General features: G+C 57.7%; 3 protein-coding genes and 1 long non-coding RNA gene across 6 annotated transcripts in view; 1 reads left to right on the forward strand and 3 right to left on the reverse strand.

Annotated features, from left to right (window-relative positions):
- Window positions 1-1,508: 1,508 nt before the first annotated feature.
- Window positions 1,509-2,161, reverse strand: LOC310914629. Its single transcript, XR_014591057.1, has 3 exons — window positions 2,054-2,161; window positions 1,704-1,767; window positions 1,509-1,563 (listed from the first exon to the last, which is right to left on the reverse strand). It is a non-coding gene; the product is annotated as an uncharacterized lncRNA (long non-coding RNA).
- Window positions 2,162-3,879: 1,718 nt separating this feature from the next.
- Window positions 3,880-15,643, forward strand: ADCK5 (aarF domain containing kinase 5; the record flags this gene model as incomplete). The annotated part of the gene is made up of 15 exons (XM_083861767.1): window positions 3,880-3,897; window positions 4,559-4,617; window positions 5,451-5,591; window positions 6,211-6,286; window positions 7,385-7,585; window positions 7,934-8,074; window positions 8,158-8,271; window positions 8,672-8,803; window positions 9,876-9,959; window positions 10,521-10,602; window positions 11,526-11,604; window positions 12,745-12,836; window positions 13,640-13,955; window positions 14,765-14,866; window positions 15,097-15,643. The coding sequence occupies 15 exons, from the start codon at window positions 3,880-3,882 to the stop codon at window positions 15,200-15,202; spliced, it is 1,743 nt and encodes a 580-aa protein (XP_083717893.1). The 3' UTR covers window positions 15,203-15,643.
- A 1,735-nt stretch (window positions 15,644-17,378) lies between these two features.
- On the reverse strand, window positions 17,379-45,688 carry CPSF1 (cleavage and polyadenylation specific factor 1). 3 transcript variants are annotated; one of them, XM_083871475.1, is made up of 38 exons: window positions 45,623-45,688; window positions 44,611-44,880; window positions 43,896-43,923; window positions 43,217-43,350; window positions 40,458-40,538; window positions 40,178-40,329; window positions 39,947-40,093; window positions 38,607-38,746; window positions 38,065-38,175; window positions 37,617-37,710; window positions 36,880-36,967; window positions 36,672-36,797; window positions 36,127-36,178; window positions 35,445-35,539; window positions 35,122-35,196; window positions 34,935-35,015; window positions 33,775-33,864; window positions 33,130-33,246; window positions 32,628-32,769; window positions 32,176-32,354; window positions 31,610-31,740; window positions 31,182-31,353; window positions 29,934-30,131; window positions 27,010-27,099; window positions 26,745-26,918; window positions 25,964-26,116; window positions 25,133-25,249; window positions 24,446-24,536; window positions 24,121-24,205; window positions 23,094-23,235; window positions 22,640-22,792; window positions 22,013-22,189; window positions 20,752-20,818; window positions 19,421-19,468; window positions 19,191-19,346; window positions 18,223-18,352; window positions 17,667-17,805; window positions 17,379-17,519 (listed from the first exon to the last, which is right to left on the reverse strand). In XM_083871475.1, exons 2-38 carry the CDS (start codon window positions 44,752-44,754, stop codon window positions 17,472-17,474), a joined length of 4,347 nt encoding a protein of 1,448 aa, XP_083727601.1. In that variant the 5' UTR covers window positions 44,755-44,880; window positions 45,623-45,688; the 3' UTR covers window positions 17,379-17,471. The 3 variants fall into 3 exon arrangements, with proteins under 3 accessions (XP_083727601.1, XP_083727600.1, XP_083727602.1); XM_083871474.1 differs by having other exon boundaries at window positions 44,611-44,801; window positions 45,623-45,685; XM_083871476.1 differs by lacking the exons at window positions 39,947-40,093; window positions 40,178-40,329; window positions 40,458-40,538; ... (2 more) ...; window positions 44,611-44,880; window positions 45,623-45,688 and adding an exon at window positions 39,438-39,555.
- A 22,965-nt stretch (window positions 45,689-68,653) lies between these two features.
- The window catches only part of LOC310909756 (myosin-6-like), a gene marked incomplete at both ends in the record, with an annotated part of 20,696 nt that continues 20,496 nt past the window's right edge, over window positions 68,654-68,853 (reverse strand). Inside the window, 2 exons of the mRNA XM_083861896.1 lie at window positions 68,654-68,674; window positions 68,768-68,853. The exon at window positions 68,768-68,853 is cut by the window's right edge and continues 49 nt beyond it. Coding sequence (XP_083718022.1) covers window positions 68,654-68,674; window positions 68,768-68,853 — 107 coding nt within the window. The remainder of the gene's footprint in view (window positions 68,675-68,767) is intronic.

Consider the following 68,853-nt stretch of genomic DNA (forward strand, 5'->3'; position numbering starts at 1 on the left):
TTGGGGGGACACTGGGGGGAATTTGGGGGATCCTGGGGGGGGAAATTGAGGGAAATTTGGGGGGATTTGAGGAGGATTTGGGGGAATTTGGGGGGCTTTGGAGAGATTTTTGGGGGTCCGGGGATTGGGGGTGGGTCTCAGTCCTGGGGGGATATTTGGGGGGTCTGGGAGGGAAATGGGGAAAAGTTGGGGGGGGTCTTTGTTTTTTTGGGGGGTGAATTTGGGGGTTTTGGGGTGTGTTTGGGGTGTTTTCCCCATTTTTTGGGGTTTTCGGGCAAATTTTGGTGTGTTTTTGGTGTTTCGTGGGTGAATTTTGGGGGGTTTTGGGTTGTTTGGGGTGCCTTTGGGGCTTTGGGGGGATTTTGGGGGGGTTTTGGGGGAAATTGGGGTAGATTTGGGGATTTTGGGTGGTTTTGGGGTGTTCTCGGGGTGAATTTGGTGTGTTTTGGGGTGAATTTGGGGTGGTTTGGGGGGTTTTCGGGTGAATTTTGGGTGTTTTTAGGGCGAATTCAGGGTGCCTTTGGGCTTTGGGGGTTTTTTTTTTGGGTTTGTGGGGTGAATTTTTGACGTGTTTTGGGTTTTTGGGGTGAAATTTTGGTGTTTTCAGGGTTTTTTGGGGGTGTTTCTGGGTTTTTTGGGGGTGTACTTGGGGTGAATTTTGGGTGTTTTTGTGTGTTTTGGTGTGAATTTTGGGGTTTTGGGGTGAATTTTGGGGTGTTTTGGGGTGGGTTTAGGGTGCATTTGGTATTTTGAGGAGTTTTTGGTGAATTTGGGGTGGTTTTGGATTTTTCGGGGGTGAATTTAGAGGTGGTTTTGGGGTGTTTTGGGGTTTTTTTGGGATGGATTTGGGGGTTAGGGGTGTTTTTAGTGCATTTTTGGGGTGATTTTGGAATTAATTTGGGGCAGTTTCGGGTGTTTTGGGGTGGATTTGGAGTTTTTAAGGTACTTTCAGGGGATTTATGAGTAGTTTTGGGGTGTTTTGGGGTGGTTTCAGGGGATTTGGGGGTTTCGGGGTGAATTTGGGGTATTTCTGGGTGTTTTGGGAGTTTTGCGGTGAATTTCGGGTGAATTTTGGGTGAATTTTGAAAGTTGGGGGTGAATTTCGGGTGAATTTTGGGTGAATTTTGTGTGTTTTGGGTGAATTTTGGTTTGAATTTTGGGGTGAATTTTGGGGTGAATTTTGGGGTGAATTTTTGGGGGAATTTTGTCTGCTTTGGGGTGGTTTGGGGTATTTTTGGGCGTGTTTTGGTTGTTTTTTGGGCTTTGTGCCCTCACTCACGGCCAGGGCAGGCAGCACGGGTCTCAGGTGGGGACAGGTGAGGTGCAGGTGCTGCAGGGGGGGAGGGGCCGCCAGGAACCCCCCGAGCGCCGCCGGCTCCACCTGAGGACCCCAAAACCCAACAGGTGACCCCAAACCTGCCCAGATGTCCCCAACCCCCCCCCACCCAGGTGTCCCCAGACGCCCCCCAGGTGTACCCAAACCTGCCCAGGTGTCCCCTCAGGTCTCACCTGGCAGCGCCGCAGCTCCAGGTGTTGCAGGTGGGGGCAGAACTTGCTCAGGGCCTGTGGGGGAGGTACAGGTGTGTCACCTGCGCCAGGCGTGCCCAGGTGTCCACAGGTGTGTCCCAGGTGTCCCCAGGTGTGTCCCAGGTGTCCACAGGTGTGTTCCCAGGTGTGCCCAGGTGTGTCCAGGTGTGTCTTACCTGCAGCAGGGGCCCCACACGGCTGCTCCAATCACAGAGCACAAACTCCTGGAGGAGTGAGAACCTGGGGACAGGTGAGAGAGGTGGGACAGGTGAGGACAGGTGAGGGACAGGTGAGGGACATGTGAGAGAGGTGGGACAGGTGAGACAGGTGAGAGAGGTGGGACAGGTGAGACAGGTGAGAGAGGTGGGACAGGTGAGGACAGGCGAGGACAGGTGAGAGAGGTGAGCTGGGCAGGTGAGCACAGATGACAGGTGAGACAGGTGAGAGCTCAAGACAGGTGATCACAGATGAGCACAGGTGAGCTGGGCAGGTCTCTGCACACCTGTGGGAGGGGCTCAGGCCTCACCTGGTCTCGGCCAATGAGAGCAGGGGGCTCAGCACCTGTTCGGGGGGGCGGCGGCCGCTCAGGTGTGACCCCAAGCGTCCCCTCAGGTGCACTCGCAGCCACAGCCGGGGGTCGGCGGCCAGGTCACGCCACAGGCGGCACACGCGGGACACCCTGGGACAGGTGGGACACAGGTGGGACAGGTGAGGGGCAGTGACACCCCCCAGGTATCCCCAGGTGTCCCCCAAGAGTTCCCAGGGGGAACTCCCTCAGCTTCTGCCCAGATGTCCCCAGGTATCCCCAGGTGTGTCCCCAGGTGTCCCCAGGTGTGTCCCCAGGTGTGTCCCCAGGTGTCCCCAGGTGTGTCCCCAGGTGTGTCTCACCTGCACAGGAAGGGCACAGCCCCCTCCCCTTCCACGGCGGCCTGGAAGATCCTCAGGACGATCTCGGGGGGCAGCTGGGCCAGGTGAGGCCCCTCCCCCCGCCTCACCTGAGGCCTCATCTGGGCCTTCATCCTCACCTGAGCCTTCACCTTCACCTGGGGCCTCATCTGGGCCCGGGGCCCCTCCCTGCAGGGGGTGCTGGGGGGCGGAGCTGGGGGAGAGGGGCGGGATCAGGGCGGGGCACAGGTGAGGCAGGTGAGGGACAGGTGAGTGACAGGGACAGGTGAGTGGACAGGTGAGGGGTGGGGCTATTTTGGGGTGGGACAGGTGAGGGGTGGGGTGTGGCTGTTTTGGGGTGGGGAAGGTGAGGGGGGACAGGTGTGGGACAGGTGAGCTGTGGGTCTCATTTTGGAGTGGGGCAGTTGAGGGGACAAGTGAGGGGCGGGACAGGTGAGAGGTGGGACAGGTGAGGTGTGGGACAGGTGTGGGGCTGTTTTGGGGTGGGGGCAGTTTTGAGGTGGGGCAGGTGAGGTCAGAGGAGGCAGGTGGGGGGGACAGGTGAGAGACAGGGGAGAACAGGTGTGGGGAGAGGTGTGGGGCTGAGGATGAAGTGGAGCTGTGTTAGGGTGGGGCAGGTGAGGCGAGGACAGGTAAGGGAACAGATGTGGTTGGGGGTGTGGCCAGGACAGGTGTGGGGTGGAGCAGTTTCAGGGTGGGACAGGTGCGGTCAGAGAGAGGGGGGACAGGTGAGGGACAGGTGAGGGGTGGGAGAGTTTTGGGGTAGGACAGGTGAGGTCAGGGAGCGTAGGACAGGTGTGGGCTGGGGGCGGGGCAAGTGTGAGGTTGGGGTGTTTTTGGGGGGAAGGGACACAGGTGAGGGGACAGAGTTGGGGCTGGGTGCGGGGCAGGTGAGGGGGTCGGGGTTTTTTGGGGACACAGGTGGGGACAGATGAGGGGTGGGGCAGATTTTAGGGGTGGGGGCGGGGCAGGTTCCCGCCTCTCCCCTCCCCCTCCCCGGCCAGACCCGTTGGGGGCGGAGCCGAAATGACGCCGCGGGGTGGGGGAGGGGAGAGCCCTGCCCCCGCTGCCCCTCCCCCCGCACTTCCGGGGGCGTGACCGCGGGTGGGGGAGGGGAAGGGTCCCGGGACCCCCGGCCCGTTCTCACCCACCGCCGCCATCTTGGAAAGGGGCGGGACTTCCCCGGGGGGGCGTGGCCGTCCCGGGATGTCCCGGGAGCCCTCAGAAACCCCGGCCACGCCCCTTCCTATTAACCCCGCCCCATCCGCCCCCTCAGCCACGCCCCCTCTGCCCATTCCCGCTCGCGCCGCGCTCCGACCAATCAGCGCGCGGGGCGGCGCGCTGGAGGCGGGGCTGTCCAATGAGAGGCGAGCCCGCGGTGGGGGGCTGAGCCAATGAGGGCGCGCGGGGGGCGTGTGCGGGCTCGCGGCGGCGGCGGCGGCGGCGATGGGGCTGCGGAGGGCGGTGAGGGGGGGCCGGCGCCGGGACCCCTCCCCACTCCCCGGGGACACCCCCTGGCCCCGGGAACCCCCCCCCCGCCGGGGTCACCCCCCCTCAGGGATCCCCTCCCCCCCACAGGGATCTCCCCACCCCCCCCGCAACTTCCCGGAACTTCCGCCGGGACCCCCCCCCCCCCCCGCCCCGGGATCCCCTCAGGGAGCCCCGCCCCCCCGAGTGACGCCGGGACCCCCCACAATGTCACCGACTCCTCCCCCCTCCCGGGACCCCCCCCCCCGGTGTCACCGACCCCCCCCCCCCCCCCGTGGGACCCCCCAGTGTCACCCCCAGGATCCCCTCAGGGCGCTCCGCCCCCTCCCGGGGTGACACTGGGACCCCCCTGGTGTCACTGACCCCCCCCGGGACCCCCCCTCATTGTCACCATCCTCCCGGGACCCCCCCCGTAGTGTCACCTGAACCCTCCTGGGACCCCCCCCAAGTGTCACCGACCCCCCCCTCGGGACACCCAAACGTCACCTGTCCCTCCCCAAATGTCACCTGAACCCCCCGAGACCCCTCCCCAGTTTCACCTGACCTCCCCAATGTCACCTGTCCCCCCCCCCCAGCCTTTCCCCCTCCCGTTGAAATTTGGGGTGACCCCCCTGACCCCTCCCCCTCTCCCCCCCAGGTGCGGCTGCTGCCCCTCCCCCATCGGCGGCCCCGGAGCGGCCCCGGAGAGACCCCCAGGTGAGGGGGGGGCCCCGCGACACCCGACCCAAACTTGGGGGGACTTTGGGGGGCTTTTGGATGTCCCTGAGGGGCTTTGGGTGGGGTTCAGGACCCCTGACCCAAATTTGGGGGGGCTTGAGGGGCTTTGGGGGGTCCTGGAACACTGACCCAAACTGAGGGGGGTTGGGGGAGTTCAGGACTCCTGACCCAAATTTATGGGGTCAATGAGAGGCTTTGGGGGGTTTCTGGGGGCTTTTGGGGGGGTCCTGCAACCCCTGACCCACATTAGGGGTCCTTGGTGGGGGGTTTGGGACCCCCAACCCATATTTGGAGGTCCCTGAGGGGCTTTGGGGGGGGAAGGTGATGTTGGGGGGGCTCCCTGGGGGAGAGGAGCCCCTGGGGGTCCCTGACCCCAAACCAAACCCACAGCTGACCCCTGACCTCTGACTGTGACCCACAGAGGTCCCTGACCCCAACCCTTGACTCCTGGCCACTGGCCTGTAACTGGATACTGACCCCTGACCCACAGCTGTCCTTGACCTCTGACCCACAGAGGGACCTTGACCCACAGCTGGGCCTTGACCCCTGACCTGTCCCTGTCCTTGCAGGTCACTCTCTGTGCCCGGGGGGTGTTTCTGACCCCTGACCTCCCACAGGTCGCTGTCAGTACCCGAGTGAGACCCTTGACCTCTAACCTTTGACCCCTGACCTTTGCCCCCAGGCCCCCCTGCAAGTTGGTGACACTGGGGGTGTCACTGATAAGTGACCCCTGACCACTGACCTGTCCCCCTGAGGTCACTGTGTGTGCCCTGGGGCTGTCCCTTAGGGTGACCCCTGACCTTTGTCCCCAGGCCCCGGCGGCGGTTGGTGACCCTGGGCGTGGCCCTGGGCGTGGCCCTGGGCGGGTCCCTGTCCCTGGGGTACCTGGTGGCCGAACCCCCACAGCGGCGCCGGGTGCGGCTCCTGCTGGAGGGTGTGGCCAGGTTCTGCAGGTCAGGGGATTTGGGGGGTCCTGAGGGGGTTTGGGGGGAATTTGGGGGGTCCTGGAGAGGGATTTAGGGGTCCTAGTGGGATTTGGGGGGGTCCCAGGGGAATTTGGGGGGGGTCTTGGGGGGATTTGGCGGAGTTAAAGGGGGTCCCAGTGGGAATTTGGAGGTCCTGGGGGGGTTTGGGGGAGCCTGGGGGGGACATAGACAATATTTGGGGGGTCCTTAGGTGTTTTAGGGGGGTCCTGGGGGTCCCTGGTGGGCTTTAGGGAGTCTGAGGGGGAATTTGGGGGGGTCTGGGGGAGTTTTGAGGGTCCTGGGGGGTGTTTTGTGGGTCCCAGGTGGAATTTGGGGGGCGTCCTAGGGGGGTCTGGGGAGACCCAGACAGAATTTTGGGGGTCCTGGGGGATTTTGGGGGGTTCCAGTGGGATTTAGGGGGTCTGGGGTCCATTTTGGGGGTCTCTGGTGGATCTCTGGTCCCTTTTAGGGGTCTCTGGTGAGTCTGGGGTGGTTTTTGGGGTCCCGTGACCCCCCGTGCCCCCCAGGTCGGTGTCTGTGGGTCTAGGGTGGTTTTGGGGGTCCCCGGGTAGTTTTTGGGGTCCCGTGACCCCCCCGTGCCCCCCAGGTCAGTGTCTGTGGGGCTCCACATCTCTCTGGATTATTGGTGGACCACCAACGTGGAGCTGCGGGGCCTCGATGAGGTGAGGGCACCTCGGGGGGAGATTTTGGGGGGTCCTAGGGGAACAGGGGTGATTTTGAGGAGGATCTGGGGGGGTCCCGGGGGGTTCAGGGCTTTTGGGAGAGATTTGGGGGAGGTCTGGGGAGTTTCCAGAAGGGTTTGGGGAATTTGGGGGGGGGATTTTGAGGGGTCCTGGGGGGATTAGGGGGCTTTTGGAGAGGATTGGGGGGAATTTGGGGTCTTTGGGGGGGATTTGGGGGGTCCCAGGGGAATTTGGAGGGGATTTGGGGAGTTCCAGAAAGATTTGGGGACACTGGGGGGAGATTTTGGGGGTTCCAGAAGAGTTTAGGGACCTTTGGAGAGGATTCGAGGCGTCCTGGAGAAGATTTTAGGGCTTTTACAGGAGATCTGGGGGGTTTGGGGGAGATTTGGGGGGTCCCAGAGTGATTTGGGGGCTTTTGGAGAAGACTAGGGGGGTCCTGAGGGGATTTGGGGTTCCCAGGGGTATTTGGGGATTTTTGGGGCAAATTTGGGGGAATTTAAGAGGGATTTGGAGAAAATTTGGGAATCTCAGAAGGGTTCAGGGACTTCAGGGGGGATTTGGGAGGTTTCAGAGAGATCTGGGGACTTTTGAGGGCTTTTGGTGGAGATTTGGGGGATTTGGGGCTTTCCAGGAGGATTTTGGGGGTTCCAGAGAGATTTGTGAGGCATTGGAGGGAATTTCGGGGGTCTCAGGGAATTTGAGGAGGAGCTGAGGGGGATTTGGGGGGGGTCCCAAAAAGGCTTTGTGGGGGAAATTTGGGGGATTTTGAGGGAGATTTGGGGGGAATCTGAGATTTTGGGGTGATCTGGGGGGATTTGGGGACATTCCTTGACCCCTGAGCGACCCCGAGTGACCCCTGTGTGATTCCTGTGTCACACCTGTGTGTGTCACCCCTGTCCCCAGCACAGCCCGGGGTACCTGTGGGCCGTGTGACACCTGTGTGTGTCACCCCTGTCCCCAGCACGGCCCGGGGTACCTGTGGGCCGTGTGACACCTGTGTGTGTCACCCCTGTCCCCAGCACGGCCCGGGGTACCTGTGGGCCGTGTGACACCTGTGTGTGCCACCCCTGTCCCCAGCACAGCCCGGGGTACCTGTCGGCCATGTCGCAGTGTCACCGGCGCGCGGGGCAGCGGCTCCTGCAGGGGGCGCTCTCCAATGGCGGGCTCTATGTCAAGCTGGGCCAGGGGCTCTGCGCCTTCGACCACCTGCTGCCACCCGAGGTGACAATGACACTGCGGCCCCTGGAGGACAGCGCCAGCCCACGGGGACACCAGGAGGTGACAAAGGGGTCACGGGGACCTTTAGGACGTTGGTGATAATGGGGGGATATTGGGACGCTGGGGACGCTGGGGATATTTGGGATCTTGTGGACAGTGGGGACGTTGGGAACAGTGGGGACATGGGGGGATTGCGGACAATGGGGACATTGAGGGACAATGTGGACATCGGGGACATTGAAGACACTGGGGACACAAGGGGTTACATGGGGACAATGTGCCACCTGAGGGTCCTTGGGCTTGGGGACACTGAGGTCCCCATGGTGGGGGTGGAAGGGGGTCTCCAATGTCCCTCACCTGTCCCCAGTGTTCCTCACCTGTCCCCTCCCCTGTCCCTCCCCTGTCCAGGTGGACGAGCTGTTCCTGGAGGATTTCCAGACCACGCCTTCTGGAATGTTCCGCGACTTCGACTATGAGCCGGTGGCCGCCGCCAGCCTGGCCCAGGTGCACCGCGCCACCCTCCCCGACGGGACCCCCGTGGCCGTCAAGGTGTGACCCTGGGGGCGGGGACGCACCTGGGGGACAGGTGAGGGCGCCGCCAGGCCCCACCCGGGTGACCCTGCCCCGCCCAGGTGCAGTACCTGGACCTGCGGGATCGCTTCGAGGGCGACATGAGGACCCTGGAGCTGCTGCTGCGCCTGGTGGAGTTCATGCACCCCGACTTCGCCCTGGGCTGGGTGCTGCAGGTGAGGGGCACACCTGGGATACACCTGGGGACATCCTTGTCATCCCCTGTCCCCATTGTCCCTGTGTTCCCCATTGTCCCATGGAGTTCATGCACCCCAACTTTGCCCTGGGCTGGGTGCTGCAGGTGAGGGACACACCTGGTCACACCTGGGATACACCTGGGAACAGCTCTGTCCCTCAGTGTCACCTGTCAATTGTCACCTGTGTCCCCTGTCCCTCACCTGTCTCACTTGTCTTTTACCTGTCACAGCTGTCTCTCTTGTGTCTCACCTGTCCCGGGAGCTGAAGGGGATGTTGTCACTCTCACCCATCCTCACCTGTCTCACCTATCCCACCTGTCCCAAGAGCTGAAGGGGACTCTGTCACTCTCACCTGTCTCACCTGTGTCACCTGTCCCAGGAGCTGAAGGGGACTCTGGCTCTGGAGTTGGATTTCGAGAATGAGGCACGGAACTCGGAGCGCTGCGGGCGGGACCTGGGACACCTGAGAGGGGTGACAGTGCCCAGGGTGCACTGGGGACACTGCAGCAAGGTGAGACACACCTGGGACACACCTGGGACACACCTGGGGACACACCTGGAACACAGCTGGGGACACCTGCAGGGGCTGACAGTGCCCAGGGTGCAATGGGGACACTGCAGCAAGGTGAGACACACCTGGTGACATGTGGGGACAGCTGGGACAGCTGGGACACACCTGGGACACACCTGGGGACAGCTGGGGACACACCTGGGACACACCTGGGGACACCTGGGGACACACCTGGGGACAGCTGGGGATACCAGGTGTCCCCCAAAGTGACACTGTGTCTCTGTGTCCCCTGTCCCCTCCCTGTGCCCCATTTCCCCATCCCTGTCCCCTCTCTGTCCCTCTGTCTGTGTCCCCTCCCTGTTCCTCTGTCCTTCTGTCCTTGTCCCATCCCTGTCCCCTGTCCCCTGTCCCTCTGTCCTCTCCCTGCCCCCTCCTTGTCCCTTTGTCCCCATCCCTGTGTCTCTCTGTCCCTGTCCTTATCCCATCCCTGTCCCTGTGTCCCCATCCCTGTTCCCTCCCTGTCCCTGTGTCCCCTGTCCCTCTGTCCCCTTCCTGTCCCCATCCCTCTGTCCCTGTCCCCTCCCTTTCCCTGTGTCCTTGACCCCTTCCTGTCCCTGTCGCATCTCTGTCTCTGTCCCTGTGTCCATCTGTCCCTGTCCCCTATTCCCTGTCTCTGTGTCCCCATCCCTGTGTCCCGTCACTGTCCCCTTGTGGTCCCCATCCCATCTCTGTCCTTGTGTCCCCCTGTCCCCTCCCTGTCCCTCTGTCTCTCTGTCCCTATCCCCTCCCCATCCCTGTCCTCCTGTCCCTGTGTCCCTTCCCTTCTCTGTCCCTGTGCCTGTGTCCCCTCCCTGTCCCATCCCTGTCTCCTGTCCCTGTCCCCTCGCTGTCCCTGTCCCCTCACTGTCCCCGCGTGTCCACATCCGTGTCCCTGTCTCTCTGTCTCTGTCCTTGTCCCTGTCCCCTGTCCCTGTGTCCCTGTCCCTCTGTCCCCTGCTTTTTCCCTGTTCCTGTGTCCCCTGGTGTCCTCTGCTGTCCCCTGGTGTCCCTTCCCTGTCTCTGGTGTCCCCAGCGGGTGCTGACGGCCGATTTCTGTGACGGCTGCAAGATCACCAACGTCGAGGGGATCCGGGAGCTGGGCCTGGGGCTCAGAGACGTCAGTGCGGGGGGTCCTGAGGGATTTGGGGGGTCCTGGGGGTCCCTGGGGTGTCCCCAAAGGGGTCCTGGGTGTCCCCAGGGGGGTCCCAAATGTCCCTGTCCCTCCTTGGGGACAATGTCCAAGGGGATTTGGGAGCTGAGGGGTCCTGGGGAATTTGGGGGAGTCTGGGGGGGTCCTGAGGGATTTTGGGGTGTCCCCAGGATATTTTGGGGGGGTTCCAGTTCACCCCTGGCCTTTGAGGACAAAACCCTGAGGGGACCCAGGGCTGAGGTGACACTTTTGGGGGGTCTCGGGGTGGGGGTGAGGGGGTTTGTGTGTCCCTGAGGATTTGGGGGGGTCCTGAAGTTTTTTTTTTGGGGGGGTCCCTGGAGGGATTTGAGGGTCCTGAGGGGATTTGGGGCAATCTAGGAAGGGTTGGAGCCGCTTTTGTGGTATTTTGGGGGTGTTTTGGAGTCCCTAATTGCCCCTGTGGCCCCACTGCTGATCCAGGGGGGTTTAGGGGATTTTTTGGGGTCCCAGGAGGATTTTTGGGGTCCCTGACCCCCCTGTGCCCCCCAGACTGCCGAGAAGCTGATCCAGGTGTTCGCCGAGCAGATTTTCTACACTGGGTTCATCCACGCGGATCCGCACCCTGGGAACGGTAACGGGGGACCCCAAAACCAGGGACGGGGGACCCCAAAACTGGGAGGGGACCCCAAAACTGGGGTGGGAAATCCCAAAACTGCGGAGGAGACCCCAAAACCTGGGGAGGGAAAACCCCAAAATCGGGAAAAATCCCAAAACCAGGAAGGAAAAAGCCAGGAGAGGATCCCAAAACTGGGGAGTGAAATCCCAAAACTTGGAGGGGACCCCAAAACCGGGGTGGGGAAATCCCAAAACTTGGAGGGGACCCCAAAACCGGGGTGGGAAAATCCCAAAACCAAGAGAGAAAACCCCAAAACTGGGGAGGGGGATCCCAAAATATGGGAGGGAACCCCAAAACTGGGAGGGGACCCCAAAACTAGAGAGGGGCAAATCCCAAAACCAAGAGGGAAAAACCCAAAACTGGGAGAGGGGAAACCCCAAAACCTGGGGGGGGGGGTCCCCAAAAAACTGGGACTCCCCGAAAAATGAGTCCCCAAAAAATGAGTCCCTAACAAAAAGGAGTCCCCAAAAGAGGAAATCCCAAATAAAAGGGGGGTCACCCAAAAAGGGGGTCTTAAAAAAAAAAAAAGGGGGTCTCCAAAAGAGGGGTCCCCAAAAAATGGAGTCCCAAAAAAGGGAGGTCCCCAAAGGGAGTCCCAAAAAAAAGGGGTCTCAAAAAAAAAGGAGTCCCCAAAAAAGGATTTGCCCCAAAAATGGAGTTCCCAAAAAAAAAGTGGGTCCCCAAAAAGGGGGAACCCTAAGAAAGAGGGAGGTCCCCAAAGGGAATGGAGGAAAACTCCTGGAGGAGGGCCCCAAAAAGTGAGAGGGAAGGGTCCCCCAAAAAAGGAGAGGGGTCCCCCAAAACCGGAGGGTCCCCCAGAAACCCGGGGAGTTCCCCCAAAATCCCGGGGGGATCCCCCAAATGCCGTTTTTGGGCAGTGCTGGTGCGGAGGGGCCCCGACGGGAAGGCGCAGCTGGTGCTGCTGGACCATGGCCTGTACGAGACCCTGAGCGAGAGGTGAGGGCACCCCAAAACACCCCGGGCACCTCAAAACAGCCGGGGGGAACCCAAATCCTATAGGGAGGCCCCAAATATCTGGGGGACTCAAAAAACCCTGGGGAAATATCCCAAAATATTGGAGGGGAAATCCCAAATCTGGAAGGGGATCCCAAATACAGGGGGGGGTCCCAAAACACCCCTGGGGACCCCAAAAACCCCAGGGAAATCCCAAAATTTGGGGGGAAAAATCCCAAAACTGGGGCTGGGAATCCAAAAATCCGGAGGAATCCCAAAACTCCCCGGGAGAACCCCAAAACTCCCCGGGAGAAGCCCCGACGGGAAGGCGCAGCTGGTGCTGCTGGACCATGGCCTGTACGAGACCCTGAGCGAGAGGTGAGGGCACCCCAAAACACCCCGGGCACCTCAAAACAGCCGGGGGGAACCCAAATCCTATAGGGAGGCCCCAAATATCTGGGGGACTCAAAAAACCCTGGGGAAATATCCCAAAATATTGGAGGGGAAATCCCAAATCTGGAAGGGGATCCCAAATACAGGGGGGGGTCCCAAAACACCCCTGGGGACCCCAAAAACCCCAGGGAAATCCCAAAATTTGGGGGGAAAAATCCCAAAACTGGGGCTGGGAATCCAAAAATCCGGAGGAATCCCAAAACTCCCCGGGAGAACCCCAAAACTGGGGGTGGGACCCCAAAACTGGGGGCAGGAAGGCGACCCCAAAACTGTGAGGGAATCCCGAATCCGAGGGGGGGTCCCCAAAACTGGGGGGACCCCAAAACCCCTGGGGAACTCCAAAACCAGTGGGGAACGTCAAAACTGCCCAGCCTAACCCCAAAATCTGGGGGCAGGGGGGAAAATCCCAAATCTGGGGTGGAATCCCAAATCTGAGGAGGGTCCCCAAAATTTCCTCTGGGAAATCCCAAAACTGGGGGGGGGGGGGGGGGGTGGAACCCCAAATCTGGGGGGGGGATGCCAAATCCAGAAAGAGAAATCCTGAATGTGGGGGGAGAAATCCCAGAATCTGGGGAGAGAGATCCAAAATTTGGGTGCGAAATCCCGAAACTGGGGGGGGGTCCCCAAATTCCGAGGGGGGTCCCCAAATGTGGGTGGGGGTCCCCAAACCCCCCCGTGCCCCCCGTGCAGGGACCGGGTGTCGCTGTGCGGGCTCTGGAGGGCGATCGTGCTGCGGGACCGCGACGGGATGAGGGACAGGGCGGCCGAACTCGGGGTGCACGGTGAGCCAGGGAGACCCCAGAAATGGCATCGGGGACCCCAAAATGGGACCCCAAAAATGGGACCCCAAAATCCTGAAGGATAGGGCACAGGAACTTGGGGTGCACGGTGAGCAGAGGGACCCCAAAAACAGGAATGGGACCCCAAAAACGGGAATAGGGACCCCAAAAATGGGGGGAGTGACAGAAATTGGGAGCCCAGAAATGGGGTTTGGGACCCCAAAACCCTGAGGGACAGGGCGGCCAAACTTGGGGTGCACGGTGAGATGAGACCCCAAAAATGGCATTGGGGACCCCAAGAACGGGGTCAGGGACCCCAAAAATGGGGGAGAGGAGCCCAAAATGGGGACTCCAAAAATGGGACCCCAAAACCCTGAAGGACAGGGCACGGGAACTCGGGGTGCACGGTGAGCAAGAGGGTCCCTAAAAACAGGAATGGGACCCCAAAAATGGGGAGAGGGACCACAAAACCCTGATGGACATGGCGGCAGAATTGAGTGTGCCTTGGGGACCCCAAAACCAGAAATGAGACCCCGAAAATGGGGTGAGGGACAGGATGGCAGAACTTGGGGGTGCACGGTGAGAGAGGAGGGACCTGGGGTTACCTGGATGTCACCTGTCCTCCATCTCCCCCCCGGACTACTACCTGTTCTCGGAGATGCTGCTGCAGCACCCCCGGGGTGTCACCTGGGGGACACCTCAGAGTTCTGGGGGTTACCTGAGAGGTAGCTGGAGGTGCATGAGGTTACCTGGGAGCTACCTGGGGTTACCTGGATGTCACCTGTCCTTGATCTCCCACCTCTCAGACTATTATCTGTTCTCGGAGATGCTGCTGCAGCGCCCCCTCGGGGGCCGTGACTCTAGGCTGCTGGGCCCTCATGGAGCTCACCTGGCCCAGGTGGGGACGCCAGGAGCTCACCTGGGCGTGCCCGAGGGTCACCTGAGCGGCGAGGAGAGGGGCTACATGCAGAGCATGGCGGTGCACAGGTTCCCCCACATCCTGCAGGTGCTGCGGGCGCTGCCCCGCCCCATGCTGCTGGTGTTCCGCAACATCAACACGGTCCGCAGCGTGCACCACGCCCTGGGCGCACCTGCGGACAGGTACGGCATCATGGCCCGCAGGTGAGCGTCTGTCACGGGGAGTGGGAGTGTCTGTGAGTGTGTCACAGGTGCGTCCCAGATGTGTGTGAGGGTCCCAGGTGTGTGTGTGAGGGTCCCAGGTGTGTGTGGGGGGGTCCCAGGTGTGTGTGTGGGGGTCACAGGTGTGTGTGTGGGGGTCACAGGTGTGTGTGGGGGGGTCCCAGGTGTGTGTGTGGGTCACAGGTGTGTGTGTGAGGGTCCCAGGTGTGTGTGTGGGGGTCACAGGTGTGTGTGTGGGGGTCACAGGTGTGTGTGTGGGGGTCACAGGTGTGTGTGTGAGGGTCCCAGGTGTGTGTGGGGGTCACAGGTGTGTCCACAGCGTGCACCACACCCTGGGAGCACCTGCGGACAGGTACGGCAGCATGGCCTGCAGGTGAGACCTCAGCTGTGTCTGTGAGTATGTGTGTCCCAGGTGTGTCCCAGGAGATTGTGTCAGGTGTGAGAGATGTGTAACAGATGTGCTCAGGTGAGCTCAAGTGAGCACAGGTGACCCCTGAGAGCATGGGGGGGGGGGTTGTTGGAGCACCCAGGTGAGCCCAGGTGTGCCAGGAGTGTGTCTGCCAGGTGTTAGGTTGTGACAGGTGTGTGACAGGTGAGCTCAGGTGAGCTCTCGGTATCCTGGTGGGGGGGTTGGGGCTGCCCAGGTGAGCTTTGAAAGGATGGGGGAGGGGGTGTTGGGGCACCTGGGTGACCCCTGGGTATCCTGAGAGTGTTTGGGGGCACCCAGATGATCCCTGTGGGGGCACTCAGGTGTTCCCAGGTGAGCTCAGGTGTGCACCCCTCCCCCGCAGCGCCGTGCGCAGCTGGAGCCGCCTGCGGGGGGGTCCCGGGGGGTCCCTGAGGCAGCGGCTGCACCTGGGCTGGGAGAGCCTCAAGTTCGAGCTGGCCCTCAGGTGAGGGGGAGGGGCACGGGAGACGGGCTCAGGTGTGGGGGAGGGGCTCAGGTGTGTGAGGGAGGGGGAGGGGCCTCGGCTGAGGGGCTCCAATGGGGGAAGGGCTCAGGTGCGGGGCTCAGGTGAGGGAGGGAGGGAGGGCTCCAGGTGAAGGTTTCAGCTGTGGGGGAGGGGCTCAGGTGTGTCTATGCCCCCCCCTCCAAGGTGAGCTCACCTGTCCCCTCCCCCAGGTTGGAGTGGCTCCGGTTCCGGTTGGCGGCGGCGGCGCTGCGGCTGCTCGGCCGCTGGAGGGCGCTGCCGCTCGGGGAGCACCTGCAGCAGCTGCTGCGCGCCTGAGGGGGGCGCCACACCCCCCGAAACCTGCCCAAAACATCCAGAAATACCCAAAAATCAGCCGGGAACACCCAAAATACCCAAAATTCAGCCGGGAACACCCCAAAATACCCAAAATTCGGCTAAAACCAGCCAAAATTGCCCTAAAAACTAGCCCAAAATACAAAAAAATACCCAAAAATTGGCTAAAGCCACCCCCAAAATACCCAAAATTCAGCCAAAACCACCTGAAAATACCCCAAAAATCAGCCAGGAAAGCCCCAAAACAACCCAAAATTCGGTTAAAGCCACCCAAAAATACTCAAAAGTTGGATAAAATCACCCCAAAATATCCCCAAAATCAGCCAAAACCAACCAAAAATATCCCCCAAAACTGACTGGGAACACCGAAAAAATACCCAAAATTCAGTTAAAACCACCCCCCAAATACCCCCAAAACCAGCTGGGAACACCCCAAAATACCCCAAATTTGGCTAAAATCATCCCATAATATCCCAAAGTCAGCCAAAATCAACCAAGAATATCCCCAAAACTGGCCAAAACCACCCCAAAATACCCAAAATTCAGCCAAAACCACCCCCAAAACACCCAAATTCAGGTAAAACACCTTCAAAATACGCCAAAGAACAGCTAGGAACACCCAAAAATGCCCAAAATTCAGTTGGAAACAGGAAAATTACCTAAAAAGTCTGAAAAAGAACCAAAACCATCCAAATCCATCCAAAAATAGCCCAAAAACTGGCCTGGAACACCCCAAAATAGGCAAAAAAAACCCCACCCAGAAATTGGCTGGAAACAAGAAAATCAGCTGAGAACATCTGGGGAAATGCCTGAAAAACAGCTGGAAATAGGAAAAATCACCTGGAAACATCTGGAAAATAACTGAAAGCACCCAAAACGTCCCCAGAAATCGGCCAGAAACACAAAACCACCTGAAAAAAACACCCTGAAATTACTCCAAAAACACCACAGAAACATAATTTAAAAAAAAAAAAAAATCCAGAATCGCAGCTGGAAACATCTGGAAATGCTCAAAAAAAAAAAGATTAAGGACAGGCTGAAAAGGTCAAAAAAACATCTGAAAAATGACAAAAAAAGGCCCGGAAATAGCCAAACCCACCCAAAAAATAGCAAAGAGGCTGAAAACACCAAAAACCACCCAAAAACCAGCTGGAAACATCTGGAAAATAGCCCAAAATTTCCAAGAGCAGCTGAAAACATCAGACAATCTACCTGAAAAGAAGTGAAAACACACAAAAATATCCCAAAAAAACCCTAAAAAACATCTGGAAACACACACAGAAAAAAATCCAGGACCGGCTGAAAAATTCACCTGAAATTCCCCAAATGCACTGAAAGAGACACCAAAAAAAACCAGAGGAAAACATCTGGAAAATACCAAAAAACAGCTGGAAACGCCCCCAAAATATGCAGGACCAGCTGAGGACTTTGAAAATTCACCTAAAAAAACCCCCAAAAACCACCTGGAAAATACCAAAAAAACCCTGAATCACCAAAGGGCCTCCCAAAAATCCTTGAAATTCACTGTGAACACCCCCGAGCCACTGTGAGCCCCAAAATCCCCCAAATAAAACCCCAAAAAATGGAGTCAGGAGTCCTTGTTTATTACAAACGGGGATTTGGGGGGGTTTTTGGGACTTTTTTTGAATTTTCTTTTGGATTTTTCGTACACTGAACCACTGTGATCCCCAAAATCCCCCCAAATAAAACCAAAAAAATGCAGCTGAAAATTGTGGTTTATTACAAACAGGGGTTTTGGGGAGTTTTGGGGGATTTTTTTTTGGGTTTTTGAGATTTTTGTGGATTTGGACATTGTGGGATTTTTTTTTTTTTACTTTTTGGGGATTTTTTTGGCTTTTGTATATATATTTAAAAAAAAAAATTTGGGTTTTTTAGGGATTTTTTTGGGTTTTTTTTTTTTTTGGGTTTTTGGGGTATTCTGGGGAGCAATTTTTTGAGATTTTTTTGGGGGGGACATTGTGGACTTTTTTTGCTTTTTTAGGGATTTTTGGGGTATTTTGTGGAATATTTTATGGGTTTTTTTTGATTTCTTTTTTGGGGGAGGTTTTGTGTTCTTTTAGGGATTTTTTGAGAATTTTTTTGGTAGTTTGTTTTGGTTTTTTAGGGTTTTTTAGGATTTTGTTAGGTTTTTGGGGAATTTATTTGATTTTTTTTTTTTTTTTAATTTATTTTTTTATTTTTGGGGGATTTTTGGGGGATTTTTTTGGGATTTTGGGGGTTTTTGGGGCCCTCAGAAGTGGGCGGTGACTCGGTCAATCTCCAGGAGGTCGTCCAGGATCTGTGGGGAGAGGGAAAGGTCAGAGGTCACCTGGGCCAAAACTCACCTGGCCTGAGCCTCACCTGTGCTGGGCCTCACCTGTCCAGCCCCACACCTGTCCAGCCCCACACCTGACCCCTCCCAGCCCCACACCTGTCCCAGACTCACGATCTCAGGTGTGGTGCCAATTTTCTTGGCCAGCTCTCCCCTCTCCATGGCGCTCAGGTAAAGGAACCTGCCCAGCAGTTCCCCGTCCAGCACGTTCCGTACGGCGTTCTGCAGCAGCCGCCGCTCCGACTGCAGCAACCTGCACAGGTGAGACAGGTGGGACAGGTGAGGGATGGAGGAGAGACAGGTGGAGGACAGATGGAGGATGGATCAGGAACAAGTGGGACAGATGAGACAGGTAAGGGACAAGTGAGGCAGGTGAGGGACAGAATGGGTGAGAGACAGATGAAAGGTGTGCAACAGGTGTGCCACACAGCTGGGACACGTGAGACAGGTAAGAGGTGTGGGACAGGTGAAACAAGTGGGACAGAAAATGGGGACAGGTGAGAGACAGGTGTGGGAAAATGTTGGGACAGGTGATGGGACCTTAACATCTGGGAATTGACACCCGCCATGTATGGCAGGTGTGCACAGGTGTTTCATCTGAATGCCCTGGGTGTAGGGAAGGTGACAGGTGTGCCCAGGTGTGTCCAGGTGTGCCCAGGTGTGTCATTACCTGAATGCCCTGGGGTTGAGCCCAGCCAGGTGCGGCAGGGCGGAGCTAAGCGCGTTCTGGAGCATTAACAGTCTCCTGTAGGTTTTCTCCTGCATGGGCAGCAGCAGCCCCAGGCCCCCGTCCAGTGTTGCTGTGGGGCACACAGGGGTCAGGGCACCCCAAAACCCCCAAAGCCCAAAATACCAAAATTCCAAATTCTGCCCCAAATCCCAAATCCCCAAATGCCAAAATTCCAAATTTTGCCCCGAATCCCAAATCCCGAATGCCAACCCAAATCCCAAATCCTGGAACCTCAAATCCCAAAAACCCGAATTCGGCCCCAAATCCCGGCACCCCGACTCCTGGAATCCCAAATCCCAAAATCCTGAATTCTACCACAAATCCCAGAACCCTGAACCCCACAATCCCAAAATCCCAAATCCCGAAGCCTGGAACCCCAAATCCCAAAATCCCGAACTCCATCCCAAATCCTGGAACCCCGAATCTTGGAACTCCAAACCCCAAAATCCCAAATCCCAAATTCCTGAACCCTGGAACTCAAAATCCTGAACCCCAGAATCTCAAATTCCACCCCCAAATCCCAAAACCCCAAATCCCACAAACCCCAAATCCCAGAATCCCAAATCCCACCTGGAATCCCGGCATTGCAAATCCTGGCACCCCAAATTCCCAGCTTGAATGCAAGAACCCCAAATTCCACCCCAACTCCTAGAACCCTTAATTCCACCAGGAATTCTGGCATCCCAAATCCCAGCACCACCCTGAACTCCAAACCTTGGAACCCCAAATCCCCAAATCCTGAATCCCTGAACCCCAAATCTCAAATCCCAGAACCCCAAATCCTGAAACACCAAATCCCAGAACCCCAAATCCCAGCCCAGGTGTGCTTCTCACCGAAACCAAGTGATGTGCTTGTTCTCCCAGGAGTGTCCCAGGTGTCCCCAGGAGTGCCCAGGTGTGTCACTCACCAAACCAGGTAATGTGTTTGTTCTCCCAGGTGCTGGAGCGGCGGTTGGGCCCCTCGGCGTGGCCCCGGCACGGTGTCCTCCAGAAGGTGTTGACGTGGGCGCCCACGTGGAAATCGGCACGGCGCAGCAGCCGCAGCCCCCCAAAGGACTCCTTGGCTGGGGAGACATGCTCACAGGTCACCTGGGCTCACCTGAGCTCACCTGGGGGCAGCCGGCCCCGCCCCGCTCACCTTCAGGCAGGTACATGTAGACCAGCAGGTTCCGGTCGCGGTCGGACACTGAGGAGGTGGGAGGGGAGTCAGTGAAATTTGAACTGAATTTAACCAAATGTACACAAATTCACCCAAAATTTAAACCAAATTTACCCAAATCCAACCCAAACTCAACCAAACCAAACTAAATGCAATGAAACCAACCAAACCCAACTGTAATCAACCAAACCCAAACCAAATGAAACTGAATTCGGCCAAAACCACCTAAAGCCCCAACTAAACTCAACCCAACCAAACCCAACTACAGTCAACCAAACCCCATTAAACTCAAACCCAACCAAACTCAACCAAACCCAACTCAAACTCAACCAAACCCAACCCAAACTCAACAAAACCCAACTATGGTCAACCAAATCAAATTAAAACTCAACCAAACCCACCCAAACTCAACCAAACCCAATTAAACTTAACCAACTCCTACTATGGTCAACCAAATGCAGCTAAACCCAAACTCAACCAAACCAAACTAAACCCAACTCAAACTCAACCAAACCCAACTCAAACTCAACCAAACTCAACTAAACTCAACCAAACTCAACTAAACTCAACCAAACTCAACTACGATCAACCAAACGCAATGAAACCCAACCAAACCCAACCAAACTCACTGTTTTTGAACCAAACTCAACCAAACCCAACAAAAACCACCCAAACCCAACGAATTTCAACCAAACCCAACTACAATCAACCAAACTCAACTAAACCCAACCAAACCCAAGTAAGCCAAACTAAATTCAACCAAATCCAACCAAACTCAACTACAGTCAACCAAACCAAATGAAGCCAAATCAAACCCACCCAAACTCAACGATTTTGAACCAAATTCAGCCAAACCCAACCCAACCCAAACTCAATCAAATCCAACTATGATCAACCAAACCTAACTAAACTCAACGAAATCAAACAAACATCAACCAAATGGAACTAAACCCAAACTCAACCCAAACCCAACTAAACTCAGCCCAGCCCCACCCGAACTCAACCAAACCCAAAGAAATTCATCCAAAGCAAAAGAAACCTAACCAAACCCAACCAAAAACACCCAAACAAAACGCAACAAACATCAACCCAACCTCAACCAAAGCCAAGTAAATCCAACTAAACCAAACCACCCAAAACCCAACCAAACTCAACCAAACCCATCTATCATCAATCAAACCCAACACAACCCATCCAAACCAAATGAAACCCAACCCTTGACCAAACCCAACGAAACCCAACAAACATCAACCAAACCCATCCCAACCTTCACCAAACCCGCCCTGCCCTGCGCCAGGCCCTGTCCCTACCCAGGAATCCCAGCTGGCTGCCGTCCACCATGAAGTCCACGCTATAGACCTCCAGCGGCTTCGCGTCCTGCCGGGGACACCACCCCTGTCACCGTCACCGTGGCGAGGGTGGCACCCCCTGAGACCCCCGAGTAGGCCCTGAGACCCCTCAAGTGGTCCCCGAGTTACCCCCAGGTCTCTGGAGACCTCAGAGTGTCCCCTGAGAGCTCCAAGAGTCCTGAGTGTCCCTCAGGTGTCCTCCAACTCTTGGATGTACCCTAAGACCCTCAAGTGTCCCAGAAAATGTCCCCCAAGACCCTCAGGTGTTACCCAAAACCTTCGGGTGTCCCCAAAAAAATGTCTCCCAGGGCCCTCAGGTGTCACCCAAGACCCTCAGGTGTCCCTTGAGATGTGTTCTCAGGCCTCCTGGGCACTCTCTGAGACCCCCAAGCTTCCACCCAGCCCCCCCGGTGGTGCCCCTTTCCCCATGGGTGTCCCCATCTAGGCTAGCAGTGGCCTCATGGGGGGTTTGGTGACCCTGGGGAAGGTTTGGTGGCCCTATGGATGGTTTGGTGGCCCAAGAGCAGGTCTGGTGGCCCAAGGCCAGTTTGGTTACGCCATGGAGAGTCTGGTGGCCCCAGGGAGGATTTGGTGGCCCTAGGACCAGTTTGGTGGCCCTGTGGGGAGTTTGGTGGCCACATGGGGAATTTAGTGACCCCAGGGCAGGTCTGGTGGCCCCATGGAGAATTTGGTGGCCCCGAGGCCAGTTTGGTGGCCCCATGGAGAGTTTGGTGGCCCCAAGGCCAGTTTGGTGGCCCCACAGGACTTTGGTGGCTCCATGGAGAGTTTGGTGACCCTGTGGGAGGTTTGGCGGCCCCAGGGCAGGTTTGGTGACCCCAGGGCTGATTTGGTGGTCCCACAGGACTTGGGTAGCCCCACAGGAGACTGGTGGCCCTGTGGGAAGTTTGGTGACTCCAGGACAGGTTTGGTGTCCCCACAGGACTTTGGTGACCCCTGGGCAGGTTTGGTGGCCCCTGGGAGGGTTTGGTGGCCCTATGGGGGTTTTGGTGGCCCCATGGGGAGTTTGGTGACCCCAAGACTAGTTTGGTAGCCCCATAGGGGTTTGGTGAACCCATGGAGACCTGGGTGGCCCCGGTGAGGATTTGGTGGCCCCATGGAAACTCTGGTGGCCCTAGGGAAAGTTTGTTGTCCCCAAAGGACTTTGGTGGCCCCATGGGGAGTTTGGTGTCCCCAGGGAGGATTTGGTGTCCCTGTAGCTCACCCGGCTGACGAGGGACAGGGTCTTGCTCTCCTCCTGGTAGCGCAGCAGCGAGATGCTCTTCATGAGGTCGGCGGCCAGGATGAAGCTCTTGACGCTGATCATCTGGTGGATGTAGAGCTGCGTGTCGATGAAGGCCATGCCCGTCAGCTCGTTGTCCTTCAGGCTCCACAGGAAGATCTGTGCAGGGGACAGGGACACCTCAATGTCACTGTGGAGGTCCTGGACCTTCTGGTGGCCCTTGGCACCTCCTTGGTGTCACCTCTGGTCACCAGCCCCAACCCAAACCCAAATGACATTGAGCACTAAGGTCAGCCCATGTCCCTCAGGTTCCACAGGAAGATCTGTGCAGGGGACAGGGACACCTCAAGGTCATTGTGGTGACCTTTGACACCTCCCTGATGTCACCTCAGGTCACCAACCCAAGTGACATTGAGTGGCCACCAAGGTTGGCTCGTTGTCCTTGAGGCTCCTTCAGGAAGAGCTGAGGGGACAGTGACACCTCGAGGTCACCATGGGTGTCCCCCAGGTGTATCCCAGGTGTGTCAGGGATGTACCCAGGTGTATTTCAGGTGTACCCAGGTGTATCCCAGGTGTGTCAGGGATGTACCCAGGTGTGCCCAGGTGTACCTTTTGGCCGATGGCAGACACCAGGTAGCCGTGGCAGTGGCACAGGGCTGTCACGGGGCCCTTCTGCTCCTTCTCGTAGAGAACCTTGAACTTGTTCTTGGTGAGCGGCTGCCCCGGCTCCGGAACCACCTCGATCACGTCCAGGATCAGGATCTGCACAGGTGACGCAGCAGAGGGCACAGGTGAGCCCAGGTGAGGCATGCAACATTCCCAGGTGAGTCCTGGGACATTCACAGGTGAGCCATGGCACCCCCCAGGTGTTTCCTGGAGAGCCCAGGTGAGCCAGGGAGGGCACAGGTGAGCCCAAGTGAGTCCTGGGACATTGTCAGGTGAGTCATGGAGAGCCCAGGTGTGTCCTGGTGCCCCTAGGTGGGCCATACCCTGCCCTGACAGGTGACCTCCTCCCCCTGCATCAGGCAGGTGTGACCCCCAGGTGCCCCCAGGTGTGCCGTACCCTGCCCCGACAGGTGACCTCCTCCCCCTGCATCAGGCAGGTGCCCACGGCCACGTAGCCCTTGAGGCCCGACACTGTCTCCTCGGAGCGCAGCGACACCGTCTTCATACAGGTGACGTGCTCCCACTCCTCCAGGGCGATCCTGGGGACACGTGAGCACAGGTGGGGTTAGAGTGGGCTCAGGGGACACCCCAGGGACACATTATCCCATACAGGTGACGTGTGCCCACTCCTACAGGGCGATCCTGCACAGGTGAGCTCAGGTGAGACCAGAGTGGGGTCAAGGTGGGCTCAGGGGGCACCCCAGGGGGCTCAGGTAATGCCCTTGGCACATGTCACTTTATAAAGGTGACGTGCTCCCACTCCTCCAGAGTGATCCTGGGAACAGGTGAGCACAGGTGAGGACAGGTGGGCACAGGTGAGGACAGGTGAGCTCAGGCGGCACCCCAGGGTCATGTCACCCCATACAGGTGACGTGCTCCCACTCCTCCAGGGTGATCCTGGGGACAGCTGAGCTCAGGTGAAGACAGGTGGGCACGGGTGAGCTCAGGTGGGGTCAGGGGGCACCCCAGGGTGCTCAGTTGACACCCCAAGGACACAAAGTCCATGCAGGTGATGAGTTCTGATCCATCCAGTGCCATCCCAGGTGAGCCCAGGTGGGGCTGAGGACTGAGATTTGAGGTTCCCAATGGGATTTATGGGGGTCCCTGACAAGATTTTTGGGGTTTCCAGTGGGATTTTGGGGTCCCCAGTGGTGTTTGGGGTCTCACCTGGTGTTGGGGATGGGCTCCCAGCTGAGCTGGAATATCAGGGGTCACCCTGGGGATTTGGGGTTTTTGGGGTCCCTGATGGGTTTCTGGGGTCCCCAGTGGGGTTTTGGGGTCTCACCTGGTGTTGGGAATGGGCTCCCAGCTCACCTGGGGGCTCACACTGAGGGGTTTGGGATGGGTGGGAATTCGGGGTTCCCAGTGGGATTTTGGGGCTCCCATGGACATTTTGGGGTGCCCAGGGATGTTGAGGGCCTCACCTGGTGTTGGGGATGGCCTCCCAGCTGACGGGGGAGATGAGCTGGATGCTGAACGCCTCCTGCTGGGGGGGCACGTAGCGCTCGTCTGGGGGATACAGCAGGGACAGTGCTTAGGGGGGGACACGGGGACCTGAGGACACCAGAAATGGGGACACTGGGATTTGGAGGGACACTGGGATTTGCGGGGGGGACATCTGGGGTTCCTGGTGACACAGGGAGGGCTGGGGCTGTCAGGTGTTCCCAAGCTCTTCCAGATGTCCCCAAGCGTCCCAGATGTCCCAGGTGTGTCCCCAAACCATCCCCAGGTGTCCCAGGTGTGTTCCACCTCTCTCGATGCTCTCGAACTCCTTCTCCTCCCCCGTCATTCTCGGGATCCTCGTGCAGGGGTGGGGGGAGCTTGTGGCGACTGCATACACCTGGAGGGGGGCACACCTCAGAGACCCCCCTGGGACGCCCCAAAATCCCCTGACACCCCCCCAGGACTCCCCCAAATCCCCTGAAACCCCCCCAAGATGCCCCCAACACCACCTGGAACCCCCCAGCACCTTCTGGGATCCCCTGGGACCCCCCAGAATTCCCTGGGACCCCCCCCCAGGACCCCCTGGGGACCCTCCAACATCACCCATAACCTCTCCCAGGCACCTGTGAGTGCAGACACCAGGTGAGTTCTGGGTGTGTCCCAGGTGTGTTCTGGGTAGGCCCAGGTGTGCTCTGGCTGTGCCCAGGTGTGTCCCAGGTGTGCTTTGAGTGTGCCCAGGTGTGTCCCAGGTATGCTCAGGTGTGCCCAGTTGTGTCCCAGGTGTGCTCTGAGTGTGCCCAGGTGTGTCCCAGGTATGCTCAGGTGTGGCCAGGTGTGTTCTGGGTGTACCCAGGTGTGTCCATTGCTGCGCTCTGGGCACATCTCAGGCATGCCCAAGTGTGTTCCAGGTGTGCCCAGGTGTGCTCTAGGCATGTCCCAGGTGTACTCTCAGTGTGCCCAGGTGTGCCCAGGTGTGTCCCCGGCCCCGCCCACCTTGGACTCCACGTGATAGGCCACGTAGTGGGCGGTGCAGCGCAGGGGGATCTTCCTCACCGGCCAGGGGGCGTCATACGACAGGTACGCCGGCAGCACGCTGATCCTCAGCTCCCCCTGGGCCCAAAACACCCCAAAATCACCCCAAAATGGCCCTGAAATGATCCCAAAAGAATGGGTCTGGCACCTTCAAAACCCCTGAGCCTCAGCTCACCCTAAAACACCCCAAAATATCCCAAAATTATGCCCAAAAATGGGTCAGGGACCCCCAAAAAACCCTGAGCCTCAGTTTCTCCCAAAACCCCCAACCTTGCTACAAAATATCCCAAAATTACCCCAAAATGGCTCAGTTGTGTCATAGCACAGGTGTGCAGGAAGGACACTCACTGATCCTCAGCTCCCCCTGACTCCAAAATGAACCAAAACAGTCCCAAATGACCACAAAATATCCCAAAATTACCCCCAAAAATGGGTCTGGCACCTCCAAAACCCCTTGAGCTTCAGCTCACCCTAAACCAGCCCAAAATTACCCCAAAATCACCCCAAAAATGTCTCAGGTGTGTCCCCCTGACCCCAAACTCACCCCAAAAATGGTTCCACTATCTCCAAAAACCCCTGAGCCTCAGCTGTTCCCAAAAAAACCCCAAATTTTCCCCAGAAATGGCTCAGGTGTGTCCTAGGACAGGTGTGCAGGAAGGACACTGATCCTCAGCTCTCCCTGACCCCAAAGCAGCCCAAAATTACCCCCAAAGAATCCCAAAATTGCCCCAAAATGGGTCAGAGACCTTCAGGTGTTCTCAGGTGCCCCCAGGTGTGCCCAGGTGCACTGACCTGTCGGTTGAAGTAGAGGAAGCCCTTGGGGCAGTTGACGTTGTGGAAGGGCGCGAAGGACTCCACGGGGCCGTCGATGCCCATGGGGTGCAGCCGCAGCGCCCCCCGGCCCGTCAGCAGCACCCAGTGCGGGGAGGGGCCGCAGATAAACACCTGGGACAGGTGAGGGACAGGTGAGATACACCTGGGGACACCTCAGCAATTGGGAGGGGAAGAATTTGAGACCCTCCCAGGCTCCCTCTAGAGAAAGCAGAGACTCACCTGAGCCTCCCAGGTGTGGGGTCCCCCAACGACCCCCCCCACACTTGGGGTGTCCCTCCCACAGATTTGGGGTCCCTCCGAGATTCCCCCCCATAGATTTGGGGTCCCCCAGTGACACCCCTACACCTGGGGTATCCTCCCATAGATTTGGGGTCACCCCATAGAATTGGGATCCCGCTCCCCCAGGTTTGGGGTCACCCCTCAGATCCCCCACCTCCCATAGATTTGGGGTCCCTTCCCCAGATCCCCCAAGAGATTTGGGATTCCCCCATAGATTTGGGGTCCCAGCCTGGTTTTGGGTCCCACAGCCTGGTTTTGGGGTCCCCTCTCCCCATTTTTGGGGTCCCACAGCCCATTTTTGGAGTCCCTCAGCCTGTTTCTGGGGTCCCTCACCCGATTTTTGGGGTCCCCCAGCCCATTTTTGGGGTCCCCCAGCCCATTTTTGGGGTCCCCCAGCCCATTTTTGGGGTCTCTCTCCCCGTTTTTGGGGTCCCACAGCCCGTTTTTGGGGCCCCCTCACCCCGGAGTATCCGTAGATGTCCTGGAAGTGCCTGAAGCGTGCCACACGTCCCCGGGGTCCCCCCGGTTCCTCGGGGGTCCCTCCCGGAGCCCCTCCAGGGGCTCCCCCTGGCCCCTCCGGCTTCTTCCTCGACGGCTTCAGCTTCTTCTCCCGAAAATTGATCCCGTGGGGCACCTGGGGGGGCAGGAAAATGGCATGGGGGGGGCCCGGGGGGGTTTTGGGGTGCAGGGGGGTCCCTAAAATCCCGGAGCCGCCCCCTCCTCACCTTGCGGAACCGAACCTTGAGGTTGCTCTGGCCCAGCTGGGAGTCGTGGGCAAAGGCCTCGTACAGCAGCAGCTCTTGCTCCACGTGCACCTGGGGACCCCAAAAACAGGTCAGGGGACCCCAAAATACATCCCAGGAACTCCAAAATCCATCCCAGAATCCCAAAATCCATCCCAGATATCCTAGAATTCATTTGGAATCCTAAAATCCATCCTCAAATCCATCCTAGAACCCCAAAATCCATCCTGGGAATCCTACAATCCATCCCAGGAACACCAAAACAGGTAAGGAAACCCCAAAGTCTATCCCAGGACCCCAAAATCCACCTGGGAGCCCTAAAATCCATCCCAGGAAGCCCAAAATCCATCCCAGATATACTAAAATTCATCTGGGAATCTTAAAATCTGTCTCAGACACACCAAAATCCAGCTGGGGACCCCAAAAATGGGTCAGGGGACCCCAAAAAATCCACCTGGGAACCCCAAAATCCCTCCCAAAACACACCTGGGGAGCCCAAAAAATCTGCCCCACCCACCACACCCAGTGCCATTCCCAGTGCTCCCAGTCCCATTGCTCCCAGCGCCATTCCCAGTGCTCCCAGTGCCATTCCCATTGCTCCCAGTGCCACTCCAGTGCCATTCCCAGTGCTCCCAGTGCCATTCCCAGTGCTCCCAGTGCCATTCCAGTGCCATTCCCAGTGCTCCCAGTGCCATTCCCAGTGCTCCCAGTGCCATTCCAGTGCCATTCCCAGTGCTCCCAGTGCCATTCCCATTGCTCCCAGTGCCATTCCAGTGCTCCCAGTGCCATTCCAGTGCCATTCCCATTGCTCCCAGCGCCATTCCAGTGCTCCCAATGCCATTCCCAGTGCTCCCAGTGCCATTCCAGTGCCATTCCCAGTGCTCCCAGTGCCATTCCCATTGCTCCCAGTGCCATTCCAGTGCCATTCCCAGTGCTCCCAGTGCCATTCCAGTGCCATTCCCAGTGCTCCCAGTGCCATTCCCAGTGCTCCCAGTGCCATTCCAGTGCCATTCCCAGTGCTCCCAGTGCCATTCCCAGTGCTCCCAGTGCCATTCCAGTGCCATTCCCAGTGCTCCCAGTGCCATTCCCAGTGCTCCCAGTGCCATTCCCAGTGCTCCCAGTGCCACTCCAGTGCCATTCCCATTGCTCCCAGTGCCATTCCAGTGCCATTCCCAGTGCTCCCAGTGCCATTCCAGTGCCATTCCCAGTGCTCCCAGTGCCATTCCCATTGCTCCCAGTGCCATTCCAGTGCCATTCCCAGTGCTCCCAGTGCCATTCCAGTGCCATTCCCAGTGCTCCCAGTGCCATTCCCAGTGCTCCCAGTGCCATTCCAGTGCCAGTTCCATTGCTCCCAGTGCCATTCCCAGTGCTCCCAGTGCCATTCCAGTGCCATTCCCAGTGCTCCCAGTGCCATTCCCATTGCTCCCAGTGCCATTCCAGTGCCATTCCCAGTGCTCCCAGTGCCATTCCAGTGCCATTCCCAGTGCTCCCAGTGCCATTCCCAGTGCTCCCAGTGCCATTCCAGAGCCATTCCCAGTGCTCCCAGTGCCATTCCCAGTGCTCCCAGTGCCATTCCAGTGCCATTCCCATTGCTCCCAGTGCCATTCCAGTGCCATTCCCAGTGCTCCCAGTGCCATTCCAGTGCCATTCCCAGTGCTCCCAGTGCCATTCCCAGTGCTCCCAGTGCCATTCCAGTGCCATTCCCAGTGCTCCCAGTGCCATTCCCAGTGCTCCCAGTGCCATTCCCAGTGCTCCCAGTGCCACTCCAGTGCCATTCCCATTGCTCCCAGTGCCACTCCAGTGCCATTCCCATTGCTCCCAGTGCCATTCCAGTGCCATTCCCAGTGCTCCCAGTGCCATTCCCAGTGCTCCCAGTGCCATTCCAGAGCCATTCCCAGTGCTCCCAGTGCCATTCCCAGTGCTCCCAGTGCCATTCCAGTGCCATTCCCAGTGCTCCCAGTGCCACTCCAGTGCCATTCCCAGTGCTCCCAGTGCCATTCCCAGTGCTCCCAGTGCCATTCCCAGTGCTCCCAGCGCCATTCCCATTGCTCCCAGTGCCATTCCCATTGCTCCCAGTGCCATTCCCAGTGCTCCCAGTGCCATTCCAGTGCTCCCAGTACCATTCCAGTGCCATTCCCATTGCTCCCAGCGCCATTCCCAGTGCTCCCAGTGCCATTCCAGTGCTCCCAGTGCCATTCCAGTGCCATTCCCATTGCTCCCAGCGCCATTCCCAGTGCTCCCAGCGCCATTCCCATTGCTCCCAGTGCCATTCCAGTGCCATTCCCAGTGCTCCCAGCGCCATTCCCAGTGCTCCCAGCGCCATTCCCATTGCTCCCAGTGCCATTCCAGTGCCATTCCCAGTGCTCCCAGTGCCATTCCCAGTGCTCCCAGCGCCATTCCCATTGCTCCCAGTGCCATTCCAGTGCCATTCCCAGTGCTCCCAGTGCCATTCCAGTGCCAGTCCCATTGCTCCCAGCGCCATTCCCATTGCTCCCAGTGCCATTCCCAGTGCTCCCAGCGCCATTCCCATTGCTCCCAGTGCCATTCCAGTGCCAGTCCCATTGCTCCCAGTGCCATTCCCAGTGCTCCCAGTGCCATTTCAGTGCCATTCCCATCGCTCTCAGAGCCATTCCCAGTGCTCCCAGTGCCATTCCAGTGCCATTCTCATCGCTCCCAGTGCCATTCCCATCGCTCCCAGCGCCATTCCCAGTGCTCCCAGTGCCATTCCAGTGCCATTCCCAGTGCTCCCAGTGCCATTCCCAGTGCTCCCAGTGCCATTCCAGTGCCAGTCCCATTGCTCCCAGCGCCATTCCCATCGCTCCCAGCGCCATTCCCAGTGCTCCCAGTGCCATTCCAGTGCCATTCCCATTCCAGTGCCATTCCAGTGCTCCCAGTTTGCCCAGTACCAGCAGGAAGGGGCGGCTCTGGGCCCGGCCCAGCCCCACGAGCAGCAGCTCCCTGACGTGGGGCAGTTCCCTCTCGCCCCTCTCGTCCTTGCGGGGCTCGGCCGGGGGCTGCCCGAAGGAGGAATCCACCAGCACCCGCTGCCCCACCGGGAAATTCTTCACCAGGAACACCAGACGCCACTCGGGGACTTGGTAGATCTGGGGGGAGAAGGAAATAATGGGGGGGAAAGTAGGAATTATGGCAGAGAAAAGGGGAATTCTGGGGGGAAAAATGTGAATTTTCAGGTGAAAAATTGGAATTGTGGGGTGAAAACCAACAGGAATTACGGGGAGAAAACGAAAGTCACAGAAGGAAAATAAAAATAACAGAGGGGAAAACAATGGGGAGTTAAAGAGGGAAAATGGGAACTCCAACAGGAAGGGGGAAAAATTGGGAATTTTCACACGAAAATGAGATTTCTGATAGGGAAACAATGAAAAATCCAGAGGGAAAACAAAAAGTTACGGAGCGAAAACAACGGGAGTAACAGGAGGGAAAATGGAAATTGCAGCAGGAAAAGAGCAACTGGAAAATTGAAATTGCAGAGGGGAAACGGTGGGAATTCTGGGAGGAAAATGAGAATTGTGATAGGATAACAATGGGAACTCCAACAGGAAATGGGAACTCTGAGGGCCAAATGGGAATTCTGGAGGAAAAACGGGGATTGAGGCTGAGCTGCCCCACAGGGAAATTCTTTGTCAGGAACAGCAGGAGCCACTCGGGGACCTGGGAGATCTGGGGCAGGGGAAGGGAAAAGTGGGAATTTTGGCAGGAAAAATATGGATTTTCAGGGGAAAATGGGAATTCTGGAAGAAAAGAATGAGACTTCTAGCCGGAAACAATGCGGATTCTGGAGAGAAAATCAGGATTATGGGGCGGAAGCAAGAGGACTTCTGGAGGGAAAATGGGAATTCTGGGGGGAAAATGGGAATTCCAACAGGAAAACAGCAATTGGAAAAGGGGAATTGCAGAAGGAAAATGAAAATTACAAAGAGAAAACAACGCAGGTATGCAGGAGAAACGGGAATTCCCCGGCCAGCATACACCAGCGCTCCCATCCCCATTCCCAGTCTCTCCCCATCCCTCCCAGTCCATTCCCAGTCCCTCCCAGTTCATCTCAACTTCCTCCCAATCCCCTCCCAGTCCTTCCCAGTCCATTCCCAGTCCCTCCCAGTTCATCCCAATCCCCTCCCAGTGTTCCCAGTCACCTCCATGTTGCCGTTCTCCCTGGCCAGCACACACCAGTGGGAGGGCTCGGGGCTCAGGGGGGTCGGGTCCCTCTCGGGGGGTCCTGAACGCCGCGGCTCCTCCTTGGGGGGGGAACGGCCCGAGCCCCCCGAGTCCCCGTAGAGCATCTCCTCCTCGTCATCAACAGAGTCACTGCACAAAAATGGGATTTGTCACACCTGGGCACACCTGAGATACACCTGGGGACACCTGAGACACCCTCCAGTCTCCGTAGAGCATCTCCTTCTTGTCATCAACAGAGTCACTGCACGAAAATGGGATTTGTCACACCTGGACACACACCTGGGGACAACCCTGGCTGACACGTGGAGACAAACATGGACACACCTGGAGACTGTGGACACCTCAGGGACACCTTGGTGACACCTTGGGGACACGGGTGACCTACCTGAGGTCCTGGATGAGGGTCTCGGCCTCGGCGTGGGGGCGGGGTGGGGGCTCCTCGCGGGGGGCGCGGCTCTCGGTGGTGAACATTCCGGAAACGTCCCGGTACAGGCACAGCGCTGTCACCCGGGATTGCTGCCAGGGGACACCATTGGGGACACCATTGGGGACATTCCGGAAACGTCCCGGTACAGGCACAGCGCTGTCACCCGGGATTGCTGCCAGGGGACACCATTGGGGACACCATTGGGGACATTCCGGAAACGTCCCGGTACAGGCACAGCACTGTCACCCGGGATTGCTGCCAGGGGACACCATTGGGGACACCATTGGGGACACTGGGGACAGCTGGGGACAATGACATGTCACCCTGGCACTGGGGACAGCTGGGGACATTTGAAGGTGTCACCCAAAGCAGGGCCAGATGGGCTTAGGGACAGCCAGGGCCGGCTGGGGAATCTGGGGACATGGTGACATTCACATGTGACACAGATTTGCACAGCAAGGCCAGGCGGGGTCGGGGACAGCCAGGGATGGTTGGGAAGGTTTGGGGACACAGGTGACACTCACGTGTGACACGGGCGGCCGCAGCAGGGCCAGGCGCGGGGCACGCCCGCCGTAGGTGTCCCCCTTGAGGGTGAAGGTGGCCAGGTGACCGTCGGCGCTGAGCAGCACCCCAAAGGGATCGGCCACGGCGCAGTGCACGATGGGGGAGCCCAGGTCCACGGGGACAAAGTGCAGCTGTGTCACTGAGGGGACACCAGGGTCACAGCAGGGTCACACACCCTGTGTCAGAATCACTGCAGTGTCACACCCCCTTGTCACCTCCTGTGTCACCTGCCAATGTCACCCCACTGTCTCTACACCCCCAAGAATCCCCCAGCAGTGTCACCCCTGCCTGTACCAGCCCCTTGATGTCACACCTGGGGCCCTGTATGACCCCCTGATGCCACTGCAGGTGTGTCCCAGGTGTGTCCCTGTCCCCAGGTGTGTCCCAGGTGTGTCCCAGGTGTGTCACTCACCACCCTGCAGCAGTCTCAGCCCCAGGGGTGACACCTGCACGATAAACTGGCCCTGGCCCAGGTTCCCGGCGAACACGGTTGGGCCCTGCGTGGCGAAGCCGCTCGTGTCCAGCTCCAGGATCTCCTGCCCCGTCTGCAGGATCTGGGGACATCAGGGACATTGTTGGGGACACCAGGGGACATCAGGATATGGTGCCCATGGAGCCCCCAGGACACTGGGTGCTGTCCCGACTGGGGACATGGGGACAATGAGGGGAAACCAGGCAGGGCCAGATCCCAGGTGAGCCTCCAAATCCAGGTCACTGTCCCTTGAGGGGACATTGGGGACATCAGAGGACACCAGGGGACATTGGGAACACCAGGTGTGAGCAAGGAGTGTCTGTGTCCCCATGTCATCATGTCCCTGTGATGTCCCCATTTCCCCAGGATGTCATCATGATGTCCCCACAATGTCCTCATGATATCCCTGTGAAGTCCCCATGATGTCCTCAGTGTCCCTCACCATGGTGGAGTCCTCCCGGCTCAGGATCAGGAACCCGTGACGTTCCCCGTCCTCCTCGGAATTTTCCGGAACCGGCGCTGCCTCAGGCTCCACCCCTGTCCCCGGGGCCACCTCCGGCTGTGGGGACAGAACCTCCGTGGGGACAGGGGACACGGGGATAAAGGAACAGGGGATATGGCGACACAGGATGAAGGGACACAGGTGGACACAGAGGATGTGGGGATACGGACATGGGGACAGGGATGGACATGGGGACACAGGGACACAGATGAGGGACACCAGGATGGTACAACATGGGGATGGGGGACATGGGGACACAGGGACAGGAGGACATGGAGGGACACAGGGACATGGCAGGTCACAAACAGGGGACACGAGGGGACACAGAGATGGCACAACAGAGTGGGAGGGACAGGGGAACATGATGGGGACATGGAGACACAGGGAGAGGAGGACAAATGGACAGGGGACAAGTGGACAGGGGACGAGGGGACATGGGACGAGGACATGGGGGGACACAGATGGGGGTCAAAAACGGGACACAGGGGCGGCAGGACATGGGGATGGGGGGACAGGGGACACAGGGAGGGTGACATGGTGACATGAGGGGACACGGGTGACACAGGTGACACAGGGGTGACACACCTGCTCCCGCGGCGGGGGCGCGGTGACCGTCCACATGTCGTAACAGCCGGGCAGCTCGAACGTGGTGACAACCTGGGGCCGGATGCTGCGCTGGGGACAGGGGACACCGTCACTGGGGACAGGGATCCGACAGGGACAGGGATGGGACACGGACTGGACAGGGACGGGACAGGGATGGGGACGGGCAGTTTATGGCGTGCCCCACAGATTTTTGGGGTGTCCCTGTGGGTACAGGCAGTCTAAGGGGTGCCCCCCGGGTTTTGGGGTGCTCTCCAGTTCTATGGGGTGCCCCCCGGGTGTTTGGGGTGTCGCTGGGGGGTACAGGAGGTCCCCAGGCTTTGGGGCCGCCCTGGTTTGTCTCCAGCTCTGCTCTGGCACCGGGATCAGCCCCCCGGGAACCTCCCGCGGGGGGAATGGGCGGTGCAGGGGGGGATTGGGGGTTTTGGGGTTCAGGAGGGATTTGGGCTTCAGGAGGGGTTTTGGGGTTTTTGGGGTTTTGGGGGGTCATGGGGGTTCAGGGGCATTTGGGGTTTGGAGGGATTTGAGGGTTTTGGGGTTCAAGGGGGTTTGGGGCGATTTGGCATTTTGGGGTTTGGGGGGTTTGGGATTTTTGGGATTCGGGGGGATTTGGAGTTTTGGGGTTCAGCTGGGTTTGGGTTTTTTGGGTTCAGGCAAGTTTGGGCTTCAGGAGGGGTTTGGGATTTAGGGGCTTCAGGACAGGTTTGGGGTTTTGGGGGTTCAGGGGGGATTTGGGGGGTTTAGGGGGGAGTTGGGATTTTGGAGTCTTTTCAGGAAACGTTTGGGGTTTTGGGGGTGTCAGGAGGGATTTGGAGTTTTAAGGGAGGTTGGGTGCTGCAGGGTTTTTTTTTTGGGTACAGGGGTATTGGGGTTTTGGGGGTTTGGATTTTGGGGAAGGTTTGGGGTCCAGGGGAGTTGGGGTTCAGGGGATTTAAGGAGGTTTGGGATATGGGGGGGCTTTTGGGGGTTCTCAGTGGTTTGGGGGCACAGAAGGATCCCAGAGATGTTTTGGGGACATTTTGGGGTCCCAGGGATGTTTTTGGAGTGATTTTGAGGTCCCAGGGACGTTTTTTGGGGTGGTTTTGGGGTACTTTTGGTGTCCCAGGGATATTTTGGGGTGGTTTTTAGGGTTTTTGGGGTACCTGCAGCACAGTGAGCGCCCCATTTTTGCCGTATCCTGAGCACAGGACAATCTCCAGGTCGGGCTCAGGGCTGTTCTGGAACTGTGGGAGACAACGGGGTCAGCTTTGGGGTCAGGTTTGGGGTCATGTTTGGGGTCAGGGGTCAGGGGTTGGGGTCAGGGGTTGGGGTGGATTTTGGGTCCCTCACCTCCTCAGACAGGAAGGCTGGCTCCCCCATGGCCGCGTTGGCACAGGGCCCGATGTTCAGGATGCTGTCACACACCTGGGGACATTGTCACAGGGAGGGGACACAGGTGACACACAGGTGACAGATGACAGGGATGTAACAGAGGTGACAAAAAGGTGACAGAGGTGACACCACCTGGAGCATGTGGCCAGCTTGTGTGACAGGGAGGTGACACAGGTGGCACACAGTTGACAGGGAGGTGACATTCAGATGACACACAGTTGGCACAGGTGACACACACAGTTGACAGGGAGGTGACACACAGGTGACAGAGGTGACAGTACCTCGAAGGAGTAGGTGGCCAGCTGTGTCCCCGAGGCGGCCTCGCTGCCATACACCTCAATCTCGTCCACCTCGTCCTGTGCCTGCGGCTTCCCCCCTGGGGACAGCGACACACCTGTCACCTGTGTCACCTACTGCCACCCCCCGGGGACAGCAACACTCCTGTCACCTGGGTCACCCCTGTGTCACCCACTGCCACCCCTGTGTCACCCCCTGTGACAGGGACACACCTGTCACCTGTGTCATCTCTGTGTCACCCACTGCCACCCCGTGTCACCCTGTGTCATCCCCCTGGGGACAGGGACACATCGGTCACTTGTGTCATCCCTGTGTCACCTACTGCCACCCCCCTGTGACAGGGACACACCTGTCACCTGTGTCACCTGTTTCATCCCTGTGTCAAGCCCCTGGGTACAGGGACAGCTCTGTCACCTACTGCCATCTGTGTCACCCACTGTCACCCCCCTGGGGACAAGGACCCAACTGTCACCCCCCTGTGACTCGGGGTGTCCCCAGGTGTCTCTCCTGTCACTGTCACCCTCCACCAATGATGCTGAGTGTCCCCAGGTATACTCTAGCTGTCTCCCAGGTGTCCTCAGGTGTGTCCCAGGTGTCCCCCAGCTGTCCCCAGGTGTGCCCAGGTGTGTCCCCCACTGTCCCCAGATGTCCCCCAGGTGTCCCCACCTGCCCATGGCCCTGATGGCTCTGAGCGTTTCTTCTTCACCGGGGGCTCCTCCTGCGGAGGACAGGGACAAGTTTGGGGTCCCCCAGATGGATTTTTGGGGATCCCCAGGTGGATTCTGGGGCCCCCTCAGTGAATTTTGGGGTCTCACCTGCCCCTCCTTGTCCACCCCAGCTCTGGGATGGGGATTTGGTATCTTGGGAAGGATTTTGGGGCTCTTAGGGAGAATTTTGGGGTTCTGGGGAAGATTTTGTGTCCCCCCAGGATGGTTTTAGGGCCCCCTCAGTGAATTTTTGGCCCTCCAGGTGTGTTTTGGGGGCCCCCAGGTGTGATTTGGGCCCCCCAGGTGAGATTTGGGGTCTCACCTGCCTGTCAGGCCCCTCCTTGTCGACCCCAGCTCTGGGATAGGGATTTGGGATCTCAGGAAGGATTCTGGGATTCTTGCGGAGGATTCTGGGGGTCCCCAGGTGAATTTTGGGATCCCCAGGTGGATTTTGGGGTGCTGGGGATGGTTTTGGGGTCCCCCAGGTGTGTTTTGGGGACTCACCTGCCTGTCGGGCCCCTCCTTGCCCGCCCCGGCCGGGGGCTCCTGCAGTTTCTCGGTGTACCTGAGCAGCAGTGAGTTCCCCAGGCGAGACCCCAGGAAGAGATAACCCGGCTCCAGAGGGACCATCTGGGGACACAGGTGTGCCCTGGGTGTCCCTGAGGGTCTCTGGGTGTCCCCAGGTGTCCCCCAGGTGTCCCCAGGTGCTTACACAGGTGGTGAGGACGGAGGCGGCGGCTTTGTCGAAGTGGAAAGAGCGCACGGAGCGCATCCCGTCCGTGATCAGCGTCAGCACGTAGCTGGGACACACAAGGGACACTTTGAGGGGGACAGGACCCCGCCAAATCCCATGGGGACACCCCAGAACCCCTGGGAACACCCCCAGGGACACCCCCTTGTCCCAGACAAGGAGGGGACAGAACTCATCCTGTCCCTGATCAGTGCCAGGACGCACAGGGGACACTTTGAGGGGGACAGGAAACCCCAAAATCCTTGGGGACACCCACAAAATCACAGAGGCAAACCCCAAAATCCTTAGGGACATCACAAAAGCCACGGTGACACCCCCAGGAGACCCAGGACCCCCAGGGACCTCTCCTTGTCCCAGGGGACAGAGCTCATCCCATCTCTGATCAGCGTCAGCACGTAGCTGAGACAGGGAGGAGACAGCTCAGGGCAGGGCAGGACACCCCAAAATCCCCTGGGGACACCCCAAATCCCACGGGGACACCCCCAGGAAACCCAGGACCCCCAGGGACCCCATCTCGTCCCAGGAGACGGAGCTCATCCCGTCCCTGATCAGTGCCAGGACAGGGGGTGGCACCTCAGGGGGGACAGGTGACCCCAAAATCCCTTGGGGACACCCCAAATCCCATGGGGACACACTCAGATTCCTTGGGGACACCCCCAGGACCCCCCAAACACCCTTGGGACCCCCCCCAGACTCACATCTCACCCCCCTTGAGGGAGATCACCATCTTGTCATAGGAGATGAAGGTGGCCTGGGCACAGTCCAGAGTCATCCTCACGCCCTCCTGGACACCTGGGGACAGGGACTGTCACAGATGGGACAGGGACGGGACAGGGGACAGGGACAGTCACACCTGGAACAGGGGCCAGGGCCAGGGATGGGGATAGGGAGAGGAAAAGAGGAACAGGATGATGAGGATGATGAGGACGATGAAGGTGAGCAGGACGAAGATGGCGATGACAAGGATGCTGAACATGAGGCTGATAAAGGTGAGGATGAGGAGGATTAGGATGATGAGGATGAAGATGAGGCTGAGGATGATGGGGATGATGGGGATGATGAGGATGAGGAAGATGAAGATGAGGATGGGGAGGATGAGGCTGAGGATGAGGATGAAGCGGGTGAGGCTGAGGGCGGGTCCCTTACGCAGCGGGAACACGGTGGTGCCGCAGGTGAGGCTGTTGAGGGCGACACCGTACGGGGGCACGCTCTGGTTCAGGTATAGCAGGGAGTTCACAGCAAAGATCACCACTCCTCCTGGGGACAGGGACAGCGTCATTGTCACCGTCAGTGTCATTGTCACTGTCACTGTCAGGCACGCTCTGGTTCAGGTACAGCAGGGAGTTCACAGGGTAACATGGGGACAGTGTCACTCTCATTGTCACCATCAGTGCTACCACCACCAGGCCCACTGGGACATGGGAAGAGTCAGTGTCACTGTCACCATCATTGTTACCATCACCACACCTGCCAGGGACATTGTGGAAATGTCACTATCACTGCATCACTGCGTCACTGTGTTGCTGTCACTCTGTCACTGTGTCACTGACTGTCACCCTGTCACTGCATCAGTGTCAGTGTGTCACTGTCCCTGTGTCACTGACCGATGGGTTTGGGGACAGGCAGGGCCTGTGTGCAGTCGAAGGGCAGTGAGCTCAGTGACCTGTCACTGTCCCTGTGTCACTGACCGATGGGTTTGGGGACAGGCAGGGCCTGTGTGCAGTCGAAGGGCAGTGAGCTCAGTGACCAGATGACCGGGTGGACGCGCTGCAGGATGTTCAGTGAGATGGCCACGATGCTGCATGTGTCCTGCCGCACTGCCACCCTCCTGTGGGGACATTGGGGACACCTGTGTCACCTGAGGGGTCACATACACACCCCCCTGACCCCACATGTGTCCTGCTGCACTACCACCTTCCTGTGGGGACACCCCAATGTCCCCCTGATGTGACTCCTGACCACCCCCAGCCCTGTCACTCTTTGGGGACACCCCAATGTCCCCCTGATGTGACTCCTGACCACCCCCAGCCCTGTCACTCTTTGGGGACACCCCAATGTCCCCCTGATGTGACTCCTGACCACCCCCAGCCCTGTCACTCTTTGGGGACACCCCAATGTCCCCCTGATGTGACTCCTGACCACCCCCAGCCCTGTCACTCTTTGGGGACACCCCAATGTCCCCCTGAGGTGACTCCTGACCACCCCCAGCCCTGTCACTCTTTGGGGACACCCCAATGTCCCCCTGAGGTGACCCCTGACCACTCCCAGCCCTGTCATCCTTTAGGGACACCCCGATGTCACCCTGAGGTGACCACCCCCAGCCCTGTCACTCTTTTGGGGACACCCCAATGTCCCCAAAGGTCACTGTCACCCCCAAACTGGGCAGTGTCTCCCTGCAGCGGGTGGGACCCCTCCCCTGAGCCCTCCTGACACCCCAAACCCCCCCAAACCCCCCAAAAATTCCCCAAATCCCCTCCAACCCCCCCCGCCCCCAATATCCCCACACTGCCCACACTGACCTGGGCCAGGTCTGGTTGGGCTCAAAGAGACAGCAGCGTGGGCTCATAGTAACCATGCGGGAACTGCATGGGCTGGGACCCTCAAAATGCCCCCAAATCTCCCCAAATCCCCCTCAAAACCCCCTAAAACCCCCAGAAATACCCCCAAATCTCCCCAAAATCCCAAAGGGATCCAGGCCACGTCTGCTTGGGCTGGAGGAGGATCATCAGGGTGGGACTGGGGTGTCCATGCAGGAACTGCACAGGCTGGGACCCCCAAAACCCAAAAAATTCCCTCTGAACACCCCTGAAACCTCCTGAAACCCCCTCAAATCCCACCAAATTTCCTCCAAATCCCCCTTAAACCTCCCAAAATTCTGTCCATCCCAAAACAACCCAGGCCAGGTCTGGTTGGGCGCCAAGAGGATCAGCAGGGTGGGACTGGGGTGTCCATGGGGGAGCTGCTGGGGCTGGGACCCCCCAAACACCCCCAGATTTGCTCCAAACCCCCTCCAAACCCCATCACTGACCCGGGCCAGGTCTGGTTGGGCTCAAAGAGGATCAGCAGCGTGGGCTCGTAGTAGCCATGCAGGAACTGCATGTCGATGATGTTGAGCAGTTTCTCGTCCAGCTCCCGCACATCGATGATGTAGCTGGGCAGGAAGCTGGATTTCTGCCTGTGGGATGGGGGGAATAGAGGAGTTCAGGGGGGCTCCCTGGGGTTTTGGGGGGCTCAGGGGGTGCTCAGGGGGGTCTCTCACCCCTCTCCCACCAGCCCCTCGTGCTCGTCGGCCAGGGAGTCCCGGCGGAAGGGCAGCACCACCAGGCGGGTGCCGTAGATCAGCATCACAGCGCAGCGGCCATCGGGGTCCACGCGCACACGGGGCGTGTGCACGTTCTGCACGAAGCCATCCTGGGGAAAAAAACGGGAATTCAGAAGGTTTGGGATAGCTCTGGGATCCGGGGGAACCCAAAAATTCACTCAGGGGGAACCCCAAATCTGTTTTGGGGTGAAATCCAGGGGATTTGGGGGGGGCTCACCCTCAGCTCGGGCTCTTCAAAGTAGTGCAGGGAGAGAGTCTTGAGGTCGTGCGTGCCGGGGTCATACTCCACCACTGAGAGCTGCGGGGAAAAACACCCCAAAACCAGGATAAAACACCCTGAAAATGGGTCAAAACACCCCAAAAACAGGATAAAACACCCCGAAAATGGGTCAAAACACCCCAAAAATGGGTCAGGGCCTCGCAACAATTAGGCAATGGGGTTGTTTGGGGTTTTTTTTTTTTTTGGAGTTTTTGGTCTTTTAGGGTCTTTTTTTTTTTTGGGAGGGGGAGATTTGTGGTTTTGAGGGGTTGGGGGAATTTCTGGGGAGTTTTGGGTATTTTTTAGGGTTTCTTTGAATCTGTTTAGGGGGATTTCAGGAGATTTTTGGGGGCTTTTCCAGAAGGTTTTTGTTTGGGGTTTTTTTTTTCAGAGGTTTTTAGGAGTTTTTTCTGGAGTTTTTGGGTTTTTTTGGGGGGGGGGTTGTGAGGGGTCTTTTTGGAGCTGTTTAGGGTTTTTTGGGGGCAGCTTTTGGGGCTTTTCTCAGGGTTTTTTTGCAGAGGGTTTGGATTTTTTTCTGGAGCTTTTTCTTGGGGATTTTTGGGGGGTTTCTTTTGAAGAAGCTTTTTATTTGTTTTGGGAGATTTTGGGGTTTTTTGAGACCTTTTTGGGATTTTTGGGGGTGTACTTGAGGGGATTTTTTTTGGGGGGGTTTTCTTGGGGCTTTCAGGGTTTTTTTGAAAGGGTATTTTGGGGTTTTTCTGAGGGGTTTTTTTTGGAGCTTTTCTTGGGGTTTTTTGGAGGATCGAAGGTGTTTTTGGGGGGGTTTTGTATATTTTTGAGAGTATTCTTGGCGTTTTTTTCAGGGTTTTCTTGGAGGCTTTTTGGAGTTTGAGTTTTTGGGGGTTTTTTAAAGATATTTTTTTTCTTTTCTTGGGTTTTTTGGGGGGTTTTGAGTTTTTTGGGGGCGTTGAGGGTTTTTTTGTGGCTTTTTGAGGGTTTTTTGTGGGTGTTTTTGGGGTTTTTTTTTGGGGGGGGAGTTTTCTTGGGGGTTTTAGGAGCTTTATGCAGGGGTTTTTTGGGGGGTTGGAGGTTTTTTTGGGGGTTTTCTTGGTTTTTTGGGGGATGGTTTTAGGGGTGGAGTTTTTTGGGGGGTTGGGGTTTTTTTGGGGGGTGTTTTGAGTGGGTTTAGGGTTTTTTTGTTGTTATTTTTCTTGAGTTTTTTGGGGGTTTTGGAGGCTTTTCGGGGGGGGTTTGGGTATTTTTCTGGGGTTTTTTTGAGGTTTTTTTTTTTGGGGGGGGGTTTTGGGGGTTCTTTGGGGAAGTTTATTGGGCTTTTTTGGTTCTTTTCTTGGGGGTTTTCTTTGAGGTTTTATTGGAGATTTTTGGGGCTTTTCTTTCAGGGTTTTTTGGCTTTTTTGGGTTTTTTTTTTTGAGATTTTATTAGGGTTTTTTGAGGTTTTATTGAGTTTTTTGGTTTGGTTTTTTTCAAGGGTTTCTTAGGTTTTTTGGGGGGATTTCTTTGCGGTTTTTTTGAGGGTTTATTGGGGTTTTCTTTGGGATTTTTTGAGCTTATATTGGGGTTTTTGGGTTTTCTTTGGAATTTTTTTTTTTGTTTTTCTTTCAGTTTTTTTTGGGTGGGGTTTTCTTTGGGGTTTTTTGAGGTATCATTGGGGGTTTTGTTTTGAGGTTTTATTGGGATTTTTGGGTTTGTGTTTTTTTAGGGGTTTCTTGGGGTTTTTTTTGGGTTTGTGTTTTTTTAGGGGTTTCTTGGGGTTTTTTTTGGGTTTGTGTTTTTTTAAGGGTTTCTTGGGGGGTTTTTTTGGGTTTGTGTTTTTTTAGGGGTTTCTTGGGGTTTTTTTGGGTTTGTGTTTTTTTAAGGGTTTCTTGGGGTTTTTTTTGGGTTTGTGTTTTTTTAAGGGTTTCTTGGGGGCTTTTTTTGAGTTTGTGTTTTTTTAGGGGTTTCTTGGGGGGTTTTTTGGGTTTGTGTTTTTTTAGGGGTTTCTTGGGGGGTTTTTTGGGTTTGTGTTTTTTTAAGGGTTTCTTGGGGGGTTTTTTGGGTTTGTGTTTTTTTAAGGGTTTCTTGGGGGGTTTTTTAGGTTTGTGTTTTTTTAGGGGTTTTTTGGGTTTGTGTATTTTTAGGGGTTTCTTGGGGGGTTTTTTGGGTTTGTGTTTTTTTAGGGGTTTCTTGGGGGGTTTTTTGGGTTTGTGTTTTTTTAGGGGTTTCTTGGGGGGTTTTTTGGGTTTGTGTTTTTTTAGGCGTTTCTTGGGGGGTTTTTTGGGTTTGTGTTTTTTTAGGGGTTTCTTGGGGGGTTTTTTGGGTTTGTGTTTTTTTAAGGGTTTCTTGGGGGTTTTTTTGAGTTTGTGTTTTTTTAGGGGTTTCTTGGGGGGTTTTTTGGGTTTGTGTTTTTTTAGGGGTTTCTTGGGGGGTTTTTTGGGTTTGTGTTTTTTTAGGGGTTTCTTGGGGGGTTTTTTGGGTTTGTGTTTTTTTAGGGGTTTCTTGGGGGGTTTTTTGGGTTTGTGTTTTTTTAGGGGTTTCTTGGGGGGTTTTTTGGGTTTGTGTTTTTTTAGGGGTTTCTTGGGGTGTTTTTTGGGTTTGTGTTTTTTTAAGGGTTTCTTGGGGGGTTTTTTGGGTTTGTGGTTTTTTTAAGGGTTTCTTGGGGGTTTTTTTTTTTGGGTTTTTTTCAAGAGTTTCTTAGGAGGGGTTGGTGTTTTTTTTTTCCTTTTGGGGTTGTTTTGGGGGCTGTTTTCTCTGTCACCTTGGCATCCTTGAAGCTGAGCAGCAGCGCGTCCCTTTTGGCTCCGGCCAGCTGGACACTGGCCATGGACATCACATTCCCAAAGAAGGAGAACGAGGCCACCAGCTCCAGCTTCTCCCGCTGCCCTTTGCCCTCTGGGGACAAAAAACACGGGATTTTTGGGGCCTTTTGGGGCCTTTTTTTTGGGGTTTCTCCGAGTTCTGCAAGGGTGTGATCCCCTCAGAACGCAGGGTGATTTCGTGGGTTGGGATTTTCCTGCTCGCTCCTCGCTTGTTTTTTCTGCTCCCCTCGTTGAAATTAATTAATTTCGGGGATTTTCCTCATTAATTTTTACCTCAAAATTGGGATTTTTGGGTTTTTTTTTTTTTTTTTGTGGCTTTTTGGGGGGGTTTCTTGAAGTTCTGCAAGGGTGGGATCCCCCCCAAAATTGAGAACTCATCCTCAAAATGGAGGAAATCAACTCAAAAAGGAAGGAAATCAGCTAAAAAATGGAAAATGTACCAAAAACGGGGAAAATCAACCCAAAAGTGGAGGAAATCACCTCAAAAAGGGAAGAAATCAACCCAAAAAATGGGAAAAATTGTCCCAAAAATGGGGAAAATCATCCCAAAATACCCCCAAAATCCTCTCAAAAAATCCCCAAATCCGCCCAAAATTCCCCAAAAATAATCTCACTCACCTCCATTCCTGTCACCTTTTCCCGGTGCCTGCAAGAGAAACACAAATTTGGGGAATGTGAGGGTTTTAAGGGAGGATTTTGGATAGTTTTTGGGGGATTGGGGGGATTTTGGGGTTTTTTTGGGCGGGTTCAGGTGGTTTTGGGAGGAGTTTTGAGGTTTTTTTGGGGGATTTTTGAAGGTTTTGGGGGAGATTTTGGGTTTTTTTTTGCGGGGGGATTTTTGAAGGCTTTTGGGGGGCTTTTTGGTGGGTTTCTTGGTGGGTTTTTAGAGGCATTTTGGGTGGGGCTTTCTGGGATGGTTTTTCCAGATTTTCTGGGGTGTTTGGGGGGGGGGGTTGGGGTTTTTTGGGTGGATTTTTTTGGGGAAAGGCTCGTTTTCAGGGTGTAATTTCTGTGTCTCACCTCAGGCTTGTGGTTGAGGCAATAAATTAAGATTTTTGGGGGTTTTGCGGGGATTCTTTTTGGGGGACATGCTGCTTTTGGAGGGCTCATTTTTGGGGAGGATTTTGGGAGGTTTCTGGGGAGGGATTTTGGGGATTTTTTGGGTGCTTTTGAGGACATTTGGGTAGCGTTTGGGGGGGATTTTGGGTGAGATTTTGCAGATTTTCTGGGGTGGTTTGGGGCATTTTTTTTTTTTTTTTTTGCAGGGGTTTGGGGTTTTTTTTTTTTTGGGTGGATTTTTTTGTGGGGAAAAAGCTCATTTTCTGTGTCTCACCTCAGGCTCGTGGTTGAGGCGGTAGACGAAGAGCTGGGACGTCCCGGCCACCACCAGGTTCCGCTCGGCCGCCGAGAAGAAGTGACAGAAGAGGGAGAACTCCAGCCCCGTGGGGGGGTGGGTCTGCTTGTACACGGCGTACATCGGGCACCCCAAACGCCCCAACGCCCAGCCTGGGGGGCCTCGGGGGGCTGCAGGGACACACAGCGGGAGTGGATGGAGAAAGGGGAGATTGGGGGGAGAATAAGAGGGAAATTGGGGAAATCAGCACTGAAAAAAGGGGGGGGGGTTATGTTTAAAAAAATAAGGGAAATAAACACTCAGAAAAAAGGGCAGGAAAACATGTAAAGAAGGGAGGAATTGCCCCAGAAAAAAAAAAAAAAAAAAAAAAAAAAAAAAAAAAAAGAGAAAACTGCCCAAAAATTGGGGGAACAAAAACTCCCAAAACCCACGTTCCCCACCCCACAGACCCCCCCCGCCCCCCCAATTCTCTGCTCTCAGTCTTCCCCCATTTCTCCCTCAGGGACGCCTCAAATATCCCCTCAGATCCCCCAAAGGGATCCCCCCAAACCTCCCCTTCTCAATGTCCCCCCATTTGCCCTCACAGATCTCCCGAATTTCCCCTCAGACCCCTCAAAGTCCCTCGACCCCAATTATCCCGTCATGAACCTCACGTTTCTCCTCAACCTCCCCACAGAACGCCCCCAAATCTCCCCCCTCAGTCCCCTCCCGACCCCCCAAATTTCCCCTCGGACCTATCCAAGGGACATCCCTAAACCTCCCCCCTCAGAGCCCCCAGAGGATTCCCCCCCAACCTCCCCCCTCAATCTCCCCCATTTTCCCCACACGGGCCCCTCAAAACTCCCCTCAGACCCCTCAACCCCCTCATCTCCCTCCACGACTCCCTCCACCTCAACAGGACCTCCTCCTTCACTTCCCCCCACCCTCCAAAACCCCGCGAAAAACCCTCAAAAAGCCCCAAAGCCTCCCAAAATTCGCGCCCCTTCCTCACCGCTCCCACGCGCGCCTCACTCCGCTCCCGCCGCTGCCGCCGCCGCCGCCACTGAGACGCCGGAAGTGGGGCCGGAAGTGGAGCCAGAGCGGCGCTCATGAGGCCGCTCCGGCCGCTCCCATACTGACCATGGAGATGCGGGGTCCTCCACTGCCACAGAGACGCCGGAAGTAGGGCCAAAAGTGGAGCCAGAGCGGCGCTCATGAGGCCGCTCCCATACTGACCATGGAGAGGCGGGGTCCTCCACTGCCACAGAGATGCCGGAAGTGGGGCCGGAAGTGGAGCCAGAGCGGCGCTCATGGGGCCGCTCCGGCCGCTCCCATACTGACCATGGAGAGGCGGGGTCCTCCACTGCCACAGAGACGCCGGAAGTGGGGCCGGAAGTGGAGCCAGAGCGGCGCTCATGGGGCCGCTCCGGCCGCTCCCACACTGACCATGGAGACGCGGGGTCCTCCAGGGGAGCCAGGACTCGAACCCGGCACCCCCATGAGGCATAGATTTAGAAGAATTAAAGACTGTAGTCAAAATAGATAGTGCTGAGATAATGTAGCTAGGACTTCCCTTTTGCTAACAGAAGCCAGACTGAAAGAACTGATAATCCTTGGAAGGAACCGATCAATCAGAGGAGCTGTCAAACTAGGGCTTCTGCATCCTGAATAATCAATAGACCCCATGAATACAATACAATCATAAATCAAACAGTCCTGGGAAAAACAGGATTTAGCTGTCACAAACACTAAAGGTTAAAAAGTCAGAGCTGAGGAAGACAATCTTACTTCATCATTTTGGGACCCCACCCCATTAAAAAGACCACCGACCCATTTCAAAGAACAAACTACGCATGCTTGGTGGCTTTTTGGGCTAATTACCATACGAAGCGGGGAATGGGAGGTATCAGAGCTATGAATATGCATTTGTAGTTTGTGTATTCAATACTTCTGTAGATAAAAGGCCCTGTGATGATCTGTAAATTGCGCGTGTGTTTCTGGGAGCTATCCCGCACGCTGCCCGGCGTCGTAATAAACATACACTTTCTAACTTTAAACTGTTAGAGAGTCTTTGTCCGTCATAGTTGGATATTGGTATTAGATCAATGTCCATAGTTTTTTAATAAATCACCCAAAGACCCCTTCAAAACCCCACCCACTCTCCGGGGGGATTTGGGATGTCCCGGACACCCCAGAAAGGGTCTGAACGCCATGGGGAGGGGCTGGAACCAGCCTGGACCCCCCAAAAGGGGCTACACCCCATAGAGGCCCTATAGCCCCCTCAAAAAGGGGGGGGGTTGTGCTCCCCCAGTCCCTCCCAGTTTGTCCCAGTTCATCCCAATCCCCTCCCAGTCATTGCCAGTAGTCTCTCAAGGGCCCCCAGTCCATCCCAGCTGGTCTCAGCACTGTCCAGCCACCTCCCAGTTGCCTCTTGATGCATCCCAGTCCCTCCCAGTTATTCCCAGTCAGTCCCAGTGTTCCCCAGCCACCTCCCAGTTGCTTCTCAATGGATCCCAGTCCTTTCAAGTTCCCTCCAAGTTCATCCCAGTCCCTCCTAGTTCTCTCCCAGTCCCTTCCCAGTAATTCCCAGTTGTTCCCAGTCATTCCTCAGTGGTCTCTCAGTGGTTCTCAGTCTCTCCCAATCCCCTCCCAGTCCCTCCCAGTCAGTCCCAGTGTTCTCCAGCCACCTCCCAGTTGGCTCTCAATGGATCCCAGTCCATCCCAGTTCTCTCCCAGTCTCTCCCAGTCCATCCCAGTTTGTCCCAGTTGCCCCGGAGGATCCCTGCAGGGGGTGGGGGATGGGCGGGGACACCCTAAAAATACCCCGGGGGGTGGGGGAGGGGCCGACCCGGCTAAAAATACCCCGGGGGGGAAGAGGGGAGCGACAGTGGGACCCCGCAGGTAACGGAGCGGGGGACACGGGCCTGGGGACACCGGGGGACACCTGGGGACACCTAGAGGGATTCGGGACATCGGGTGGTGACACCGGGTTGGGGACACTGAGAGGGGGACACGGGATTCAGGACCCGGGGGACACTGGGCTGGCATTGGGGACACTGGGGGGTCAACAATGGGGCGACACGGGGTTGGGGACACCTGGGGACAGTGGGCTGGGACTTGGGTCTCGGGGACACTGCTGGGGACACAGGATTGGGGACACTGGGGGGGCTGAGGTGACACTGGGGGGGACATGGGGCTTGCACTGAGGACACCCGGGGACACCAAAAGGACACGGGACTGGGATTGAGGACACTGAGATGGGGACACAGGACTGGGGACACTGGGCTGGGAACCCTTTTATTCTAATTATTTTCCTTCCTTTATTATATTTGTTTTGAAAACTTTCATTCTCGTTTTTTTTTTACATTCTTTTATTCTAATAATTTTAATTCTTTTTTCCCTTTTTGTTTTGAAAACTTTCAGCCTAATTATCTTTATTCATTTGTTCCATTTGTTTTAAAAGCTTCGATTCATATTTTTCAGATTTTAAAAAATATTATTCATATTTCCATATTGTCGTGTTTTTTAATATTTCCATATACTTTATTTTATATTTTCACATTTTTTTCATATTTTTATGTTTTTAATTTTAATATTTTTTCAGATTTTCAGATTTTTCAGATTTTTCCCCTTCCTGAGGGGACACTGAGGGGACACTGAGGGGACATTGAGGGGACACTGAGGGGACAGCGCTGTCCTTGTCACATTTAAATTTCAAAAAAAAAAATCCTCATTTTACCAAATCCAAATTCAAATTTAACCGAAAAAAATCTCATTTTTTCCCTCAGATTCTTTTAAATTTTAACCAAAAATCTCGTTTTCCCCCAGAAATTCGGGAATTTTTAAATCAAATCTTTAATTTTTAACTAAAATTCTCATTTTCCCCCACAATTTCACCTGCCACGGGGCAGAAATTCAGGATTTTTTAATCAAACATTTAATTTTTTACTAAAAATGCTCATTTCCCCCCTTTTTTTTAAATCAAACCTCTTAAATTTGACCACAAATATCTCATTTTCGCCCAGAATTTCTCCTTTTTTAAATCAAACCTTTAATTTTTATCCAAAAAATCTCATTTTCCCCTCGAAATTCAGGAATTTTTAAATCAAACCTTGTAATTTTAACCAAAAAATCTCATTTTTTTCCCCCAGATTCTCACCTGCCACAGGGCAGAAATTTGGGATTTTTTAATCAAAGCCTATAAATTTGAAGAAAAAAAATCTAATTTAAACCCTTAAATTTTACCAACAATCTCACTTTTTCCTTTTTTTTTTTTTTTTAAATCAAACCGTTTAAATTTTTAAGGAAAAAAATATCATTTTTCAGTTGCCACGGGGTGGAAATTTGGGTATTTTTTATCAAACCCTTTAAATTTTGACCAAAAAACTAATTTTTTTCCCAGATTATTTTATTTTTTTAACCAAAAAAAAAAATCTCATTTTTTTTCCCCCCAGAAATTCTCCTTTTTAAAAAATCAAACCTTTTACATTTTAAATACAACTGCCTGTGGCTCTCAGGTGACACTGGGGACACACCTGGGGACACTGGGGACACCTGGGGACACCTGGGGACACCTGGGGACACTGGGGACACCTGGGGACACCTGGGGACACCTGGGGACACTGGGGACAGCTGGGGACACTGGCAACAGGATAATGAGGGGACAGTGACAAGGACACGGACACAAGGACAGAGATGGGGACAGGGAAGACAGGGATGGGACAGTGACAGTGACAAGGCCACCCCCGTGGTGACACTGTCCCTCCTCTCAGAGCAGCGCTGTGGGGACGGGCCCTGCCAGTTCGACTGCGGTGAGCTGGGACGTCCCTGTCCCCCTTGTCACCTGCTGTCACCTCTTGTCACCTGCTGTCACCTCTGTCACCTCCTGTCACTCATCCATGGTACTGCCATCCCCTCTCATCTGCCTGTGGCCCCCCCTGTGTCACTCCCATCCCTGCTGTCACCTGCTGTCACCTCATGTCACTGCCATGGCCTCCCTGTCCCCTCTGTCACTTCTTGTCACCCCTGTCACCCCTGTCGACTCTGTCACCCCCTGTCCTCTCAGTCCCCCCTGACCTCTTTTGTCCCCCCAGGTTGGAGTGTCACCAGGTCCCCTCCCCACCTTGGGGGGCTCTTGGTGGCCAGCACGGCCCTGGCGGTGACCATGGGGACACTCTGAGCCACCACAGGGCCACCAATGTCACCAATGTCACCACAGCCCTTGCAGTGGCCACTGAGGACACCAGGGCCACTGGGGACACTGGGGACATCAGGGACACCAGGACTCTGAGCCACCGCGGCCACCATGGCCACCATGGTCACTGCAGCCACCAAGGACACCAGGACCTCCAGAGCCACCAGGCCACCACTGCGGCCACTTTGGCCACTGTGACCACTGTGCTTGCTGTGGTCACTTTGGCCACTGTGGTCACTGTGGCCATCAAGGACACCAGGAGCTCCTGAGCCACCAGGGCCACCATGGTCACTGTGGTCACTTTGGCCACTGTGGTCACTGCAGCCACCAAGGACACCAGGACCTCCAGAGCCACCAGGCCACCACTGCGGCCACTTGGGGCACTGTGGTCACCATGGTCACTGTGGCCACCAAAGCCACCAAGGCCAAGACAATGGGACCTTGGGTGGGCGTGGCCGCGGTTTTGGGGGATTTTTGTGTCCCTTTTCCCCAAAATTTTTAATTTTTCTTCTTGATTATTAAACTGGGTTGGCCTTGATCCGAGAATTGTCCTCTCAGTTTAACCCAAGTTCAGGGATTTAGGCCTGGTTTCAACCTAAATTGAGGGATTTGTGCCTGATTTAAGGGATTTCAATGAGAATTAACAGAGTTAGGCTTGATTTAGGGGATTTCAACACGAATTAAAAGATTTAAATCTGAATTAATGGATTTAAATCTGAATTAAGGGATTCCAATCTGAATTAAAGGATTTCAGCCTGAATTAACATGGTTAGGCCTGGTTTAGGGGATTTCACCCTGAATTAAGGCTTTTCAACCAGAATGAAGAGATTTCAACCTGAATTAATGGATTTAAATCTGAGTTAAGGAATTTCAACTAGAATTAATTAAGGGATTTTTTAACTGGTTTAAGGGATTTTGACCATTTTGGAGGTCCTGAAAATCCTGAAAACCCTGTGGGGGTCCCGTCCCTCCGGCCCCTTCCCCCCTCTGTCTCCCCTTGTCACCAAATGTCCCCCCGGGGGTGGCATCACCGGGAAGTTGGGGATTATTAATGAATTACCCCTAATTAGGAGGGAGGGACTGTCCCCGCTGACCCCGGGCGGGTGTGACAAGGTCCCGGCGCTGGTGGCACTTCCTGGTGCCACCTTGGCGCCACCTTGGCGCTGTCACGGGGCAAAGTCCCCCTGTCCCCATGTCCCCATGGGAGCTCAACCCTGGGATGGGGTGGGGTGGGCTGGACTTTGGACACGGGGACATGGGGACATGAGGACACACGGACATGGGGACATTGGGATAGACACAGGGACATTGGGACATGGGGATGGACACAGGGACATGGGGACAATGGGAGGGACATGAGGACACTGGGCTGGACATGTTGGAGTCCAGGACATCCCTTTGGATGACCTGGGACCCAAGGAAGAGAATTTGAGCCCTGGACGGGGGGGTGTGGAGCCGGTCCGGGGGGGTTGGAGACCTTGGCACAGAGCCCAGGAAGACACTGAGTTTGATCTCAGCCCATGGGAGAAACTTCCAGTACAAGGAGAGGAATTCTAAATCACCAGGAAGTGAAAATAGTAGTTTAGCACAGTAGAACATGCAAAATTCAGTAGTTTTAGGATTCTTAGAATAGAGGTAAATGGGGGACAAGATGGTGGAATTTGGGTGGTACCTCGTGTCCCTCTCCTTCTTCCTCGTCCTCCATCTTCTGGGGTGGTGATGATATAAGGTAGTGAGAGTGGATTGGGTCAAAGCAGAAGTGACCCTCTTAGTGTAAGCACTAGGCATTGGTGTGAAATAGTAAATAACCTATACGTAATTATCTGTATAAATGTAAGGTGACATCCCATCGGTGGGCAGTCACTTCATGTCCCAGCTGCTGTCCAGACCTCGGCTGGGAGCGGAGAAAAACTCTGTGATATCAAATAATAAACAAATCGAGAAACCAGAAAACAAGGCCTTGAAGACTCCGCTTCTTTGTACCAACGCGACTCAGGGCTTTTAGAGGGCAAGGACTTTAAACAACTTGAATCTCAGGTGAGAAAACCAACCTGAGATGGACGGACACAGGGACATGGGGACACTGGTAGGGGTGGGAAGAGGGACATGGAGACATGGGGACACTGGGACAGACAGACACAGGGACATGGGGACACTGGGAGGGACAGACACAGGGACATGGGGACATCAGGACAGATGGACACATGGACGTGAGGACACCAAGATGGGATGCACAGACACGGCAACACCAGGACAGACAGACACAGGGACAGGGGGACACAGGGACAGACACAAGGACACAGGGACACAGAAACACCTGGACCCAAAGGTGACACTGACACCCAGAGGTGATCCCACAGGATGTCCCCAGCACCCACAGGTGACACCCAGGGGTGCCAGCAGCAGCTCAGGGAGTGTCCCCAGGGTGATACTGGGGCCATGTGGAGCCAGGGGGTGGTGCTGGGGCCAAATTCCAGCCTGGCACAGAGTGACATGGGTGACACAGGTGTCCCAAAGGTGACAGCAGCACCCACAGGTGACACCGGCACCCACAGGTGACACCAGCACCCAAAGGTGCTACCCACAGGTTCCCTCAGCCCCTCCCAGCACCCCTGGGTGCGACCCCCGGGGCTGGCAGTATCCCTGTCCCCCTGTCCCCCACCCAGGGAGGTCCCTGTGCCCGTTGGGTGACTGGGTGTGTCCCAAGGATGCCACAGGTGTGTCCTGGGGGTGTCATGGATGTCCCCAGGCAGGGTTTGGGTGTCCCAGGGTGTCCCGGGGTGTCTCAGGTGTCCTGGGGGTGTCCCAGGGGTGTCCCAGAGGTCCCAGAGGTGTCCTAGGTGTGTCCCAAGGTGTTCGTATGTCCCATGGGTGTCCCTGCATGTCCCAGGGGTGACCCACAGGTCCATGGGTGTCCCATGGGTGTCTCAGAGTGTCCCAGGGGTGTCCCTGGATGTCCCATGGGTGTCCCACAGTGTCCCACGATGTCCCGGGGGTGTCCCTGTGTGTCCCATAGGTGTCCCATGGGTGTCCCAGAGGTCCCAGGGGTGTCCCTGGATGTCGCCAAGAAGGATTTGGACGTCTCAGCATCTCCCAGGGTGTCCTAGGGTGTTCCTGGATGTCCCAGGGTGTCCCAGGATTGTCTCAGGTGTCCCATGGGTGCCTCAATGTGTCCTGGGGGTGTCCTGGGGGTGTCCCCGAGGTCCCAGGGGTATCCCATAGGTGTCCCAGCTGTGCCCCAGAGGTCCCATGGTATCCCAAGGTGTCCCTATGTGTCCCAGGGTGTCCCAGGGTGTCCCAGAGTGTCCTGGGTGCTTCCCAGAGGTCCCAGGTGTCTCAGAGGTGTCCCTGGATGTCCCATGGGTGTCCCACGATGTCCCGGGGGTGTCCTGGCTGTGTCCCAGGTGTCCCCAGGCAGCGTTTGTGTGGCCCTGGATGTCCCATGGGTGTCCCTGGCTGTCCCGGGGGTGTCCGGGCCGTGTCCCGGGGGTGCGGGCCGGGCCCTTTCGCGGGGTGAACGAATGAATGGTTAACCCGGGCCAATCTCATCCCGGGCCAATCAGGGCCGACTGCCCCGGGCGGGTTTTACAGCCCCGCTGTCCCCAGGGCTCCGTGTCACCCCTCGGTGTCACCCCAGTGCCACCAGCGCTGCCACCGCCGGCACACACACACCGCCCGGGCCATGCCCTCGCCGCGCCTGCTGCTGGCCCTGGCGCTGCCGCTGGCGCTGTTCCCCCCCTCGGCGACACGGGCAGCCCCAGGTGACGCCGAGGTGGCCCTGGCGGCCCTGGAGGCGCTGGTGGCGTCGGGCGAGGGCCGGTTGTCCCGCGGGGAGCTGGGGGCCCTCGTGGCGCAGGTGGCCGGCCGTGCGCAGTGCCCGCGAGAGCCGTGCGGAGAGGTGAGGCCGCGCCCGCGGGGACGGGGACGGCGACACCGGGGACAGCGGGGACAAAGGGCGGCTGGCAGCGCGCGGGAGGGGGAGGGCGGTGGGGAGGGGGAGGCGGGGGGGGTTAGATTGTGGGGAGGGGGTGTCACCTGTGTCACCTGTGCCACCTGTGCTCTGTGTGTGTGTGTCACCTGCGCTCTGCGTGTGGCACTTGTGGTGCGTGTGGCACCTGTGCCACCTCTGCCACCTGCGCCATGTGCCAGGTAGTGCCGTGTGCACCTGTGCCACCTGTGCCGTGTGCCGTGTAGTGCCGTGATGTGTGTGTCATCTGTGTCACCTGTGCTGTGTGTGGGGTGTGTGACACCTGTGTCACCTGCGTCACCTGTGTCACCTGTGCTCTCTGTGTGTCACCTGTGCTGCGTGTGGCACTTGTGGTGTGTGTGTGTCTCACCTGTGCCACCTGCGCCATGTGCCAGGTGGTGCCGTGTGCACCTGTGCTGTGTCACCTGTGCTCTGTGTGCCATCTGTGCTGTGTCACCTGTGTTGTGTGTGTGTGGCGCGTGTGTCACCTGTGCCAGGTGTGCCAGGCCATTTGTGCCACCTATCGTGTGTGCCACCTGTCCAGAGTGTCTCACCTGTGCTGTGTCACCTGTGCTGTCTGTGCCATAAGTGCCAAGCTGTGAGTGCCACCTATCCTGTGTGTCACCTGTGCTGTGTGTGCCACCACTCCTGAGTGTGTCACCTGTCCTGTGTGTGTCACCTGTGCTCTGTGTGCCACCTTTGCAGTGTGTGCTACCTGTGCCAGGTGTGCCAGGCTGTGAGTGCCACGTGTCCTACGTGTGCCACCTGTGCCGTGTGCACCGTATGTCTCCTGTGCCATGTCACACTGCGCCACCTGTCCTGTGTGCCACCTGTACTGTGTCACCTGTGCTGCGTGCATGCACCGTGTGTCACCTGTGCTGTGTGTGCCATGTCATGGCATGCCACCTGTCCTGTGCATGCTGTATGTGACACCTGTGCTGTGTCAACTGTGCCCTGTGTGCCAGGCTGTGCCACGTGTCCTGTGTGTGACACCTGTGCCATGCGTGTCACCTGTGCCGTGTGCCCCTTGTCCTGTGCGTGCCACCTGTGCTATGCCACCTGTGTCACCTGTGCCACGCCCTGAGTGCCACCCGTCCCGTGCCACTCCTGCCAGGCTCTGTGTGCCAGGGGTCGTCTGTGACATGACACCCTGTGCCACCTGTCCCGTGTGCCACAAGGGCCACCCGTGCCGTGCCTGCTGTGTCACACTGTGTGACCCTTGTCCCCCCCATGTCCCCTGTCACCCCCTGTCACCCCTGGATGCTGTCTCCTGTCCCCGCAGTGTCCCTTGGTGCCACCCATGCTGTGCCACTGTGTCACCCTTGTCCCCTGTCCCCTGCCACCCCCTGTCGCCCCTGTCCCCCCGATGCTGTCCCCTGTTCCTCCCTGTCCTTTGTCATCCCCTGACGCTGTCTCCTGTCCCCGCAGTGTCCCTCGGTGCCACCCGTGCTGTCCCTGCTGTGTCACACTGTGTGACCCTTGTCCCCCCCGTCCCCTTGTCCCGCCCTGTGCCCTGTCACCTCCTGTCCCCTGTCCCCCTGATGCTGTCCCTTGTCCCTCCCTGTCCCTTGTAACCCCCTGACACTGTCCCCTGTCCCCCCCGACACTGTCCCCTGTCCCCGCAGTGTCCCTCGGTGCCAGCCGTGCTGGCCCTGGCAGGAAGTGACACCGCGGGGCTCGAGGCCACCGAGCTGTCCTGGCTGGGGGCGGCCGTGGTGGCCACACTCAGGGACCCCCCGGCCACCTGCGGGGACAGCGATGGGGACAGCGATGGGGACACCGAGGCCACCACGGGGTCTTGGGCCAGCCGTGTCCACGGCCTGCACCGTGAGTTCGCCACTGATGTCACCGGCAATGTCACTGGGGATGTCACCGGGGATGTCACCGTCAGTGTTGCTGGCCATGGTGGCCCCGGGCTGCGGGAGGTGGCCGAGCTGCTGGCGGCCATCGAGCCCAACTACCGTGGTGACAACAGCCACCAGGTGAGGGGACAAGGGGACATTGACAAGTGGGGACATTGGGGGATGTGGGGGATGAGGGGACACGGGGACAAGGGGACGTTGGGGACATGAGGGTGGCATGGGAATGCAAGGGACACGGGGGGACGTTGGGAACACAGGGGAGGGGACAGGGAGGTGACACAGCACGGTCATCTCTCTGTGCCCTCAGGGGGTGACAAATGTCACGCTGTACCCTGGCAGAGGTGACACTCCTGTCACAGCTGCCATTGCCCAGCCCCTGGTGGCACGGTGTGACCTGAGGGTGACACGGTGACCCGAGGGTGACACGGTGACCTTTGGGTGTCACAGGCCTGCGTGGATGCTCAGGGGGTGCTGGCAGCCACCACCAAGGTGTCCCCAAGGGTGGGGACAGGGCGGGTGCTGGTGGCACTCGGGGTCCTGGTGCTGCAGGGCCGCCACCTCTGCCCTCGGGACATCGAGGACAGCGGGGACACTGCCAGCCCCCGGTGTGGGGACAGCGACAGCCACTGTGGGGACAACAACACCTGGCACCTTGGGGACACTGGTGACGTGGACAACCTCCCTGGGGACACGGACACCTGGCGCTGTGGGGACACCAGTGACATCAACACCCACCATGGGGATGCCTGGCACGGTGACACCAACGGCCCCCGTGGGGACACTGGTAACAAGGACACTGCCCGTGGGAACACCGAGAGCCACCACGGCCCCACGGCCCCCAGCCTTTGGTCTGGGGACAGCGGTGACAATGTCACTGTCCCCACAGCCACCAACAGCACCAAGCCTGCGGAGCAGCTGAGCGTCACCCAGAGTGAGCGGGGACAGGGACAGGGACAGAGGGACAAGGGACAGGGACAGGGATGGGGAGAGGGACAGAGGGACAAGGGACAGGGACAGGGGCAGGGATGGGGACAGGGACAGAGGGACAAGGGACATGGACAGGGATGGGGACAGAGACAGGGATGGGAACAGTGATGGGGACAGGGAAAGGGACAGGGCTGGGACAGTGTCCTGCTGTCCCCCTGTCTTTGTCCCCATGTCCCCGATGTCCTCTGATCCTGTGTCCCCATGTCCCTGTCACAGAGTACCTGTTGGGGACACTGATGGCATTGTCCCTGACCCCGTGTCCCCTGTCACAGAGTACCTGTTGGGGACACTGATGGCATTGTCCCTGTCCCTGACCCCGTGTCCCCTGTCACAGAGTACCTGTTGGGGACACTGATGGCATTGTCCCTGACCCCGTGTCCCCTGTCACAGAGTACCTGTTCGGGACGCTGACGGCGCTGGCGCTGGCGCTGGTGCCGCTGGTGGCGCTGGCCCTGGTGCTGTGTCCCCGCTGCTCCCGGTGTCCCCACGGCGCCGGATGTCGTCGTTGTCGCCGCTGTCGCCTGTGTCCCCGGCGCTGGTGGCGCCCCCTGTTGGACGGGCTGGCGGCCGGGGCGCTGAGCGGGGACGCGCTGCTGCACGTGCTGCCCGAGGTGGGGACACCGGGGGACACTGGGGACAGGGGGGACATCGCGGGGACATCGGGGACGTGGGGATAGGGGAGACATTGGGGGACACTGGGGGACACGGGAGGACTGGGGGATATTGGGGGGACATGAGGGACATTGGGGGGACATTGTGGACATGGGGACAGGGGGACATTGGGGGAACATTGCGAGATTTGGGGGACACGGGGATGGGGGGGACACCGAAGGGACATAGGGGGGGACATGGGACAGAGGGGACATGGGGGACATAGGGGGATTGGTGGGAGACGGGACGGACATTGGGGACAGGGGGACACGAGGACGTGGGGGACAATGAGGGACATCGCGGGGACATGGGGAGAATGGGGACGTGCTGCTGCACGTGCTGCCAGAGGTGGGGACACTGAGGGGACATCAGGGGGACATTGGGGACAGCGGGGACATTGGGGGGACACGGGGGGACATTGGGGACACGGGGACAGGGAGGCATGGGGGACATTAGGAGGACATTGGGGGACACGGGGGCATTTGGAGGGGCACAGGGGACGTGAGGACATTAGGAAGACATTGGTGACATTGGGGGGACATGGAGGGATTTGAGGGGGACATGGAGGACGTGGGGACATGAGGGACACGGGGACGGGGGGACATGAGGGACATTGAGGGAACATGGGGGCATGGGGGGGACACGGAGGCGACTCTGGGGGGACACTGAGGGTGGCATGGGGGTACAGGATGAGCACGGGGGAGGACGGACACTTCGTGTCCTCTGCAAGCCCTGGGGGTCCACAGCCACTCGGAGAGTGACCCGTGACAGGGGGGAGGTGACACCGATGTCCCCTCGGTGTCCCTGCAGGCCCTGGGGGTCCACAGCCACTCCGGGGGGGGACACACATAGTGACAAAGGGAGGTGACACCGATGTCACCGCATGTCCCCACGTGTCCCCTCCAGGCTCTGGGGGGTTCACAGCCACTCGGGGCGGGGGGGGACACTTAGTGACGAGGGACGAGAGGTGACGCCGATGTTCCCCCGTGTCCCTGCAGGCCCTGGGGGTCCACAGCCACTCGGGGAGCGCTCAGGAGGAGCACGAGGGGGATCACCACGGCCCCCCCTGGGAGCTGCTGGCCGTGCTGGGGGGGCTCTACGGGGGCTTCGTGCTGGAGCGGCTGCTGGGGGGGCTGGGACACCCCCCCGAGGAGGTGGGGACACGGGGGGGGGACACTGGGGGGGCTGGGACATCCCCCCGAGGAGGTGGGGACACGGGGGGGACATTGGGGGACACTGGGGGGGCTGGGACATCCCCTCGGGGAGGTGGGGACACGGGGGGGGGACACTGGGGGGGCTGGGACACCCCCCCGAGGAGGTGGGGACACGGGGGGGGGACATTGGAAACATTGCGGGGGACATTGGGCGGGATATTGGCGGACTCTAGGGGACATTGGGGAGACATGGGACACCCCCTCGGGGAGGTGGGGACACGGGGGGGACATTGGGGACACGGGGGGGGATATTGGGGGACCCCCCCTGAACACCCCCCCCCCCCCCCCCGCAGGGAAAGGATGGAGACCCCGCCCCTGACCCCGCCCAGAGCACGGAGGAACTGACCAATCACGGTACGGCCCCAAATTTCCCCCAAATTCCCCCAAAACTCCTCAAATCCCCCCCAACATTCCTTAAAACTCCCCAAATTCCCCCAAAACTCCTCAGGTCTCCCCCCAAACTGCCCAAATTCCCCCCCACATTCCCGATATCGCCACAAAACTCCCCAAAGTCCCCAAAAAACTCCCCAAATCTCCCTAAAAACTCCTCAACTTTCCCCAAAAGTCCCCAAATTCCCCCTCAAAACTTCCCAAATTGCCCCCAATTTCCTCCAAAACACTCCCCAAATCTGCCCGAAACTCCTCAAATCCCCCAATTCCTAAAATCCCCCCAAAAAACTTCTCAAATCCCTGCTCGAAACTCCTCAAATCCCCCCAAAACTTCCCAAATTCCACCCAAAACTCCTCAAATCCCCCAAAACTCGCCAAAATTCCCCCAAAAGCTTCTCAAATCCCCCCAAAACATCCCAATTTTCCCCTTCAAGACTCCTGGCATCCCCCCAAAACTCCCCAAATTCTCCCCTGAAAACTCCTCAAATTCCCTCTCAAAACTCCTCAAATCCCCCCCAAACTCCACAAATCCCCCTCAAATCCCTGAAAACCTCCCCAAATTCCCTATCAAAAGTCCCCAAATTCTCCCCAAAAACTCCTCAAATCCCTGCTTGAAACTCCTCAAATCCCCCCAAACTCCCCAATTTCCTTCTCAAACCTCTCCAAATTCCCTCCTAAAACTCCCCAAATTCTCCCAAAACTCCCCCGAAACTCCCCAAATTCCCCCCAAAAAATCTCTAAATCCCGCCCCGCAAATCCTTCCTCAAAACTCTTCAAATCCCCTCAAAAGTGCTCAAATCTCCCCCAGTTCCTAAACTCCTCACTCAAAGACCCCTCAAAACATCTCACGTCTCCCCCCCCCAAATTTCTAAATTTCCCCCTCAAAACTCCCCAAATTCCTCCCAGGTAAAAGCAGGGCGGGTCCGACCCAGGTGGGACTCGAACCCACAATCCCCAGCTCCGGAGGCTGATGCCTTGTCCATTAGGCCACTGGGCCATGTACGCCTTGGTACAGCCGGGCGCCAGGTGGGGGCGCTGCCGGAGACCCTGGGGACGGAGGGGACAGAAGGGGGACCCAGAGTGCCCTGTGGGTGTCCCCAAATGACCCCAGGGTGTCTGTGGGTGTCCCCAAATGACCCCAGGGTGCCTGTGGGCATTCCCAAGTGTCCCCAAGGTGCCTGCGGGTGGCCCCAGGTGTCCTCTAGGTGTCCTCTAGGTGACTCATAGGTGTCCCTAGGTGCCTGTGGGTGTCCCCAGGTGATCCCGCGTGACCCATAGGTGACCTGGGAGGGTCCCCAGGTGTCCCCAGGTGACCCCATGGGTGTCCCCAAGGGTCCGTGGGTGGCCCCAAGTGATCCCAGGTGACCCATGGCTGTCCCCACGTGACCCATGGGTGCCTGTGGGTGTTTCCAGGTGGCCCCCGGTGTCCTGTGGGTGGTCCCCAGGTGACCCCATGGGTGTCCCCAAGGGTCCGTGGGTGGCCCCAAGTGATCCCAGGTGACCCATGGCTGTCCCCACGTGACCCATGGGTGCCTGTGGGTGTTTCCAGGTGGCCCCCGGTGTCCTGTGGGTGGTCCCAGGTGACCCATTGGGTACTGGTGGGTGTCCCCATGTGACCCCAGGTGACCCATGGGTGTCCATAGGGGCCTCTGGATGGCCCCAAGTGATCCCAAATGACCCCAGGGTGCCTGTGGGCGTTCTCAGGTGTCCCCAGGTGACCCATGGGTGGCCCCAGGTGTCTGTAGGTGTCCCCAAGTGACCCGAGGGTTCCTGTGGGTGACCTATTGGGTGCCTGTGGGTGGCCCCAGGCGTCTGTGGGTGTCCCCAGGTGACCACGAGTGTCCATAGGTGTGACCCGTCAGTGGCCCTAGGTGATCCCAGGTGTCCCACGGGTGTCCCCAGATGACCCATGGGTGCCTGTGAGTGACCCCAGGTGGCTTAAGGTGCCTGTGGATGTCCCCAGGAGACCATGGGTGTCCATAGGGGTGACCCATGGGTGACCTCAGGGTGCCTCTGGGTGTCCCCAGGTGCCTGTAGGTGTCCCCATGTGACCCCAGGTGACCCGTGAATGTCCCCAGGTGACCTGTGGGTGTCCCCGGTGTCTGTGGTGCCCTGTGATGACCCCTGTCTGTCTCCCTGTCTGTCCCCCGTCTGTCCTGCTGTCTGTCCCGTGTCCCATGCCTGGTGTCCGCCATCTGTCCCCGCCATCTGTCCCACTGTCCGTCCCCTGTCCCTGTGTCTGTCCTGGTGTATCCCGTGTCTGTCTGTCCATCCCGTTTCTGTCTGTCTGCCCCATGTCTATCCCGTGTCTCTGTCCCGTGTCCGTCTGTCTGTCCATCCCGTGTCTGTCTATCCGGTGTCCATCTGTCCATCCCGTGTCCGTCTATCTGTTCCTCTCCCCGCAGGCTCCGGCGGCGCGCAGGCCCTGTTGCTGTCGGCAGGGGGCGGTGTGCACCGGCTGGCGGACGGGCTCGCGCTCGGTTCCGCTTTCGTCACTTCCGGGAGCGCCGGGGCGGCCGCGGGGGCGGGGCTGGCGCTGCACGAGCTGCCCCGGTCCCTCGGTAAGGGGCGGGGCTAAGGGAACGGGGCGGGGCTAAACAGGAATGGGGCGGGGCTTGTCTGAGGGGCGGGGCCTGGGAGCTGCAGGGTAGGCACAGCCTGGGAGGGGTCAGGGGTGTGCCGGGGGGGACTCCGAGTGTCGCTGTCCCCGCAGGTGACACCCGGCCTTTGGGGACAGGGCTCTGAGTGTCGCTGTCCCCACAGGTGACGCGCTGGTGCTGTCGCAGTCCGGCCTGGGGACACGGCGGGTGGTGGCGCTGGCGGTGGCCGCGGCGCTGCCGGTGGTGCCGGGGGTGCTGGCCGGGCTGGCCTTGGGGACAGATCCCGCCGTGCGCTCCTGGCTCGCCGCCCTGGGCGGGGGATTCCTGCTGCACCTGGCGCTGTGTCACATGGTGAGGGGACGGCGGGGACAATGGGGACATCGGGCCATTGGGGGGACTGGGAATATTTGGGATACTGCGGACATTGGGTGCTCTGTGTTCCCCCTGTGTCGTGCCAGAGGGTGCCCTCCGTGCTCCGCCCCCCACATCCCCCTCACCCCCAGGTGCCCCCAGGTGTATCTCAGGTGTTCCATAGGTGCTCTCAGGTGCCCCCAGGTGACGCTCAGGTGTCCCGCAGGTGCCGGCCATGCTGTCGGTGCGCAGTCCCCGCCCCTGGGCGTTGCTGGCGCTGCAGAGCACGGGGCTGCTGGGGGGATGGGCGCTGCTGCTGCTGCTGGCCCTGGGCGAGGAGGGCTGAGAGCACTGACCCCGCCACCCCCGGCATCGGGATCCGCACCTGGACACACGTGGACACACCTGGAGATACCTAGAACAGCACCTGGAGACACCTGGACACACCTCGAGATACCTGGAACACACCTGGACACACCTGAGCACACCTGGACACACCTGGACCACACCTGGGATACACCTGAGATATACCCGGATGCACCTGGGATACAACTGGAGACACCTGGGATACACCTGGAGCACACCTGGGCACACCTGGAGCCAGCCAGGGGTGGGAATTGGGGCAATAAAGGCAAAAATGGAACTGGAACCTTGGATTTGGGGTTGCGGGGGGACACTGGGAGGAACTGGGAAGAACTAAGAGGGACTGGGATCCATTTAGAGGCAACTGGGAGGTGGCTGGAGAACACTGGGACAAACTGGGAGGTGACCAGGAATCACTGAGGGGTGACTGGGAGGTAACTGGAATGGACTGGGAAGAACTGGGAGTGACTGGGAGGTAACTGGGAGAGACTGGTGAGGTGACTGGGATCCATTGAGAGGCAACTGGGAGGTGGGTGGACAGTACTGGGACAAACTGGGAGGGACTAGGTGGGACTGGAGGTGACTTGGGAGCAACTGGGAAGTGACTGGGAGCAACTGTGAGCACCTGAGAGTAACTGGGAGGGACTGGGAGGGAACTAGGAGCCACTGGGAGTAACTGGGAATTACTGGGATCCATTGAGAGGCAACTGGGAGGTGGAAGGAGAACACTGGGAGGAACTCGGAGTCACTGGGAGGGGTGACTGGGCAGCACTGGGAGGGACTGGGGGGAACTGAGAGGGACTGGGACAAACTGGGAGAGGAAACTGGGACAAACTGGGAGCAACTGGGGGCAGTTGAGAGGCAACTGGGAGGGACTGGGAGTAACTGGGCAGCACTGGGATGGGACTGGGAGGGAACTGGGAGCAACTGGGATGGACTGAGAGGGAACTGGGACAAACTGGGAGGGAACTGGGAGGCACCAAATCCCCTCCCAGTTCCCCCATTTCGTCCCAGTCCCCTCCCAGTCCCCTCCCAGTATCAATGTCTCTTTGTCCCAGTCCCGTCGGTGCCAGTCACGGGGGGGAGGGGCATTCACGTGACAGCCCCGCTCTCTGCTCCTCCCCCCCCCCCCCCCCAGCGCTACCGGGACCCCCCAGAGACTCCAAAACTCCCCCGGGATGCCCAAAATCCCCCCAGGACCCCCCAAAACTCCTCTAGGATTCCCCAAAACCCCCCCAAAACCCCAAACCCCCTCAAGTCCCCCCCGAACCCCGTCGGGACCCCCCCAAAACCCTCTCGGTACCCCTTGAGACCCCAAAACCCCCCTAAAACTCTCCCGGGAACCACAAATCTCATCTGGGACCCCCCAGGACCCCCCAAACCTCATCTGGGACCCCCCCAAATCCCCTCAGGACTCCCCAAAACCCTACGAACTCTCTCCGGGACCCCCTAAAAACCCTCGAGTTCCCCATAAGACCCTCCTGAGACCCCTCCAAAACCCCACCGGGACCTCCCAGGACTCCCCCAAATCCCCCCAGGACCCTCCAAAAACCCCTCGAGACTCCCCCCGGGGCCCCAAAAATCCCTCCAACCGCCCCCAAAAACTCACCCAGGACTCCCCAAAACCCCCCTCAAGACCCCCAAAAATCCCCCCGGGAGCCCCAAATCTCATCTGGGACCCCCCCGCCCAAAACCCCCTGGGAACCCCCAAAACTCCCCCAGGACCCCTCCCAGAACTCCCCCAGGACCCCCTAAAAACCCCTCAAGGCCCCCAACACCGGGACAGACACCTCAACCTCCCCCCAGGACCCTCCAAATCCCCCCAGCGATGTCAGGGTCGGAGCCCCCGGGGATGTTTGATCTGGGGAGGCTGAAAACACCCCGAGGGATCCTGCTGGGAACTGAACTGGTACTACTGGGGGGACTGGGACAGACTGGGAGGGGAGACTGGTATTACTGGGGAGACTGGGAACACTGAGGGGACTGGGAGGGGAGACTGGAACAGAATGGGGGGACTGGGGATGGGGAACTGGGGGACTGGGACAGACTGGGGGGACTGGGAACTGAACTGGTACTGGGGACACTGGGAGATACTGGGAGTGCTGGGAACTGAACTGGTACTACTGGGGATACTGGGACAGACTGGGAGGAGTGGGAATGGAACTGGTACTGGGGGAACTAGGACAGACTGAGGGGACTGGGAGCACTGGGAGAACTGGGAACTGAGCTGCTACTGGGGGAACTGGGGGGACTGGGGATACTGGGGATAGTGGGAGTGCTGGGAGAGGGAACTGGGATATACTGGGAGTGCTGGGAGGGGGGACTGGGGACACTGGGGGGACTGAGAGTACTGGGAGTGCTGGGAACTGAACCTGGACTGGGGACACTGGGGACACTGGGAACTGAACTGGTACTGGGAGAATTGGGAACACTGGGATGGGATACTGGGAGCACTGGGAGTACTGGGAGGGGGGACTGGGAGAACTGGGAGCTGAACTGGTATACTGGGGGATACTGGGGGAACTGGGAAAGGGTACTGGGGATACTGGGGGGACTGGGGATACTGGGCAAACTGGGAGATACTGGGAGGTGATACTGGGGCTACTGGGATGGGGAACTGGGGGAACTCGTACTGGGGATACTGGGAGATACTGGGAGCGCTGGGAGAACGGGGTGGGGAACTGGGAGTGCTGGGAGGGGAGACTGGGGATACTGGGGGAACTGGAACAGGGTACTAGGAGCACTGGGACCCCTCTGTGTCCTCTGTGTGACCCTGTGAGCTCTCCATGACCCCTGTGTGACCCCAGGTCTTCTCTCTGGGGGTGGTGGCCCTGCTGTCCCCCCCATGACCCCTGTGTGACCCCTGTGTGACCCTTATGTGACCCCATGACCTTTCCATGACCCCATGACCTCTCTATGACCCCAGGTCCTGTCCCTGGGGGTGGTGGCCCTGCTGTGTCCCCCGGCCCCGCCCACTCTGGCGCCAGCACTGCTGCAGGCCGTGGTGGGAGGGGCGGCCCTGGGGGTTCTCCTGCTCAGGGACCCCCCGACACTGAGCCCGGGATACGGAACCTGCCTGGTACGGTGGGGACACCTGGGACACCTGGGGATACCTGGGGACACACCTGGGGACACCTGGGAACACCCCTGGGGACACAGCTGGAGGCACACCTGGGACACCTGGGGTGGCATCTGGGGACATCTGGTGGCATCTAAGATACCTGAGAGTCATCTGGGGACACCTGGAACACCTGAGAGGGGTCACAGGCACACCTGGGGACACACCTGGGGGCACACCTGGGACACCTGGGGTGGCATCTGGGGACATCTGGTGGCATCTAAGATACCTGAGAGTCACCTAAGAGTCACCTGGGGACACCTGGAATACCTGAGAGGGGTCACAGGCACACCTGGGGACACCTGGGGACACACCTGGGGTCACTTGAGGACATTGGGGACACCTGGGGACACCTAAAACCACACCTGGAGACACCTGGAGTGGCATCTGGAGACACCTAGGGACACCTAGGGACACACCTGGGGACACCTGGGGGAGGCTCCTGCTCAGGAACCCCCGAAGACTGAGCCCGAGATACAGGACATGCCTGATATGATGGGGACATTGGGGACACCTGGAACACACCTGAGACACCTGGGGACACCTGGGGACACCTAAAATACACCTGAGATACCTGAGAGTCACCTGAGACACCTGGGGACACCGGGGGACACGTGTGGTGGCACCTTTGGGAACCTCCAGAATGTCCTGGGGACACCTGGGGACACCTGGGGTGGCCTCCATGTCCCTGTGTCACGCCCATGGTGTCCCTTCTGTGTCCCATTTTCATCATCCTCATGGTGGCCTCCATGTCCTCGCGTTCTCCCCATGGTGTCCCCTCCATGTCCCTGTGTTATGTCCATGGTCTTCCCGATGGTGGCCCCTCCATGTCCTCGTGTTATTCTCCATGGAGTCCCCATCATGTCCCCTTGTCATCATCTCCATGGTGTCCTCCATGTCCCCGTGCCATGCCCATCATGTCCTCCATGGTGGCCCCTCCATGCTCTTATCCTCATGATGGCCTCCATGGTGGCCCCTGATGTCCCATGTCATCACCCCCATAGCGTCCTCCATGTCCCCATGTCATCATCCTCATGGTGGCCTCCATGGTGGCCCCTCCATATTCTCATGTCATCCCCATGGTGTCCCCATCATGTCCCCTTGTCGTCATCCCTATGGTGGCCTCCATGTCCTCGTGTCATCACCCCATGGTGGCCTCTGTGCTGGCCCCTCTTGTGTCCTCATGTCATCCTCATTGTGTCGTCCATGGTGTCCCCTCCATGGCCCTGTGTCATCACCCCCATGGTGTCCTCCATGTCCTTGTGTCAAGCCCATGGTGGCCTCCATGGTGGCCTCTCCATGTCCCCATGTCATATCCATGGTGGCCTCTCCATGTGCCTTCTGTGTCTCTTTGTCATCATCCCCATGGTGCCCTCCATGTCCTCGTGTTGTCCTCATGGTGTCCTCCATGGTGTCCCCCATGTCCCCATGGTGTCCCCATTGTCACCACCCCCTGGTGTCCCTTGTGTCCCCCCTCCTGTGCCACCAGGACCTTCTCCGGGCTGTCAGTGGCACCTTCATCTTCCTCGTGGTGGCCCTGGTGGCCTTGGCCTCGTCCCGTGACGCTCTGGCTGCCACCACATTTGTGAGTGTCCTCAAACCCCATCCCTCATTAGGCCACACCCCCTTATTAGACCACACCCTCTGAGTGACAAGACCACGCCCCTTTCCCCTCCTCCCCCAGACCTTCAGCCTTGTCCTGGCCTTCATCTTCGCCTTCGACGTCTTTGTCACCTTCAGGACACGGGTGGCACCGGGACAGGGTGAGGGACATGGGGACACTCTGAGGTGGGGACACCTGGGACACCTTTGGGGACACCCTGGGATGGGGGCACCTGGGACACCTTTAAGTGGGACTGGGGACACCTGGGATACCCTTGGGTGGGGATACCTGAACACCTGGGACACCTGTGGGTGGAGACATCAGGGACACCTTTGGATGAGGTTGAGGGACACCTGAGTCACCCATAGGTGGGGTTAGGGGACACCTGGGGCACTCTGGGGTGGGGACACCTGGGACACCTTTGGGTTGTGTTGGAGGACCCCTGAGTCACCGGTGGGTGAGGTTTGGGGGCACCCTTGGGTGGGGACACCTGGGACACCTTTGGGTGTCACAGTGACCACCCGCCTCCTCCTCCTACACCATCTCCATCCCTTTCTCCTCCAGACGCCGACACTGAGAGCAGCTGATGTCCACCACCCCCCCTCACTGTCCCCTGGTGTCCCCTTGGTGTCCTCTTGGTGTCTCCTGGTGTCCCTTGGGCCACCAGGTCCCATCCCCAGCACCCAAATTAAACCTTCTCCTACAGCTGGTGCTCCTCAAGGTCGTGTTTTTGGGGTGTGGTGGCCCAGAGGACATTTTGTCCCTCCCGTGGGGGAGTTAAGGGTGGTGGGGTCACCTCGTCTTGGACGAGGGGTGGGGACAGGTGGCACGGTGGGGTTGGGTGTCACGCATGGTGGTGGGTCCATCATCATCATCATCGCCATCGTCATCATCGTCACCATCGTCATGGCTTCATCATGGTGGTAGGTCCATCATCATCATTGTCATCATTGTCATCATCATCATGGGTCCATTGTGGTGGTGCTGGGTCCATCATGGTGGTGGGTCCATCATCATCATCATCATCATCATCATCATCATCATCATCATCATCATCATCATCATCATATGTCCTGGTGACGTCACATCATGGTGGTCTCATCATCATCATCATGGATCAGAGGTGGTGACTCCATCATGGTAGTAGCTCTATCATCATCATCATCATCATCATGGGTCCATTGTGGTGGTGCTGGGTCCATCATGGTGGTCCATCATCGTCATGATGGGTCAGAGGTGGTGGGTCGCTCACGGTGGTGGTTCCATCACCATCATCATCATCACCATGGGTCTTTAGTAGTGGGTCCATGATGGTGGCTCCATCATGGTAGTGGGTCCATTGTCATCATCATCATCGTCATGGGTCTACTGTGGTGGTGATGGCTCCATCATGGTGGTTGTTCCATCATCATCATCACCCCCATCATCATCATCATGGGTCTATTGTGGTGGTGATGGGTCCATGAGCATCATCATGGGTCCATCATGGTGGTGGGTCCATCATCATCATCATCCTCATCATTGCAGGTTTCATAGTGGGTCCATCATGGTAGTGGCTCCATCATGGTGATGGTTCCATCATCATCATCATCGTGGGTCCATGATGGTGGTGATTGGTCAGTCATTGTCATGGTGGGTCCTTCATTATGGTGGGTCACTCATGGTGATGGTGGGTCACTCATGGCAGTGATGGGTCAGTCATCATGGTGGGGGTGGGTCTGGTGCATCACTCCTAGGGACGGGTCACTCCTCATCGTGCAGCTTCTGCAGTGGGGTGGCACAGAAGACAGGAAGTCCAGGGTGGGGTTGTGGGGCTGCTCTGGGGGGAGGTGACAGGAGGTGACAATGGGGTCCCACCTTGGCGCCAATGTCGCGGCTCTTGGCCCGCAGTTTGTTGACCTGGGACTCGGCGATGTCGGCGCGTTCCTCAGCCTCATCCAGCT

The sequence above is a fragment of the Zosterops lateralis genome, assembly GCF_965231275.1.
Source record: "Zosterops lateralis genome assembly, chromosome: 1".
Lineage (NCBI taxonomy): Eukaryota > Metazoa > Chordata > Aves > Passeriformes > Zosteropidae > Zosterops > Zosterops lateralis.

Coding starts and splice junctions, on each gene's coding strand:
- CPSF1 (XM_083871475.1), bottom strand. CDS start 44,754: ATGTACGCCGTGTACAAGCAGACCCACCCCCCCACGGGGCTGGAGTTC. Junction 35,540..36,126: donor GCCATCAGGGCCATGGGCAG/GTGGGGACACCT, acceptor CGCTGTCCCCAG/GGGGGAAGCCGCAGGCACAG. Junction 17,520..17,666: donor TTGGCACCACACCTGAGATC/GTGAGTCTGGGA, acceptor CTCTCCCCACAG/ATCCTGGACGACCTCCTGGA.